At 32.8% G+C, this 72,089-nt stretch overlaps 1 protein-coding gene across 5 annotated transcripts; it reads left to right on the top strand.

The window, feature by feature from the left end:
- The first annotated feature begins 25,176 nt into the window (after positions 1–25,176).
- On the top strand, positions 25,177–49,760 carry LOC134231529 (vacuolar protein sorting-associated protein 41 homolog). Of its 5 annotated transcripts, XM_062713484.1 has the most exons (23): positions 25,177–25,218; positions 25,577–25,638; positions 25,774–25,855; positions 26,124–26,190; positions 26,609–26,703; positions 26,910–27,042; positions 28,690–28,805; positions 29,283–29,339; positions 29,762–29,905; positions 30,307–30,384; positions 30,469–30,483; positions 31,143–31,270; positions 31,518–31,565; positions 33,064–33,093; positions 39,941–40,079; positions 41,799–41,849; positions 42,104–42,296; positions 42,778–42,918; positions 43,219–43,355; positions 44,484–44,583; positions 47,732–47,776; positions 48,280–48,359; positions 49,604–49,760. In XM_062713484.1, the coding sequence occupies exons 2-23, from the start codon at positions 25,595–25,597 to the stop codon at positions 49,664–49,666; spliced, it is 1,986 nt and encodes a 661-aa protein (XP_062569468.1). In that variant the 5' UTR covers positions 25,177–25,218; positions 25,577–25,594; the 3' UTR covers positions 49,667–49,760. The 5 variants fall into 5 exon arrangements, with proteins under 5 accessions (XP_062569468.1, XP_062569466.1, XP_062569465.1 ...); XM_062713482.1 differs by lacking the exons at positions 30,307–30,384; positions 30,469–30,483 and adding an exon at positions 30,601–30,693; XM_062713481.1 differs by lacking the exon at positions 30,307–30,384 and having other exon boundaries at positions 30,391–30,483.
- Positions 49,761–72,089: the final 22,329 nt, after the last annotated feature.

Below are 72,089 nucleotides of genomic sequence, written 5' to 3'. Positions count from 1 at the left end.
GATCCAGGTCTACTAAAATGATAACGGGTTGACTATTTTCTCATGTGCATACGCTTAAAAAAAACATGTCAGAACGTTTTTCAAATCATTTGACAAAAGTGTTTATAATATAAAATATACTCCTAGCTCTCATTTTCCAAGATCTAGCGTCGTGGGAAAAAATTCAGGTTATGTTCATCTGCATGTGATCTTCCTGGTGAAAATTACGTGCATGCATTTACTTCTTGCTACGTTAGATTAAGAAGTAGATCGGGAAAATACAAATTGATTAAATATTTTGGAAATGTATTTTATTTGCACTCGATTTACACTCATATGAACAAATATTGTGATTACAATCATGCACATAAAAAACGGAGACGGGGGGGGGGGGGGAGGGTGCTTTTTTTTCTGATTGTGAAATAAATAATGTACGTGTGCTTGTCAAAAACGGTATCTTTCACAACTTCGAAAATTTTGTAAAAAGATATACATGTATGTATTTATTTCTATATATGCTTTATTGCATATATTTTTTTGGGTGTTGGTGATGGGAAGGGGGTGGGCTACAACAGTATTAACAAGTTATCGATCTTTTCAACACCTAAGAAAAAGGAGAATGTCGGATAGACGTCTATTCAATGTATAATATAGCATTGTTAGCTGAATTAGTGTCACTTTTCCTCCAGAAGGTCCTGGGTCCACAATAAATGAAAAAAAAATACCCCGGATTTAGATCTGGCATTGGTGTGGTAAAACATTTCTATCATTCGGTTTGATTGGTGTAAATTCCTGAGCAGTTTTCTTGACATATGATTAAGTCAAATCAATAAACGCCAAGACTTCGGATAAAAAAAACATTTCAAACTACTCTTCCTTCCTTTTTAAAAATATTTTTTAAACTCATTATCATCATTGTATGTAATTTTTTGTCGTTGTTGAATAAGAAAGAATCGTTAATCTGAATTTTAAACAACAGTTGCATGTTTTATTTAGTTTAACTGAAAAGTATATTGTACATGGAACAGAATAATCGTCGAAGTGTTGACAGATTTTGTGTATTTAATCAGAACACTCTTAGGTCGTTAAATGTGTAATGCACATGTAGTTTGACAACAAGCAGAGTCAGAGCTGTTATGAAATAGACAATACACATGTAGACATGAAAAAAAAATATACAGAGAACAAATGAGAAAATTCTGAGACATAAAACAGAGAATTCACCTGAAACTCAGTCAGTGGGCGATAGATTTTTTTTACAGTTTTTGTTGCAAAATAATGACGTCGCTTTTTCTATTGTGACGTAAAATTCTGTCAGATTACATAAGGGTGGTTTTTGCTTGGAACGGCTCATATGATCTAAAGAATGATTAAATATAAAATACATGGTTACTGTCTTGAAATATAAGCGATATTTGGGCGAGGGTAAGAAAACGTGATAGAGGGCGAGGCTTGCCGAGCCCTCTTACGTTTTCGACCCCAGCCCAAATATCGCTTATATTTCAAGACAGTTATCATGTTTTTTGTTTATCCTGCATCATATTTCTTACATTTGCAGTTGAAACTATGACGCCATGGCGTAAACATTGTAGTATACGTGACGTCACAATGCTTTTGGAACGTCGGAATACATGCACGAGGCTATATTAGGGCAGTGACCGGATAAAGCTTTGGTTTATTAGGTTACCTTTATTAGGTCAATGCAATGGGTAGTTGCAGGATAAATAGTATTTTCTTTTTTGCACATTTTGACGTAACAAAAGAGGGAGTCACGTCTTAACCAAAAAATCATGACATAACGAAAGAATCGTGACACTTGAGTTAACTTTGTTTTGTCAAATTTGTTGGTTATCTTTGTCTATTAGTCACAGACAAGAACTTCAGGAAAAATACTCCATATTATATTATAAAAGTCCTGTTTGTTTAGTTAACAGGGGTTATTTTATTAGATGTTTGACTTAGACAGTCTAGTCCATTTAGTTTACGGGGGTTATTTAAGGAATTTTTTTTTAGTTTTGTGTGAGTTATTGGTGTGTGAATCACACAGACTTGTCACGTAGGCATACTTCATGAAGCGCGCTAGCGCTTCATGAAAAATATACCTATGTGCAAGTCTGTGTGATTCTCACACCAATAATTCACACTAAACTGAAAAACATTCCTTATATTTACATTTTACCTGTTTGGAGGCAACAAAAACAAACACAATATTTGAATTTCTCGCTGTCCTATATTATTGCATTTTACTAACATCGCTGCAGTCTCATTGTGACGTCACGTTAACACACGTTTCCCCGTGTATATTTCTACGCGTGAGTATACACAAAAATGTTTTTCAAATCAATTTCACAGTAAGCTTACTAGAAAAACACTGCCAATGTAAATATTGATAGTTGAATTAGACAAAAAGGAGATGTCAGAGTTTCTATTTTACATGATTACTTTTTTAATTTCTTTTTTAAGAACTTATTGTTGTTTTCTTGTTGAACATCATATTAAGTGTCACTAAGATATTTCAGTTTGTGTGAGTGTGTGTGAGTGTGTAATAAATATTTGTTTGCAAATGTTTGCATGTTCTTTGACACCGAGTAGAATTCTATCGAGTACTCCGACTCACAGCACTGTAGCACTGTTCGTAATTTTTTTTTTCGGTGTTTTGTTATTTACCTTCTGCAAGTGGAAGTCTGTCGGATAAAGAAAATATAGTTTGAAAGAAGAGGGTGAGGAGTTAGGTTTAGAAGATGATATGATCAAAAATTTGATTGCAAGTGGTAAGTATGATATACTGTCAAAGATTAGGATGCCAAGATGTGTTTCTGGAGCATTACCTAAAACATATTCTGTTGGCAGAGGTAGAGCTAAACTCTCAGATACTTTAATTTGAATCAGACAAAGGATGATCAGGTAGTAGGACATAGTATGGGACATTCTCATATTATTTCAACAGAAGCAATTCCCAAGATTCCACAATTCTCAGGTGATGAACAATCCCAGAAAGGAGATGAACGTTATTAAAAATGAAGTTTTTGAGTTTAGATGAATTCAGTGTGATCCAGAAGTAGGTTCTAGTCATTTGCTACAAGTATTACGTAGAGACACGGCTAATTAGATGTTGATACCTCTTGCTGAGAAAGCAACAATTAGTGAGTTTTAGACAAATATCTCAACAAAGGGGTGATATTGCAGGAGCTGTTCAATTCTTTTCAGTTATCAAATGAAAAAGTTACATCTTTTGGTTGTAGAAGTGAGTCGCTTTTACTAACAGCTATTGACAATACATGTAGTCATTTGCGAAATAATGCTAAAATTCGTTACGTTACGTTACAAATTTTGGACTTCATTACATTGTGAAACATTTAAGTGCCAAACTAGACATAAGTGCGATACTATTCAAAACTAAATAGTATCAGTGCTTAGGGAGATAAGACAGGTAGATAAGAAAATCAGCATCACCAGTGGAGGTAAACCAGGTGAGGTTAGTACACGTGTACATGTCCCTAGAGAAAAGAAAGTTCACAGCAATATTATTACAACTGGTAAAGATAAGACAGATAAAAGGTTGTCAGCACTTGAAAGAAAGCTAGATACTAAGGTGAAAAAATAGAAACCAAGATGGATTACAAGTTTAGCAAGATTTTTGAGAAACTTGAAATTCACTCTTGTGGAAGTTCAAATTTCAGAGGAAACTATAGCACAGGTAGATGTTACAGGGGTAACAGTAGACATTGAGGGCAACCAAAAATTCAGATAATAAATTTACAAGACAAAATTAGTCAAAAGATTAAACGCCTTTGCTGATGGTCAATCAAAGGTTGGGGAAACTAATGGCTAAGAAAGTTGTCAGTTAGTTGGTTAGAGTAACAAAAGTGTTGTCATGATTAAAATCAGGCAATGTTAGCACTTATAGACAGTGGGTCTATTGTCAGTACCATTTCACTGTCAGGTTACAAAGCTGTTTGTTCAAGATGTTGAAAATGTTCCACAAGCATAAAAGTTAGCAATCGACAACATTTGCGGATCTTAACGTGTGCGTTCCATGAGTACAAAGCCCATTGTGGTTGAGAAATATGCAGTTTAAGGTTTGGAAAGAGGAGTTTAGGGTGAGAATGCACAGTATATTACTGAATGCTTTAATTGATTGATTGTATATTGTTTAACGTCCCTCTCAAGAATTTGTAACTCATATGGAGACGTCACCGTATGCCGGTGAAGGGCTTCAAATTTAGACCTATACTCGGCACTCAGGGCCATTGAGCAGTGAAGGTTCTTTATCGTGCAATCGCCTACCGTGACACGGAACCTACGTTTTTTAGGTCATATATGAAAGACCCGTGACTTTCACTTATAATTCCGAGCGCTTGGCGAAGGAACAGTCACTGCCTTTGTTTATACGTCTTACGTATGACGCGGCGCTGTGAACGAGAATCGAACCCAGGTCTCCCGTTCACAAAAGAACGCTCTACCATTAGGCTATCGTGACCGGTATGAATGATTTGACAATGAGTCAAACTACATTGTTTGACCAAGAGTGGTGGAACTGGATACTAAGGCAAACAGCAGTAGAATTCACCATAAGTCTATTACCATAAGATTAATTGTGTCAGCTTATATCAAGTTAAGATAGTGGGCAACGATTTATTAGACGTTTTCTGATAGTACTGTACATAGTGAACACAATTTGTCGCATTTACCAGATGTACAAATTAACGAGAAAAACTTGACCTCCAAACAAAATTATTTTTTCTCAGAAATTATTATGCAAATGTAGTCATGTAGTCAAGAAATGCGAACGATTTATACAAAACAGACTTCGTAGAGCACAGGACTGTTTTAAAAGATGATTGACCCTTTAAGCAAACATACCGCAAGATTCCACCTGGAATGTACGATGAAAATAAAAGCATTTCCGTAATCCAGACGGGATGTAACTAACGCATTAACGAGCGTTCTGCATGCATCTTCAGTGATGTAGTTCCTAATACGTCCAATGTTTTGCAGAATGATGAAAATAACATGATTTAGATAATGCATTGCAGTGTTTATCCATTGTTAATGACGTATCATAATATGTCCCAAGATTTTTAACAAAACGGTATTGTGGACGATATTATTTCCAAATGAAAAAATGAAGGCCTCAATTTCAACTGATCTGGTCTAACGTGCAAAAATAATGAGTTCCTTTTTTTCTGGTTTAGTTTAAGTAAGTTTGCACTCATCCAGTTTTGTATGTCATCTAGGCATGCAGTTAGTCGGACGGAGATGTTATCCCAATTATCCCGGAGTTCAACCATGATGTAAATCTGCTTGTCGTCTGCATAGCAATGATAGTTCATGTTGTTTCTGTAGCAAATTTCCCCAATTGGTTTTGCGAACAAGCAGTAGATCCTGGGGCCAAGTACAGAACCCTGGGGCACGCCAATCTTGAGTGATTTTGGTCCCGATAATGTTGATACAATCGATACTCTTTGTGACCTATCGATTAGGTATGATTGTAGCCACTGAAGGGCTGAACCACCTATCCCGTAGGAGTATTTTAATCGACGGAAAAGTATATCATGGTCAATGACATCGAACGCTGTGGATAGATCAAGCATCAGTAGCACAGCACCGCATCCTTTGTCAAGAGATACCGCAATATCGTGATGAACTCTAAGGAGGACAGTCTCTGTGGAATAAACCACACGATATGCTGACTGAAGATTGTCGTGTAAAGTGTTCGAAGTAAGATGATCTTCGATTCTTTTTGCGACGACTTTTTTCAATGATTTTAGATTACCGGGTTCTTAGCTCTAAGACCAGAAAAGACACATATATGCTTTCCAGATTTGATGATGTAGTAGATACCTTATCAGGATCCAATTTCTTTTCCAAACTTGACTTGCGATCTGGAAAGTTGAAGTAGACAAACCGAAGACAGAATTCTCTGTTCGAAATTTAGGGTTTTACATATGTAACCAAATGAGTTATGGTCTTACCAACGCACCCGCCACATTCCAGCGACTGGTGGAGAAATGTATGAGAGACATCTTATTGAAAGAATGCCTTATTTATAAGACTTTATTTTCTCGAAAACATTTGAAGAACAAATAAGTTAATTAAAGTCTGACTTTGGAAAACTTTCAGAGCATAAATTAAAACGGAAGCCTTCTACAAGGGGTTATCAAAAAGTTCGTGGACTGGGGCTATTGAATTAGTACTTTGAGGTTTGAGCCAAAATAATTTTTATGGAACAGAAAACAACAAAAATATAGAAATGTTTAATTTTTTAGCTTGATAATTCATTATTTCCCAAATTATTAAAACATAAAAACGACATCATCACCTGGTGCCGTCACCGTTAGTTTTCTGACGCCCGCTAACATAATTGTTTTTCAATGGCTGCTTCTTCTACCTGATACAATTTTTAATGAGATTTCCTGGAGCTGAGTTAGGATTGGGAAAGATCCGCACTTGATAGTGCCAGCATATTTCGCTTTTTGGAATTCAATATCTACAAAACATGATCAACGTCACTTTTGACGTGATTGATTTTTCACACTTTGACTAAAAATTTACATTGACAGTGCATTCTTTTTCTATCTGAATCTATTTGGCAAGTACCTTGAAAGCACATAGCCAGTTTAAACATAAACGGAATTTCTGCTACCCAGAGGAATTATCAGAAGTTAAAGAATGGAAAACACCATTGGACATTGAAAAACTAAGGCAGTTTTTAGGATTTACAGGTTTTTACCTTAGGTTTATCAACAAAAGGCCCATGGGCCTTATAGGTCACCTGAGCATCATGCAACAACTTACCAGTCATTGAATTTGATTCATATTTAAGCCAGATGATATGGCATTCACTATTTTGAAAGAGGCACCTTTCATCATAATTATACACTTAGGATTTGCTTAGAGTGGTTACTGAATACCCGTAGGCAGGGTGGCGGAACAAAAATGCATTTCAACATTTTCAGTAATATTCAGAAATAATCATTAGTGCCCCTACCACACATGAACACTGACACTAGGTCCATACATTGCACAACTTTTGAAAAGGCACCCATGCTTTTAAAAATATTTTATTAATACCAAGAAGCATATTTCAAACAATTCATTCATTTTCAGTATATAAGTACAGCACCCCCTCTATGGTACCCCTGACCCTGGGGCTTTTTAAATTCACAATGCCTGAAGAAGGGCAATTGCTCATCACAACTTTAAAGGTAGTTAATCTGCTTAGGACCTAGAAACAGAGAAGAAGATTTTCAAAGAATTTATGTATTTTCACTATATAATTAATAGAGCCCACCTTAAAACCAGAACCCCTGACTCTGGGGCCATAAAATTCACATTTTTGGAAGAGGCACTCCTGTTCATCATAACTATGTACTTAGTTTATTTAGTACCTAGGAGCAGAGAAGAAGATTTTCAAAGAATTCATGTTCTTTCATTGTATAAGCAATAGAATCCCGCCCTAACACCAGATGCCCTGACCCTTGGGCCATGAAATTCACAATTTTGGTAGAGGCACTCTTGCTCATCATAACTATGGACTTATTTAGTTTATTTAATACCCAGGAGTAAAGAAGAAAATTTTCAAAGATATAATGCATTTTCACTATATACTAAATTAGCCCAGCCTTAGCACTAGAACCCCTGACTCCAGGGCCATGAATTTCACAATTTTGCTAGAGGACAAAACGCTGATTAGAATCATGCAAACAGTTTGACTGCTTGATGTCCAGAAGTAAAGAAAAGGATTTTTGAATATTGCACTAAATTTAGTGGTTTTGTTCCAACCCCTCATCAGGCCCCAGGGCAAACTATACATTAAAAAGAGTTTGAGACGATCAAAGATATACTGACCAATCCACCAGTTGTAATTTATGCAGACTACACGAAACCATGCATTACCCATACGTATTTAAGCTACCATGGACTTCTTACAGTGTAACACCACAGACTAGATAGAATTGATAAGGTAGTCGTCTATGCAAGCAGATAGTTAAGATCAGCTGAAGGACAATATCCTGCTCACAAGTTAGAGTTTTAGCGGTGAAGTGGACCATTACTGTTAAATTCCACGATTTTATGCATGGAAACCAAATTGAAGTCATTACCGACAACAATCCATTGATCTATGTACTATCCAAAGTTAGACCCAATCTTAGATGGGTTTCTTCTCTTGCTAATTACAACTTCAGTATTTCAATTCAACATGGATGCAGACTCTCTTTCCAGAAAATATTTTTTTCTAATTCAGTTATAGCTATTTGTAATGCAGTTTCCTTAGACATTTTAGCTGCAGAAACACTATCACAGATTTTTTCCGTAATATGAGATTGCAGCAACACATACAATGTATATCAGGCGTCGACAGGAAGAAAGAACAGACAGAAGATAAAACCAGAGTCATGGAGATTGTAGAGCAGGGAGAATAGGTTAGGAAAAAATAAAAAAAAATGTAAAGAATTATTTGATAGAGATAGAAAAACACTTCAGATCATCGATGAAATTTTATACGGAAATTCTTTCTTAGATGGAGAGAAAGTTGTTCAACTTTGTTTGCCAGATCATTTCAAAGATTTCGTTTTCGTTGGAATTCACAAAGAAGAAGTTCATCCATGAATAGAGAAGACCATTTCACTAGCAAAGCAGAGAGTTTATTACCTAGAGTTAGAGCAAGACGTCTAAGCCAGAGTAGAGAACGGTGAGAGGTGCATAAGAAGTTAAACACCTGTCAGACAAAGGGTCATTCTTTATCCAATTACATCTACCAAACCATTTAAAATTCTTTGTCACGATTTTTTTTTCCTTAGAAAAATGTAAAAGGGGTTGATAATATCCTTATTATTACAGATCACTTCACCAGATTCGTCTATACAGTTCCATTGAAAAAAAAAACAGTTAGCATCTACTACAACTAAAGCTTTATATGAAAATTGTATGGTCCATTAAAGTTTTCTTGATCTACTCCATAGCGACCTAGGGAGAAATTCCAAAGGCAAAGTCATCAAAGAATTCTGCAAGATAGCTAATATCAAGAAATTCAGTTGAACGTCATACCTTCCTGAAGGCAACGGATCAGTTGAACGATTTCACAAAACCCTGATTAAAATGCTGACTGCACTCGAAGAAAGCAAGAAAGCAGATTGAAAATCTTTAAGACAAGCCTACAATTCAGTCAAAAATGATGCTACTGGGTATTCTCCACATTTCTTAATATGCGGGTGGCATCCAGGCCTGTCAATAGATGCATTCTTAGGAATAAAACCAGGAAATCTGAATGACGGAGCTAAATACCAACTGTTTGTCACAGAAGAATCGAAAAAATGCAGATAAAAAAGAAATTTTTAAGGAAAGTTAGAAAGTTAGAAATTCTAAGTTAGAAATTCGGGATAGAGTTTTAGCTAGAAAATTGGGTTAAAAAAAAAACATTAACTTACACGGCGGGTGTGACCGGTCGGCAGGGGATGCTCACTCCTCCATGGCACCTGATCCCACCTCCGATGTTTCGGTGGTCCGTGTTTGCTCTGCTCTTATTTCGTATATTTGTTTAATGGACGTTGAGATTGAATAATGTTCGTTTTTTCCATATCCTTCTTGCAGACAAGACGGATGAATATGTTTACATTATTTGAGGTATTCCAAATGAAGATATCCCAGTTTATGTTGTTATATAAGAGGGGAAAGGGTCTACCCCTACCCTCCACGGCAATTTTCTTTTGCATTTTTATTGTATTCCTACTAATGTTTTTTCTTCCCCAGATACCAAACAGATGAAATAAGAATCAATATAATCAGACCATAGCCATTATTCTTTTAGAAGATTCAACTTAAAGTTCGTCAGATGAGAGCGATAAAGAAGTATACATCAAACCACAGCGTCGTTGTCGACTTAACCCTCAGCAATCCTCTCTACGACAGTCATCTACAAGCATTTCTTTTTTACGTCAGTCAACTATATCATCTTCTTATCCTAGATCTTCAATTTTAGTGAATTTGCCAAATTGTTGTACTCCACTTCCTAGAATATCAACTAGAGTCATGGAGATTGGCAGTATACAGAATGTGAATCAGCAATGTGTTTACTTGGAAATGCTAGTGAAGTATCAGCAGAGATGTGATTAGTTAAAGATACTTGTGTAATTTTCCTGTGTGAAAGTGTTTTTTTAGGTATAAATATTTTAATGAAGTTATGCTTCTAATGGTTTTTTTATTCTTTGTATAATTACAGGTATGTGTATAAATGATATGATGACAACAATGAAGTTTGTTCTTCATCAGTATTACTACTGAAGTATGATAGCTAGTATATATTTTTCATGACCACTTGACCCATGCGCTGGTACCCTTGGTTAGGTTATGAGGTAATGTCAGGAGTCATTTTCTTCTGGCAGGGGGAATTTGTAGCCAGGTGTTAAATCTTGGATCCACCTTTTTGTAGTTTTTTCATTGTTTGTCTGTCTTCATTGTCAATTGTTGTTAGTGTCACATGATTTAGTATGATAGAGAGATAGGGGTGTATGCGAGAGAGCGAGAGAGAAAGAGAGAGATAGAGTGAGTTGTATTCATTACCAACAAAAACCTGTTTTAACTACCTACCCGCCTATACACAGGTAAAGTGGCTTACCTGATATTCATGTTATTATTTTTTATTTGAAAATCATGTGAAAATAATATGAAAATTATATAAATTAGGGATGTCAACAAATATCGTTCGATCATACCGACTATCGACTACCATTTCTTTAGTTGGTTATTTGTTTCATTGAAGTAATTTTGATTTCAAGACATTAAACTTATATTTGCCCATTTCGTACATTTACAGATCAATATTTTTATATTTAAAAATATGGGTATGGTATAACTGTTCAAAGGTAAACATTTTTGTACGTCTTTATATGTTCGGCAAACATGTCTTCTATGTTAAATTTCTTCGCAAAATTGATAAAAAGGCAGAGTGGTAAAGAAAAATCAAAATCATGATTATTAATGATCGTCTACCTCTGACTGTTTTAAATAGAGAGGGCAATTATTTAGTTTTGTAGATTCAAACTAAAATCTTACGTGATACAACTATTAAGAATGAATTCTAATTAAATAGCAATTACAAAATTGTAAATACATGTAAACTGGGGTCAGTTATGAGAGTAAATAATCCGTCTTTTCTTTTTCGGATATTAATTTCATAGAATAATTGATTGTTTGCACAAAATTTCGTAATTAAAATTTATCCCAAGCTCTCGCTCTCTCTCTTTCTTTTTATAAGAGACACTCTTTTATTGTTTATCTGTCAAAGATCAATGATGGACACGTAGAAATTGGCTTCAATTATGGGATACATGTAAGAAAGGACAAATACGATCGTTTGAAATCCCGCATTTAGATTAAATGTGCAGCTAATATATATTAATTTTGAAATTAAATACACTGGGTACATATTGATGTACTTATTTTTATTGTACATGCACAAAGTACATGTTAACAATTTAGAAACTTGTTGTTAAAAATTGTAAACTAGTCTGTAAAAACAGTGAAAATGATATGAAAAATTAAAATTAAACGAATATTCGACTATCGTTTGACTAAAGCATCCGACTATTCGACTAAGCTGTCAGAGCAAAGTATAGTTTACTATAGTAAATCAAAGTTCCAAGGTTATCACTATAGTAAATCAAAGTTCCAAAGTTTTCACTATAGTAAATCAAAGTTCCAAAGTTTTCACTATAGTAAATCAAAGTTCCAAAGTTTTCACCATAGTGAATCAAAGTTCCAAAGTTCTTTACCATAGTAAATCAAAGCTCTAAAGTTATTACTATAGTGAATCAAAGTGTCAAAGTTTTTGCTATAGTTAATCAAAGAATCAAAGTTTTTGTACTTTGTTTCATTAAGTTTTTTTATTATTATTGGTGTGTTTTAAGGGGGATGATATTGGTTTCTTTAGGCTGGTTTTGTTGTTTATCTTAATTCAAATATGCAAAGTAATTAATTTAAATTTATTATTTACATTTAGTAATAGAAAAAAGGTCATCTGAAGTTAAGGGAGAAAATATTTTAATTCTAAATGAAGGAATATTTATCTTAAAATAATTTTTCCCACAAATAATAATAAATATTGCTTATTTATCGATGCAATTTTTACAATAAAATTCAGTTCTTGTGCTTCATTCTTTCAGGGGACAGGTCGTATTCTTAAAACGTTCTCTGAAACTTTAATGAATTTCATTCTTGAAATTTCTTTAGATGTACTAAATGGAAAGCAAAAACATAATTCCAAGGGTTTTATAGTACTTAATGAAAGTTTTTCACATGAAGTTTTCTTTACATGATATTTATGCGATATGCTCTTCATGTACAATTGATGCGAAATTTATGTCAAAGTCACATGTAGTTTTCACATAAATTTTACGTCTTATTTTTCATGTCTTTTTCATGTGAAGAATTCACATAAAATTTATGCGAGCTACTTTTGCCTGCGTACCAATACCCATGCACACAGTCAAGGTAGCAGCGCGATTTATAGTATATCCTATAGGGTGATATAGACTGGTAATTCAGAATTTCTATTTACATATATATTTTAAGTAATTTAAATGTAAAGTCGATCTAAGATTTCTAAAACGGATATTTAAAGTTAGTGAACTGTATGTAAGGTATGAATTTTTAGTATTTGTATGAATGTTGTAGGTTTATTCTTCATATATAAATATATGAAATCCTAAGTATTGTTCTGATCCCTACCGACAGGTTAAAATTGTATAACTAAGGAATCATGACATAAACAAGGAATCACGACATCTAAGATATCTATACACAACCAAGAAATCAATGTTAAACCAAAAAGTCAGAATATAACCAATGAATCATGAAGAAACCATGGAATCATGAAATTACAAAAAAATCATGATAAAACCAAGGGCTCATGACATTGCCAAGGAATCATTACATAACAAGAAGCATTAAAAAAAGAAATCATGATATAATTAAGGAGTCATTATATAACCAATGGACCAATACATAACTAAATCCAAGAAGGCATGACATAATCAAGAAATCAATACATAACCAAGAAGTCAGTACATAGTCAAGGTATCATAACATTATTAAAAAATCATATGTTTACCAAAAAAATCATTACAAAAGCATGAAGTCATTACATAACCATGAAATCATTACAAAAAGCCAATTACATAACCAATGAATAATCACATAAAGAAGAAAGCATAGCTTTATCAAGGACTCATTATATATCCAAGAAATCATTATATATCAAAGGATTGATTGATTGATTGATTGTATATTGTTTAACATCCCTCTTGAGAATTGTTCAGTCATATGGAGACGTCACCGATGCCGGTGAAGGGCTTCAAATTTAGACCTATACTCGGCACTCAGGGCCATTGAGCAGTGAGGGTTCTTTATCGTGCCAACGCCTACCGTGACACGGGACCTACGTTTTTAAGGTCATATACGAAAGACCCATGACTTTCACTTCTAGTGCCGAGCGCTTGGCGAAGAAACAGTCACTACCTATGTTTACGTCTTAGGTATGACGCGGCGCCGCGATCGAGAATCGAACCCGGGCCTCCCAATCACGAAGCGAATGCTCTACCACTAGGCTACCGTGACCGCTTTATATCCAAGGAATCCATTTCTAAATTTATTGAAAGAGTAGCTGTCAATGATAACAAAAGCCTGAACTTTAAATCATCATGGGGAATGGTTGTGTATAAAGTTGAAAGTCGTTAGTTTTAAGCTGTTGATTTGGTTTTCATTTTCTTAGAGATATATCTTTAACAGTTTTTCTACATCATAAATGGCAACAAAGTGCATTTTTTAGAATAGTTTGTATGCTTTTCGTAGACTCCATAAACATTTATAAAACTCAAGTTACTGATAATCTCACTTTTGCAAACGTTGCAAAACTGCTGTCATGGTTATCGAGAAAATAGCAACGAAGTTTTATTTGATCATTATATCTGGTGTCAAGTACTAAGATTGGGTTAACTTCTATCTAAATCCGTGGCCTTGCGTGTAAAGAAGCTCAAGTTGTTACAGAGAGAGGCAATCATTTGTAAATCTGAAAAAAGAAAACATTTGAGGAATCCCTAGCCGTTTGACCCATATAAAATGAGTGAGCTATCTATTTGTTAATTACTGATTGACTAACATGTTAAATTTGTTTTCAATATACATTTGTGAATTATAGACGCGTATATGTACGTATTGTTTGTACAATCAGTTTGAAAGCTTTAGATTTGCAAAACAATTTTGTTTTGTTTAAGTCATTATTTTTTATAATTATTGAGTACATGTAATTTTTATTTAATTAATTGATTTGTAATTTATAAACATATAATTGCGTAAGTGGAAGATTTGTTATATGACGTCAGATTAAAGACTTGCGTACAATATGTACGTGTTTTTTTCCTTTGTTCTGTACAAAACTTAACGTACTACCGTGTTTATTTTCTTTTAATAATTTAATGATAGACTGATACACAACAAAAAATCTCACGCACCTACAAAAATCCTTATATTTACAATCATATGTATTATATGTATGTTTAACAACATCAAAAATACGTTGAATAATTAAATTTCTACCTGCCCTTTATCCTTGATTTTTTAAAGTTTCAATAGCCTCATTAATTATTGCGACGTCTTTTCTTATCGAATTTCTCCAATGTTATTACTTGTGAGTGAAAATGACAATGGCTTTGAATTAAGTTTTTCGTTTGCTTGGTAAAAACAGCGAGCAATATTATGAATGTTATAAATCAAATATTTCATCTTTATAAGAAGGTGTGTTTAAAAAAAGTTTCAGTTTCATTTCTTTTTATTTTACAACATGAATTTAGTAACACTTCCCTGTCATAACATGCTTTCTTTCCTCCTATATCATATGACAACATTTTCGTTATTCACATTATAATAACACGGACGTAATCACAAATTATGGTTAAAGATAAAAAAAAAATCAGCTCTTAACGAGGTCGAGTCTAATGATTTCTGCCCAAGGGATGTTGATTTAAGGACTCGCTGTCCAGTTAGGAGAGTATGCCAGGGCATCAACAATAGTGGGAAACATAGGATAATTTGCATAACAGGAAAAATAATTATTTCTCACATTCACACGAAACATTATCCAAAGTCTTAGATTCTACTAGCACTTTCCAAGTATTTTAGAAGGCGAACTTCCCATCTGTACAAATTTCATGATCTCGTGAAATATCCAGCTTATTCTTGTTCTGTTGCATCATTTTTGTCACGAATGACAGAGAAAAGAAAGAGAATATAATCGATAAAAATAAATAGGCATACCTGTTTAATTAACTGAACTGAGTTTACTCCATATGAATTTCGCACCCTTTTCGTAATATTTGCTTCTAAACTCCATTTTACGTGTCTTTACCTAGAGCCCGAAATTAAAAGAGATACAGAATCTGCTTGATTCATAACATTTTTCGGGATGTAATTGTCATTTTTTAATAGAACACAGTCCTACCCAAAATGTATCAAGAAGTTTTTCTTTAAAAAAATATGTATGTGGCAGTCTTGTGCTTATATCTTTTCACAAATCCGATTTTCCTTGAGTACAACCACTTTTGTCAATTATTAATTATAAGTTTAATACTAGTATAGATTATTATTTTTGGGGGAAAATGAACATTTTTCATAAAAAACCATATACTACGAGTTTTAGCTGTTCACTAAACCTTTAGTAGGTGTATAGGTCAACTATTGAATCAATTATTGTTTTTTTTTGGAAAACAGTTTACTGTAAGTAGTTAAAACCCATACTAGAGATTAATAAACATCTTAAGTCTGTGATTTGGAACCTTTCTTTGATTGATTGTATATTGTTTAATATCCCTCTGGAGAATTTTTCACTCGCATGGAGACGTCACCGTATGCCGGTGAAGGGCTTTAAATGTTGACCTTTACTCGGAACTCAGGGCCATTTAGCAGTGAGGGATCTTTATCATGCCAATGCATGTCGCTGACACGGGGTTTTGGTTTATAAGGTCTCATTTGAAGGACCCGCAACTTTCAACTCAAAGTGCCGAGCGCATCGCGAAGGAACAGTTGCTACCCATTTTCTATCGACTTAGCACTATTGACCAAAACACCCTTTCCTTCCCCATGTACAGTAAATCATATAATTTGAAGTCTAGTTTTAGAACAATTCTGTATTTCACATTAACGCTAATCACTAAAATTGTATGCAGTGATCCTATTATTTATGTCAGAGCAAGGTAACAACCCCCCTCTCCCCCAACCTCTTCTAATCGCGTAGTGGTAAATAACTAAAATCTTAGTAATAGATGTAGCGATATTCAGATATGGCTGTTCAAATGCAGATGTAAATACCATCAATTTCATGCTTGCTCGACTTTAACTTCGAAAAAAAAACCAGGTTACTGAAATGAAACATATAACGGAAAGTATTCAAGATCAAAACCAATCACAAGATATATCTGAACTTATACGAAATTCAAGTTAAAACAAGTATCAAAGATGTAATGAAATGAGAACGGGAGAGAAAAAAAATTCCAAAAATCTTTTGTCACATTCAGTTGGCAATTGTTTTCGAGGAAAGCAGGAAAAATCAAAATTAATGTCGGAATTTTCGCCCTACATTGTAACTATTTGATGAAGAAAATTTTGAAGAACATTTGGATGTTTTAAAAGATAAAGCATCACGTTCATTATAGAGCTTGGCTGTAACATTAACGTCTTTTTGAGTCCACTATCCAAATATGAATCAGATGTGTCAAAATATGTGTTTTCATTTATTTTAAGCTCATGCTAACTGCGATATACTAAGTTGACATACATGTAGGATGTTAATGAAAGTAACTATTATTTAGGGATTTTACGTCGTTCAACGAGTTGAAAGCCACAGCAAGTGTTTTCACCCTCTTGAGTAGACAGTAGACTTTTTAAAAATAAATTCTGCTTCGTATAAATACAATAATAGGTCTGCTTATAAGGGGCGAATTGTTGCCTATGGACATCCTAATAGATTGTTGGCAGAACTGGTCTCCACTGGTCTCCAAAAACAACACAGATATTCTCAATCAGAAACTCAAGCATGTTTTTGATGTCAACTTCAATGTACTTGTGTGTCCAATCAGAGTGCTTTTGAACAAAATATTATTTAAATGACAAGATAAATATATATAAGTTCCATTTACAATATTGAATTTTTTTTATCAATTTATCATTGGGAATGGCTGTATAAAGTGTTGGTCAGTCCTACATATGCAGGCATGTAAATATCCCTATATTAAACCACGTTGAGTAAATGTTTTAGAATAGAGTTTAGACCAGTAACCATTGGAACAGGTTCCACATCAATTAAGTGATAGTTAGATTTAGAATTGAGGACGCTTTTCGGCTTTTTGAAAGCTTGACTTGTCTCGGTATGATTCAAAAATTATTGCATGAATGTCAAGGAAGCATGGAAATTCATTCAATCAAGAAAATAATATTTTACTCGGGCAAAGATCTAGAAGAATATACTTTTTTCTTAGCTGAATAAACTTCTTTTTCCGAACGATTAAAAAGTAAATGTATGATTAACGAAAATTATCGTGGACATAATGTTCTCATTGAACATGAAATATAAATCATTATCAAAGATATATAGAGTATGCTTTTAAATTTAGAGGTACATTACAAATATTAAACTTAAAAATCTGTAGGACAAAACAGTTAAAAGTCTCAGCATTGTTAGTTGTGTTTAACACATGAAATAATTTAAATAGCTTTAAATGTAATTATATAGACTTTTTTTTTTACTAACAACGCATACCAAAAAGATTATTTGACAAAGGGAACAGATAAGAAAAGACCTTAGTATTTAATTTGAGATAAACCAACTTGGCATTCTTTGTATGCATTTTATCATCAAATCTATTGACATCAATATCAATTTACCCCTAAAGTTCGTTGATGATCTCATTTAATTGCTTAGGGACTTGCTATTCTTCAAAAAATAATGTGCTGATTGCAATACCAAATTTAATGACACAAAAGCCACAAGGCTTAATATTTGTTTAACAAAAACAATGTTACATTATAAACACATTCAGAAAAATTACAATATATTTGTTATGTAATCATTTGTGTTTCAAGTACAATATACTGTACCACAATGTATAGATATGGATATTAAAGACCTGTACAATAAGTGACCCATGGGGCTTAAAGATCACCTAAATATTAAATTCCTTGCGTTTAAACTTATAGCCATGAAATTCACAATTTTGAAAGAGACTCCATTGCTTATCATGACAATACACTTAGCTTGCTTACTTCGGTAACTTTATACCCAGAGGTATAAAGTAACAAAGAGAAATGCATTTCCACTTTATGACAATTGTTCACCCCACCCAAAGAAACCACTGACCCTGAGGTCAAAATTTTCAAAATTTTGGAAATTATATAATGAATTTTATTTCATTAGCGAAGGAAAAACTTAAATAAAACTTCGCAACAATGTATTTAAAAAGTGGTGTGAATCACATGTGGATATTCATAATTCCAAAGAACTTTTAGACAGTTTGAAATCACATGATTTTACCAAAATCAACAGCTTTAAAACTTACGACTTCAACTTTATACACAACCATTCGACAAGATAATTTCATAATAATAAGTCCAGACTTTTTGATATCATTTTTCAGGAAAAATGGAACTCGTTAATTTACTAACCTGGTCTGGTCATCGGTCATTTACAAAATTATTTTGTTAAAACACATTCTGATTGCACAAACAAGTACTCAAATAAATGCTTGGATTTCTGATTGACATTATCTATGTTGTTTTTGGAGACCAGGTCTTCCAACAACCTACTAGAATTTCCATGGGTACAAAATGCGTTACGGTATTAGCAGACCTATTTTTATATTCATATGATTGGTTGATTGTATACTGTTTAACGTCCCTCTCCAGAATATTTCACTGATATGAAGACGACACCTTTGCCGGTGAAGGGCTGCAAATTTAGGCCTATGCTCGGCACTTACGGTCTTTGAGCAGGGAGGGTTCTTTATCGTGCCACACCTGCTGTGACACGGGGCCTCGGTTTATACGGTCTCATCCGAAGGACCGCCCAATTTAGTTGCCTTTAACGAGGTTAAATATATTTATATGAAGCAGAATTTGTTCAAAATCTTATGCGTGAAAAGAAGAAAACACTTGCTGTGGCTTTCAATTCGACATCTGGATATATCGCCGACGTATTGGTAATTAACTATAATAATTTCCATTCCTACGTCGACACGACGATATAATATCCTGGTGAGCTTGAGATAAGATTCCACATTTGTTTCATACTTGGATACTTTACTTGAAAAAGAAGTTAATGGTAATCTAACAACCAAGCTATATGATAAACGTGATGACTTTAACTTTTCTATCGTTAACTTCCCTTACATATGCAGCAATTTTCATGTGTCTTCATCACCTGCATACGGGGTAAATATATCTCAGTTAATTCGTCAAGCAAGAGCATTCTTTACAAGAGTTTCTACAACGAGATAAATCATTGACAAGCAAGTTGATGAAACAAGAATATCATCGGTCTCGTTTAAAGTCATCATTTTGTTAGTTCTATGGCCGATACAATGACCTTATCAGCAAAAACAATTTACCATTGAATCAAATGCTGACAGACGTTTATCATACACATAGTTAGTCCATCATTTATACACTGAATTGAGGACGGGTTTTTCCGTTATTTCCTCATCATGACAAGGGGCACACGGCAGGTGTGACCGGTCAGCAGGGAATGCTCACTCCTCCTTGGCACCTTATCCAACCTCTAATGTTTCGGAGGTCTGTGTTCGCTCTGCTCCTATTTTGTATCGTTTTTTATGGATTTTGATATTCAATATTGTTCGTGATCTCTACATCCTTTTAGATAACTACCAAAAGGCAGATTTTAAAGCATTAATTTATTTTCAGACTTTGAACCCACCCCAACCCCCCTCCAAAGTACCCCTGAAGCAGGGATCCTGAAATTAATCATTTTAAAAGAGGCACATTTCATCATCATTAATATGCAGATCATAATTACCAGATGCAAAGGAAAAGAGTTTTTAGGAATTCACGCATTTTCACTACATGATCATTAGAGCCCTGCCCTAACACCTAAATCCCTGATCCAGGGGCCCTTAAATTAAGAATTTTGAAAGAGGCAGTCTTCCTCGTCAAACTATTTACATACCGGTAGTTCACTGGTTTAATACCGAGAAGATTTTTAAAGAATTCATGTAAGGAATGAAGGAATGAAGCTTATTTCAACTTTTGTTATAAGATATAACATAACTTGGGGCAGTTTACTCATTTTTAAAAATCGCTTCGCAAGTTGAAATGAGCTTCATGATTATAATTTAATTTTAATGTAGACAATGAGACAAATTTTTCCATTTTTTCGTTCGGAAGAAGGCTTCATATAACGCAAAAGCTTAAAAAAGTTAACGTCAAGCTGAGTAAAACGTTTTTGACAAAACTATTATTACTAAAACATCAATTGAGCCCCAGCCTAACACCAGAATCCCTGACCCTGGGGCAATTAAATTCACAGTTTTAGAAGAGGCAGTCTATTTCAACATACTTGTGTATATTGTTAGTTTTATTAATACTTAGGAGCAGAGAAATAAATTTTTACATATGCAAAAGACTTAATGTATTTTCACTATATAATCATTAGAGTCCTACCCTAACACTGGATCCCCCCCATCTAGGGGTCTTGAAATTCACTAGTTTGGAAGAAGCTGCCTTCCTTATTATAACTATGTATGTAGTTCTCTGGCTTATAACAGTTGATAACAAAAAAACCGTGCAACAAATTTATTACATTTTGATCATAAAATTGAACAAACAATGAATAGCAGCAGAGAGTAAATGAAATAATTCATGGAAATATGAGGGATTCAGATGATTGCATGTGTATGAAAAGATGAAGATGTATAATCCCTGCCCCTGTCCCAGACGTGATTCCACCTGAATGCATTTAGTGAAATTATCATATCATCTAGAAATAGGCCCTTTTCTTTTAAATTTTAAATTACTGTTGATATATTGTCAAACATTCATGGAACTCTGTATGCAGGTGATAAAGGTATTTTGCTGCATAAGTAAGGGGAGTTAACGATTGAAAAGTTGACATGAAAGTCATCATGTTTATCATAGAGGAGGGGTAATTTCAATGAGGCGAATGGCATTTCGAAACAAACAGTAATTTTATTTTGGCCTTATACAAACAAAAATTATAAAATTTTAATGTTATCTCCCAAGATTTCAGCGAAGAACCTCAGGATAGATAGTTTATGAAAAAAACCTACATGTTAATTAATTCCTGTCTAAGATTAAATATCCATTCTGTACATCCGTCTTGGAAATCAATATTAATGTGTAACAATAAAGGACCATTGTATATGGCTACACCAGGAGCCGAACCGAAACCCAATTCATGTCCAAGAACGAATTCAATGTCGATATCGACGATATTGACAATATTATGTCGATATCGTATCAATATCGATCGTCATGAGGACTATTAATGTGAAATAATTTGTACAATATATATTAGACTTTGTGCTATATCGGTGTTGGTGATGTCGACAATACGATGACGATATCGTATTGATATCGATCCTATTTGTAGAATTTATTTTCACAGTGAGGTACGAGGGTTGGTCCAAAAGTAATGTCACAACGTCGATAAAATCGCTATCCGTCGACCTAAAACATCAAAATTATAAATGATGAAAGCTACATTCATTTTTAATCAGACCTGAAAATTTCAATTCAACATGATTTATACTTTCCAAAATATCGGATTATAAACAACATGCGATTATGGTAGTCGCCGCAGCTAAATAACGTCATATGAGGGATACGCGCCGTCATACATTTATAAACGCTTCCCTTCGTTTCATTAAAAAAATATTTGAGATTTGATATCCACGAACACGTTCACAAATTTCACTTTCTTACCCTTAGTACCCATCGTACACACATTTCTTTCATAATTAGTTCTGTCAAAATTCATTAAACGGTAGTAAAAGGCCAACCTTAAATTTCAAACATCGCTGTATCCGTCTGTCTTTTTGACAACGTCACACACCATTGAACATTTCTGTTCGCCCCTCCCATCTTTCTTTTTTTTTGTCATCTGCTGAGCATAAAATGACACATCACCCACCGAAAATCGCTGAAACCATTTGAACAAGTCTCTTGTTTACATTCTTTCCTCCGAAAGTCTGGTGAATCAACGTATAAACTGTCTCTACTGGCGATTTCTCCATTTTGAAGCAAAAATGCATTACATTTTGTTTGGGCTTTTTTGTCCATTTTGACATTTCCTTTTTTCAATGCACCGGAATAAATCGACGATGTTTTTCATAAAAAAAAAAATAGCAGTGATGTCATATAATTTTCAATTTAAGACTAGAAAATGATGTTATCTTTTGTCCTTTAAAGTATTTATCGTTTAGTTGCTTTTAAAAGATGCTTTTTAAGTGTTTGTCTTTTTTAATACCAAAAAAGTGCACTTTAATTCGTGACGTTCGGTTTTGACGCGGCGACACCCCCTATCTTATACTGTAAATGTATTATATTTGGCGTGTATGATATTTGGCGGAAATTGAATTTTCCACAAGTTGGCGTAGATTTGATTTAGCGCTTTTTGAATATGTGTTACTTAAACCTTTATACACAACGTATTTAGCGATGTACTTGATTTAGCGAAGGCTACTTTCAGCGAAAGGCGCTAAAAAGAATACACAGCCAAATGTAATACGTTTACAGTATGTTTTAAATATCTATAAATTAAATTCAATTCAACATTATTGAATGAAAATTTAAAGTTTAATTAAATTTATATTTGTGCATCTTTTGGTGTACAGTGGACCCTCATTTATCCGGACGCTTTGGTTCCCAGTAAATTTGTCTGGATATGTGAAGCATCCGGATATCTGAATCACCAGTTAAACAAGACAATATAACATTTAAAAATTTCGTTCTCATGAAAAATGGTCAGGATATTGAAGCATCCGGATATCTGGCGTCCGGATATCTGAGGGTCCACTGTATAATATTTGATAATATGACGCCAGACATAAAAGAAATGGACAGTCTGACATTACTTTTGGATCAACCCTCGTATAAAATACTTTTACAAGGTGACAGGTGATGTCAAATTCATTCATTATGTAAAGGTTATAGGCCAAAAACTGTCCATTCTGTGAGAAGAAAGAACTGTTGGAGGGCCGTTAGGCCCGACAATAGTTCTTTTTTCTCACAGAATGGACAGTTTGAGGCCTATAACCTACTTAAAACATTTACCCCATTGTGTTCATAATGTACTCTCTTAGAACTTTTTCTCATCCATTGTATTAAGTTAGCATTGTCTACTTATTGGACTGTCTCAGGTGAGGGTTTTATGACAGTCAAAAGAAACTTGTATTCATTGTTATTGTTAACTTAGTGGACAGTTACAGGTAAGTTCAATTTTTAAACAATTGACTAAGGAATATTTAATCACAAGGCATGAGATTCTATCACCATTTTGATGTGAGTGTGAATGCTAAAAGCATGTCTTCTTCCAAGGAAGCATATTTTGATGCAAAACAAATTCAGATATGAAGGGCAATGCATAACGGGGTATGTCATTCTTGTGATATTTTGAGCCTAGGATTGTCAAGAAAATGAACTTTGAGCTCAAGGTGGACGTTTTATTTTTTAAATATTTCTGAACATTTGATCAAGGGTTTTCAAGGATGCAGAAAAACAAAGAGAACGCAGCGTAGAAAGTTTTCAGTAATTAGTAAATCAACAATATTCAGATGATTTAGAAGAGAATAATCAGAGCAGAAATGTAAACGAGTACTTATTGTGTTTTTTAACTGACAGGGAGAATATTACAAGGTACCAAACGTTGATGTGCGTTAAAGTGTTTAGTGATAAAGAAATCAACAAAATTATAAGCTTTCTTTTCGCCGAAATCAGAAACAAATCGGGAGATGAGTAGAAAAGGCTATTGACAAAACACCCTTGCATTTATGTAGCAGAAAAAACTATGAATGTGTTTCTGTAGAAAAATGAGAAAAATTATTCAAAGTACAAGTGAGAAATAAGAATTTAAGGAGCGACTGTTTCTTGCCAGGAGAAGTGATATTCCCTCGTGTGTTGTTGGTGCAAACTACATTCTAATAGTACTCAGATCGAGATATTTCCTTCAAATTTAAGTTTTGATGTTCATTGTGAGAGGGAATATACATTTTATCATTTATTGGAATAATTACAAAGTTTCAGTTTTTGTGACTTGGAATGGATTATTTAATTACACTGTGAAACTGTTGGATTCATTGCCTGAAAAATATTTATTTGTGTTTATTTGTGTTGTGTTTTCTTAATCTAGTAAGTTACCTGTAGCCATCCAATAAGTAACTGAAAACTGTCCATTATTTTTAATAATGGACAGATTTTTAAACTTATTGGACAGTTTCAGGTAACTTATTGGACTGTTTTGGGCCATGCAGGAAACAGAAAGCATTAAAAGAACAAAAGATGATGTCATACTAATGTTTTAATAGCATAAATATGAAGTTGAATTATGTTAGGGAAAGGGTAAGTTAGTTAGTGGTCGTTATTGTTTTGGATTAGGTTTAGAGTAAGATGTTGGGTGAGGGTTAACGTTGTTAAATCTGTTTATCAATCATGATTCTATATCGATACGATATCGATAGTACGGTAATTTGTTAAATCAGAAAGTAAATGTGCACTAGCATTGCATGAAGAAACAAAGAACTTATTGTCATTGGATATCTAAAAAATAAAGATTTTGTATAAAGGGTGAAGGATGGCAAATAATTACATGTATACTTTAGAAATCATGATTTGATATCGATACGATATCGTCGATATCTTCGTAAAAGTAAAGTTATTAAACTTAAATACACAATGATAATAATTTGCTGATGTTAAACTATATGGACTTTTTTTCAAAAATGCAAGTGAACTTTTGAATTATTATTAATATTTAAAGATTATTTATATTTTTAATTCTATTTTTAGCTGATATTGAATGAGAGAGGAGGACTTTTACACAAGACAATTTATATTTTTAAAATGATCATGTAAGTATATAATTATATAGCTGTAAAGCAATATTTGGATAGAGAGAGAGAGATAAAGTGGAAGGGGGATTTCATTGCGTGGACAAATGATCATGTAAGTATATAATTATATAGCTGTAAAGCAATCATACAGTTGGATAGGGTAGAGGGGGGCTAATCAGAGAGATAAAGTGGAAGGGGGATTTCATTGCATGGACAAATGATCATGTAAGTATAATTTCATTTATTTAGTTGTAAAGCAGTCATACAGGTGAATGGATATTGGAAGGGGGGGGGGGGGGGCTGATCAGAGAGATAAAGTGAATTTCCATTCTTATAATGAATTAAAATCTTTTGACTTTGGCAGTTTGCTACATGTATAACTGTGTAATAATGTATATTTATGCAGTACAGAAATGAAAGAGACTCGAGTAAATGATTGGGTTTTTATTACTCATTTTTTTTATTGTCAGGGAGTAAAAATTTTTGATATGAGCTCCAGGAACAGAATCACCTTCATCAGTAAAGATCACAGGTGAATGATTATAAATTAAGTGATAACTGTCAGAGTTATAGATATCAAATTCAGTAAAATTAGTAAATAGAGTTCAAATATCAAAATTTTTATTCATAAGCTCCAGATGTGACACAATTCCTTTTCTATTTTTAGCTATCGGCCTGACCAATACAAATGCAATATGTGTTGGAAAGATGGACGCACACTCCTCCTTGCATGGGCAGATAAAGTGAAAGTAGGAAAATATTATGTGTACTAATAAACAGAAAGTAAATTATTATTAGAATTATATCTGTATAATTAGAACTTAATTAAAGATGTAGAAAAATTGTGGCAGCTTTGTCAAAGTAATGGAAACGTACTTTTATTTGATTTGAATACATTCTTCGAGGATGAAAGTTACCTTCTAAATTTTCAAATTCAAAATAAATATGATACCTCATTTTAAAATCATTTTTAATTCCAATGTAATGATGTAATATGTGATGAAAACTAAATTTCAGGTTTGTATTGTAAAAGACAGGGAGGATCGGGATATTAGAGATTTACCACAAAGATATGTAGAAATCAGTAAGTAATAGATATTGTTTTATTAAATTTATATAGCTGGGGATCCAAGATAAATTCGCAACATCTGTGTTCGTACTAAACGAGTTTTGCTGTACGGTATTATTTTATCAAATAAAAGTTGAATGTCACTTGCTTGTAGTATTTCCCCACTCGGAGACAGCTTGGTCATTTTTAGTTCAGTTGCTATGTTTACTTCCTGTGACAGTGGTATTTCTTCACTTGGTGACAGCTATTAAGTCATTTTATCTTTCAGTTGCCATGTTAACCATTTTATAACCCCTTTTGCCTGTGGTATTTTTCCACTGGGTGACCTTTTGGTCATTTTATCTTTCAGTTGCCATGTTTACTATCGACTCGTTTGCCTGTGGTATTTCTCCGCTGGGTGATAGTTTGGTCATTCTGACATTTTATCTTTCAGTTGCCATGTTTACTATCGACTCGTTTGCCTGTGGTATTTCTCCGCTGGGTGACAGTTTGGTCATTCTAACGTTTGAAAAAGAAACCCAGGAAGAGGTAAGCACACTGATTATAAAAATTCTGAAAGAATTCTATGCATTTCTCAACCAAAGTAAATTTACTTGTTAATGTCTTGTTATCTTCAGAAATCAGTAATGAGTAATATTTTGTTTTTTCAGTCTTCATAAAATGCACTTTGTTTGAAAAATACAGTTATGTTAAGAATTAAAGACTCTTGAACTCATATTTATTTTGGTTGCTAGGACAACAGACAGGTTTCCAAGCGACCACACCTGTTAATTGTGGAGCCACACATGGAGTATTTTGAGGAGATTTCTAATGACGCTTTGTCTGTACGGGGATTCCAGGAATACAAGCCTATCGACTATCACCTAGGTAACACCAGATATCAGATATCAGATGAATAATGACTTAAGTAATACAAAAAACTAGATATCAGATATTGACCTGGGTAACACAAAAAATCATGTATCTGATAATAACGGACTGAGGTAACATAAAATATTCACCTAAGTACCATGGAAACCAGATTCAAGATACTGTATATTCACAGGGGCCAGTAACAGGCTAAATTTGAATTTACGTATTGACTATATATATACAACTGTATATATATAGTCAATACAGTATAATTCCTTAACCAAAACTGTGACTGGGTGAATTTAAAATGGGGCAAATTGTTTTCATGTGTGAAAGGTTGAAAAATAAATTGGGGAAAAAATAACCCTGTTTACAGTACTCAAGTAACCAAAACTGTCAGACTGGGTGAATTAACCCAAAACATCTGATATCAGACAATTGATATTATTGTATAGAATATTAACGTTTGTTAATATTTCATCTTCTAATTACAAATTGCTGTTAACATGTGGATGTACAAGTATAATAATAATAAAACTAACAGCTTCAGATATATTTTAAACATCACACGTTTCAGAGATACTAGTATCAGGTTTGTAACCCAACCACTCCACCCTCCCACCACTACCACCACTACCTCAACATTTAACTTCTTACTACTCCCTCATTCACCAAATCCTCAACATTTTGTACAATCAATCAAAGCCACACGCACAGTCAAACAAACAACAAATATTCTACAACAACAACCCCCACCCCCAAATTTATATACAGAGTTGTACTTTCTTTTTGATAAAATCATAAATACTGTAAACCATGTGTTATTGTTGCGCTAGTAATATCTGAAAGTTTCACAACCTTATCACAAATATTTATGACCGGGAACCAATTAATTACTGCTGTATTCATGTAAAGTGCTTCCTCAGTTGTCAAAAATAATAGTTGTGGTTTGATTTTCAAACTGAAAAATCACTTATAAAAGACGTTGCAAATGATAGTTCGTTTACAGTTTTTCCTCCTCCCCTTCCTCATTAATATCCTTTTTACTGTAAACCAACTTTTATTCGCGACGACTTAATTTCACGATTCAACGGGAGTTAACTAGTTAGCGACGATTAATTTTCGTGATCAAGCCTTTTTTTTGAACTGTTTTTAATAGAAAAAGAGACTAAAAGATTAATTTTCGTGATCAAAACCTTGCGAAACTTTCTCGCACACAGTAAAAGTTGGTTTACAGTATACTCCAAAGGAATCAAATGTATGATAACTTGATCTTAACCTTACAGATTTGACATTTACACATGGTAATCAAATGTCTGTTAATTTTAAGGGCAGCTTTTAAAGTACTTAAATGTTATGTTGATTAGAATGACATAAATTTCATATGTTTCATTGTACCAGTCACTTTCAGATCTTTTCAAAAATACCAGGACAAATTTGATTAAAAGGTTCTTAAATGAATTGTTTCATAGCCTGACTATAAATTTCATATCAGTGACCTCATTGAACTTTAAAATTCAAAGGGTTTTTAAAAGGTAAGCATTGAATCATCAGTGACATTGAACTAAAGCTTTCACATACCATGAGCCTATCTTTTGTTCTTCAGTACATTCATTTTGAAGCAGGAACAAAATGTATCTATTAAAATGTGTATATTTTCAGAGACGATTGCGGACGAGAATTTGTTTTACATTGTCAGTCCTAAGGATATCATTGTATCTAAGGAACGGGACATTGACGATCATGTTAGCTGGCTTTTAGACCATGAAGACTTTGAGGTAAAACAATAACAAATGAAAACGTTTAAAAAAATTAATTTTCTTATGCTTGAAATACAAAAATAGTGAACAGTACAATACTTATCTTGCATCTGACCTTAAAAGAAAGCAAAATGAATAAGTGATTCTTCTGAATATTCATTTTAAAATGCAACGATCTGTTAAATCTGATAACTTCAAGAATACAATAAATAATACATATATATGTTAATGTGATTGTGTTTCTCTAGTTAATATCATGCCATCATTACATACATATATGTAAAATCACATATTTTCGATTGTGTTTGAGGAAAATCTCTTGGTTCGTAGTTGATTTCGTGGATCAAGGATTAATGAGTACTTATGTATGGAACATTTTACATTTCGTTGTGGACATGAATTCGTGGGTCTCCTCATACCTCGAAAACAACGAAAAATTAAACCCCCACGAAAATTAGTGATTTCACAGTACACGATATATCTCTCTATTTACAGGAAGCTGTGGATGTCGTAGAGAAAAACGAACATCTCCTTAGAAAGCATTCTTACAAGGTAACTAAAGATAGAATACGTGTGAAAATACTGATCGTATTGAGTATTCATATGGACGACTTTCACATTTACATATTTTCGGGGTATCAGTCTTTTCTCTATAATTACCAACTTTATGGGTCTCTCCCAAAATCTATATGAATATGCTCATTATGTTTTTCATGTTGCCCCATACTCTGGCAATACAGGTACAGATTTTCAAGAATGCACTGTTCTAACTTTAGAAATTCTTATTGTCATGAAATTTTAAGCACTGTTCTCTTGAAAACTTGTCAAATTAATAATTCATTATTCAAACAAAAATCCTGAAATCATTGATTTCTGAGTCATTATTTTCTATTTAACACAAGTAATTTAAAAAAATGTATCAAAATTTTAATTGATTTGTATTTATATCTTTCTTTATTTATTCTATTGTACAGGAAGTAGCCAAGCAGTATCTCCACTTTTTATTGGAGGAGGGTAATTTTGAGGAAGCAGCCAGACAGTGCCCGAGAATTCTGGGTAAAAATAAGGAATTGTGGGAAGAGGAAACTTGGAAGTTCCAGAAATATAAACAGTTAAAAGTAATCAGCATCATATCTATTTTTCTTTGTTTATCCATAATCTATTCTTATAAGGATTTTAATTTTAAGAAGAGGCAGTTTGAATTTGTTAACTTCTATTTAATCTTTGGAGAATGACCACAACTTTCTATCACAGTTCTACCCCCTTACATTTATATACCCCTCAATGAATTAAAACAATAATTTAAAGATTTTGTATACACTCCTCTAGGAATTAAATTTTTTGTTACAGGTTCTAGCCCCTTATTTTACCCCGCAGTGGGCCCCAGCTCTCTCCAGCAATCTATGAACTTGTACTGAATGATTTTCTGTTACAGGTTCTAGCCCCTTATTTACCCCGCAGTGAGCCCCAACTGTCTCCAGCAATCTATGAACTTGTACTGAATGATTTTCTGTTACAGGTTTTAGCCCCTTATTTACCCCGCAGTGAGCCCCAGCTATCTCCAGCAATCTATGAACTTGTACTGAATGATTTTTTGTTACAGGTTCTAGCCCCCTATTTACCCCGCAGTGAGCCTCAGCTGTCTCCAGCAATCTATGAACTTGTACTGAATGATTTTTTGAACACAGACAGTGAGGTTAGAATTAATTCGTAACAGCATATTATTATATACATGTAGCATAGATAGCATAAAGTGTCATTATATCTCTTAACAGCAATCTATGAACTTGTACTGAATGATTTTCTGTTACAGGTTTTAGCTCCTTATTTACCCCGCAGTGAGCCTCAACTGTCCCCAGCAATCTATGACCTTGTACTGAATGATTTTTTGAACACAGACAGTGAGGTTAAATCTATGACCTTGTACTGAATGATTTTCTGTTACAGGTCCCCTTACAGGTTTTAGCTCCCTATTTACCCCGCCGTGTGCACGTTGTCATAATCAGGAAATAACGGAAAAATCCGTGGTCAATTCATTATATACATGGACTAACAATTGATAGCATAAAGTTATCATTATATAAATTGTATAATTAACACATTCTTAAATATTTACATTTGCAAATGTTTTCCCTTTATAAGTGTTCTAAAATGTGATTTCATAGTGACATCATATACTTGATCAAAATTTTCAATTTATGCCTTTGAAGATTGACAAAATTATTTGATGGTTTTGAAAGTATTATTATAGTACCCAACTATCTGCGATAAATTGGTCACAAAGTAAGTATAAGAAATAAAGTATCATTTAAAAACTTTATCGGGATGTAAAATACAGGTTGGTTTTACTTTAAGACATTCCTAAGCATAGTGAAGGAGTGGCCGTCTAACCTGTATAATGTACAGACCATAATCACCGCCACGCTGGATCGCCTGGACCGTGAACGGAACAACACGGTCTTACTGAGAGCCCTCGGAGAGCTGTGAGTTATTTTTAGCAACAGCAATGTCGAACTTGGTATTGAGATTTTTAGCATACAATGTTTTTGAGATCTGATATAGTTATTTCCATTTTAAGTTAGGTTCCTTATTCTTCTTTGGTTTATGCCATCAATAAATGTGTGAATAAGAAGTATGATAAATAAAGTAAAATGCAGAGGTAAATCATATTTTATGTAGTACTACATACATATAAGAAAGTAATATAAACTTTATTATAATCCTCCACAGGTACACATTGGAGAGACAGTATGAGAAGAGTCTGGCCATTTACTTAAAGTAAGTAAAAAATTTACAGGGCTGAGTGGTTGGGGCCATTTTTAGACCACATTGATCTTAAGAAGAAGCTAGAGCCCCAAATAAAGATGTAAAAAAAAATTAAAACTATGGAGTAAGAAATTTTTCTTTGCCAAAGGATAGTTGATAGATTAAGATATATCTAAAAAATTAAGCGATATATTATGGTTAATTTGTTGAACAGTAAATCATATTTTAATGTACATAGCAGCCTTAAAACACATATCTCAAATGCTGTTTTAAAAACATTGAAATTAACATATGGAAGTATTAATGACAACTTTTGTCTAATTTTGAATTGAATACCAATCAAAAAGTACCAGTATACATGATTTTTGGTATTTAAAATCAGTGGAAGTCTTATGTAGCCTTATTCTTAAGAGAGACACAGGGACCACAACACTCACCTTAATCATAGAATCTCTTTGACAGTAATTAAGGGTTATAAAACAAAAAAAGATGTAGACAATGTTTACCATCATATTATTATTGCAAGATTTAAGATCTACACGAGCTCAAAATTATGTAAAATATTTATTTTGTTGATGTGTAAAGTTTCATTCCACTTGATTAAATGGAACTATGCATGGAAGCCAATTTGAAAAAAAGGAAATGAACAGCTCACCAATAGACAAAGGCCTGTTCTCGTTTTTTTAACTTTAGTCAATAAAGGCATTTTAATAGTTGGAGAAGTGAAAAAGACCCATATTTCTTTTTTAGGTTATTGACTTTTTAAAACTGTATGATCTGCAAGTTTTAACTATTTTGACAGTTGGATATTATTATGTTAATTTAAAATATCATGTTCAAATGGCAAAAAAAAAAATTTTTGCCTAAATTCCAATTATTATAAAAAGAAATAATTTTTTATTTTTTAAACATTCACTTTATTAATAAAATATTTATGTGTAATTTAATTGTTATGCATAAAATATTGTAGTCCAGATTAAAACTAGTTTAAAACATTACCACCTGATTTAACCAACTTTGAGTTCTGTTCTATAGATGTTTCAATTTATGCATGAAATAGGAATAAATATTCCTTACCATATAGTTATTTGAAAAGATTCCATTTTCACAGAAATTTTAATTAAAATACACTATTTTAGTGTTTTATATCATTTCCTTGTATTCAAATTAAAAGCTGAATGAGATGATATTATTTAATCAAATATAAAACCATTTATACACTGTGACAGTAAAACTTGCTAGATGGGGGAAATTTGTGAATTTCTGTTTTTCCTCTTTACATGAACAACAGAATTTCCAAAGGTCAGTTTCAAAAGTGTACTTAAACAATATCTCAGGTCAATGAAATTTTAGCTTGTTTTTTTGTTTTAAATATGATCAAGGTTTTGTCTTAACAGAAATCAGTTAACAAAAACAAGTTTTACTGTACATGTTATTTATACCTGAATGTGAATATATTTAGTGTATGAATTATAATAAAAAGTACCTTAAAATTCTCTATATATACCAGATACTGTTCAATCGCTAAATCCAAAGAAAGGTAAACATTGCATGATGGGTAATGCTATAGATCTATATATTTCAGAAATTCACCTGTACTCTTCATTTCCTCAGAATACATGTCTTTATTTGAGATACTTGTTTGAATGGGAAATCTCTAACCTCTAGAATATTGTATGTAAAAATTGACTCAGCTTTTTATTCGCATGGATGTACCTGTTTATTTTTTAACTTCATAAGCAAGGTCAACACAAGAAAAGTTTAAACATATTGGATTTTCACATTTTTGATTTTTCTGGAGAACCAATGGGATTTTTTTAGTACAAAGCATCCTGTGTGGGGAGTAGAAATGTATAAAAATTTTACAAGGGGAGATAATCAAGAAAAGACAAAAATTGGGGGGGAGTCTTCTTCTCAAGAACACTGGGCCAGGAAAGCTGAAACTTATGTGGAAGCATCCTTGGGTAGTGTAGATATAATTGTTAAAATCATGACCCCCGGGGGTAGGGCGGGGCCACAATGGGGAATCCAAGTTTAAATAGAAATATATCAAATCTTTAAAAATAAGAACCACTGCAGGAAAGCTGAAACTTATGAATTGGGTAGTGTAAATTAAATTGTAAAATCATGACCCACTGGGGGTAAAATTATTGGGCGGGGCCACAATTCTGCAGTTTACATAGAAATATATAGAACAAATCTTTTTAGTTCTCAATAACTTAAAAGTTTTTAAATGGACATTTTTTACTGTAATGATATTAAAAAAGTTATATAAGCATGACCCCCGGGGTAGGGGGGGCCACAATGATGCATTTTACATAGAAATATATAGAACAAATCTTTAAAAATCTTTTGAAAATGTGGGCCAAAATGAATTATGTGGAATGCATTTATTTGGTAGATGTAATAAAATTAAATATAATGGGAAACCCACAAATAGGGAATACACAGTTTATAAAAAGAAATATATAGAACAAATCTTTAAAAAATCTTCTTCTCAAGAAATCTGTTTACTGGGCCAGGAAAGTAAACTTTTCAAGTTAAATGATGGGTAAAAAATATTAAATTGTTAAATCATGACCCCAGGGAGTAAACTGTCCACAGTTTTAGTCCTTACAATTTTTACACTTTATTGAACAAATCTTTAAAAAGGCTGTTCTTGCTCAAAAACACTGTCTCTGAAAGCTAACTTAAAATTTGGAAGTGTAGATATTAAATTGTTACAAATTTCATCTTTGGAGGGGCAGACAATTCCAAGTTTTACATAGAAATATATAGAACAAATCTTTAAAAAGTCTTCTTGAATTTTAGGAAAGCTGAAACTTATGTGGAAGCATCCTTGTGTAGATATTAAATTGTTAAAATGAAAAAGACTAGGAAAATATTTAGTAATATTTCAATAAAATTATAAAAATTAATAAATCACACTCAGTAAAGGTTTACAGATGAAAATCCTTGTTGTAAGAATATTTATTTGTTAAAAGCATACCCCCGTATAAAGTTTAGACAATAAATCCAAGTTTGACAAGCCATATGAATTTTATGAAGAAAAGCAAAATGGTAAAAATCAGCCCATATGATATAGGGTAATTTATACATAGAAATATAAAGAACAAATCTTTAAAAATCTTCTAAGATTTTTCTGTTTATATTACATTTTTAGCACCATAACATATTCTGAAGTTTTAAAATAAAAGAGGCCCTTACCTGAGCACTAAGGGTGGATTTGTCAAAATTTGTTTTTTATTGAAATATTAATAAATTTTAAAGTACATGTATATTTGGATTTTATTTTTTAGAAAATGATTTTTAAGACTTTTCCTTTATTTCTATTTAAAACTTTGTGACATGATTTTGGCCTTACCCTCCTCCAAAGAAAAAACAAACTTGAATCTACACTACCTGAACATGCTTCCATATATATATGAATAATTAAGTGGCTTTGTCATATCAAAAAAATTAAATCTTTTTTTAAGAATTTTCTTATATATTTGAACATGTATATAAATAATGCTTCTATTTTTAGCAACATTTTCCAAATTACTAACTGTTGAGTGATTTTTTGCTTCCATATAAATATTCTAATTATGGTGTGTTATGTTCTCAAATTAACATTTTAAAGGGTTATTATATATTTCTCCATGTAAAACTTCCTTTACAGCAAGCAAAGACTATAAAAATCAGAGCTTTGTGGGCTTTTGATATCTTGTCATGATTTCTGTGGCTGATAAATCATGACCTCATACTTTTTTTCATACTTTCAAAAAATTACATTGAAGTTGCAGGTGGTGTTTGAGTTACTGTATGTTTTATATTTTCTATTTAACAAACTTGAATAGTACACTATTGAGCTTGCTTAATATAAATTGATTGAATGAAGGCTTTGTATTACTTGAATAAGAAATTTTTTGGAATTTTCCTATATATTTCTATTTTCAACTTTGATGGCCATTTTGCCACCCCCGGGGGTTGATTTCATAAAACTTGTTTCTACACTATTTTCTTTCCATATAAATTTGAAGTTATGGCTTTGTCATTCTTTATTTTTTTTAAAAATTTTCATATATTTCTATGTAACTTGGTGTATGCCATAATTTGAACTTCATTTTATATCTACATATACTGCGCATGCGCTTAAATACAAACAAAAGCTGTTTTAATGACATTGACCTAATCAAAATATAATCTACATAAAGCTACCTAAACATGCCTCCATATAAATATGATGAATTATATTTTTCATTTTAGAAGAATTTTGAATTTTCCATATATTTCTATGTAAAACTTTGTCAGCCATTGTGGCCCCGCCATAGCCCATTTTTATTTTGAACAAACTTGAAAGTACACTACCTGAGCATGCTTCCATATAAATATGATGAATTGTGGCTTTGTCATTCTTGAATGAAGATTTTTAATTCAGAATTTTCCAATATATTTCTATGTAAAACTTTGAGCAGCTCTTTTGGCCCCGCCCTACCCCCGGGGGTCATTTATATTGCCATTGAATCTGACACTACATGAGCATGCTTCCATATAAATTTGATTTTAGGCTTTTTCAAATTGTCAAGAAGATTTTTAAAGAATTTTCCTATATATTTCTTGTAAAACTTTCATGGCCTGTCATGGCTGTCTTTTTACCTTTCCAAAAAATGATTTGAACAAACTTGAATCTACACTACCTGAGGATGTTTCCCCAAAGTTTGCCTTTCCTGGTTCACAGTGGTTCTTGAAAGAAGATTTTTAAAACATACCACAATTTTCAAAATTCTCCATTATCTCCCCATTTAATTCATCTTGAGTTACATTTCTAACAAAAAATCCCCTTCACCCAAGGATGCTTTGTGGCAAGTTTAGTTTTGTTTTCGTCAGAAGAAGTCAAAATGTGAAAAGTTTCCATGACTTTGGTGACAGACTATGTTTCCAGACTTTTCGGACAGACAATGTGACACTAGCTTCTTTTCGGCTCAGGTGAGCTAAAAACTAAGGGGGTTATTGGGCATGATAGGTATAGCAAGATAGTGTATCTGGTAAAATCTACCTCACAAAGAATTAATGTGCAAAAGGATGTGGCCCATGGGCCTCTTGTTTGCATGGATGTACCTGTTTATTTTTTAACTTCATAAGCAGGGTCAACACAAGAAAAGCTTTAACATATGGGATGTGGAATCAACAGTGATTGTTTATGGAGGGGCGGGGGATTTGTTTGTGGGGGATCAATGTGTGGGGGTATAAATGTCTTTTTTGGAGAGGGGCAATATTTATGGGAGGACCAAAGTTGTGGGGGACCAGTGTTTCTGGGGGACATGGTTCATCCTTGTACATAATTTACGAAACAACAAAAATATATCAATATAGCACTTCAATGTTCTGAATATTAAAGTAACCCACAAACCAGTAAAATTATTGAAGGATTCTGCAGTGTTAGATATACTTGTTCATTTTTAGTGATAACTTAAAGGTTTTGTTTTTAAATACGTTTTTTACTGATGTTAATGAATTGTTGAAAAGTCTATATAAGCTGTTGAAAAGGGGAGGGGGTGATGCATTGGTTATGGTGTTGCATTCCTTTACATGTAAAAACATTTTGAAATGTGATGTTTGGAACAAAATGAATTGATTGAAAAAATGCTGCTTTATTTGGTATTTGATACCTGAAAAAATTAAATAAATAATGCACGAGAAACCACTAAATTAATACACATTCATATAAAAAGAAATCTGGCTCCTCAAAGAGATTACCCCTGTGACCCCTTATCAGAAATCTGATTACTGGTCGGAAAGTATCATTTTCAGTGTTAAATGATGGGAAAAAATCTTTAAATTTCCTCCAGGGAGTAAACTGTCTACAGTTTTAGTCCTTACAATTTTTACACTTTTAATTAGAAACTTGAGGCTGTGACATGTGCTCATAAAAACACTGTCTCTGAAATAACTTCAAAATTAAGAATAGATGATACAAACAAATTTCATCTTTGGAGGAGACTTAATATCAAGTCACAAGTTTAGAAAAGTGGATGAATCTTAGAATTTTTCTCCATAGAATTGGAAAATGAAATAGATTAGGAAAATATTAAGTAATATTTCAAAATTGATAAATCACTCTCAGTAAAGGTTAACAGATGAAAATAAAAATCAGAATAGTTTATTGCAGTGCTAAAGGTGAAATATAACTTTAGAAAAAAAATCCCAAGCCAGGTAAATTTTATGAGGAAAAGCAAAATCATGGTAAAAATCAGCCCATATGACTAATAACCCTAACCCTAAGGGTAAATTATATGTACTATTTTTGCTTTTCCTTATAAAATTCACCTGGCTTGGTATATTTTTCTAATGTTTATATTACATTTTTAGCATCAAGCTAACATATTCTGAATTTTTTTTACCTGTAAACCTTTACTGAGTGTGATTTGTCAAAATTTGTTTTTTTATTGAAATATTAATAATATTTATCAAGTATATTTCATTTTCCAGGTGTTAGGAGAAAATGCTTTAAGACTTATCCACTTTTTCTAAACTTGTGACATGATACTTAGTCTCCTCCAAAGAAAAGACTTGTTTGTATAATCTGTCCTTAAGTCAGTCAGAATAATGAAATTCTTCCATAACAAAAAAAATTAAAGCTTTCCTCAAAAGGGGATTTTTTTTTCAAATGAACATGTATATAAATAATGCTCCTATTTTTAGCAATATTTTCCAAATTACTAACTGTTGAGTAATTTTTTGGTTAGTTCTACCTTTCATGGTGTTTTATGTTCTCAAATTAACATTTTACTGGGGTTATCATCATCTGTTCCATCCATTTAGTCTCTTTTACAGCAAACAAAGACTATAAAAATCAGAGCTTTGTGGGATTTTAATATCTTTCAGAATTTCTGTGCCCTATAAATCGTGACCTCATATATTATTCATACTTTTTTCATACTTTACATTGAAGTTACAGCTAGTATTTGAGTTACTTTATGTTTTTTGCTTTATATTGTCTATTACATTTCTTAGTAATTTTTTGAACTAAAAAAATTTGAGTCTAAGATTAACTGTAATGTTTCATGTAATATATATTATAAATCTTATTTTTTAAAGTTTTAATTCTTCCTCTCAAATAATCATACTGAATTTTGCTTTTAAAGGTACTTGGACACAAATTTGAAGTCAATATTTTTCAATAATTTTTTAAAATATTACAACTTATATATTTTAACAGCATATCTCATTAAAATTAATAAAAAACCTTATTGTATATAAAAGATTTTAACATTTCAAATTCTTTGGCGAGTTTGATTGACACACCATTGCACTTTCACAAATTTTAACCCTATTCTTTTTCTTTTTAGGAAAAGTGGCAATTATATTGTGTATTAATGGAATTATTAAAACTTTTATCCAGAAAAATAGTTTTATTCCGAGTACAAATGCTAGAAAGCAAAATGTTCGTCATTTTGTTGAACTACTGGTTGCGTACAGAGTTTGGCAAATGGCGGACCCGTGTTATGGCCTACACAGTTTTTGTAAACAAGGATCGAGTTCTGTTTTTTTATATTAGAATTCACAAACCGTTTAATATCGTCACAGTATGTTTATCCACAATTGCACGGACTGACAATATATTGTGTGTTTGTTTTACTTTTGAACATGCCTACTCTGAGTTTTCTCGATTTTAGTATTAATATTTTTCATTTATACACAACTAGATTGACACTTTTCTTATGGATAAAGAATAAAATTAATTTTGCGAATGTGCAGGAATGTGTCAATTGAACTCGCCAAAGAATTTGAAATGTTAATATCTTTTATATACAATACGGTTTTTATTAATTTTTATGAGATATGGTGTTAAAATATATAAGATGTAATATTTTAGAAAATTATTGAAAAATATTGACTTCAAATCTGTGTCCAAGTACCTTTAAGATAATGATATTTCAAAAGAAAAATCTGACATAAAACTGAAATGCAAACAATTTAGGCTGTACCTTGTGATGAATAATTTTACAGAAATAACCTTTAGTCTTAACTGATCATTTTAAAGGAATAAAAGTCATAAATCCACTAAGAATTATCTCTCTTTAAAATCATAATCTAGTTAGAGTTATCTCTCTTTGAAGTCATTAATTCAATTAGAGATATCTCTCATAAATTATCAGAGAATCAATTACATATTTTGATGAGAATTATTTTAAACTATCTAGAAATGTAAAGAAATTGCTTGAGTTCACAGATACTCTGGAAAGATATCTAGGATAAATGAGCAACAAAGTTGTCAAGTTAAAAAGGTTCTTTCTTCAAATATTGCTAGGTTATTGGAAACCATTAGCATTAAAGCAAATTTTATTTAGGTGACAGACGATTGGTGTACATGTACCATAGTAATAAGAGGCTTCTATTTATAGATTAGGGAACACAGACGTTTTTCAGCTGATCCACAAATACAACCTCTTCTCTTCCATCAGCGATAAAATCGTCCAGTTAATGGAGTTTGATGAAGATCAGGCTGCTAAACTTCTGATTGACAATATGGATAAGCTCCCTGTAAGTTGATAAAGCTGATAAATAGATATGACTAACAGTGGGAGTGACCCGTCAACAGCTGGGGATGCTTGCTCCTCCAAGGCACCTGATCCCACCTCTGGAATTCAATGACATTATTTTCACCTTTTTCAATGTTTTACAATATTTTTTAATTTCAATCTACTATACACAGGGTTATTTTTGTCCCGTGTTATTTTTCGCCCATTTGCACATGCAAACAATTTTGCCCTATTTTAAATTCGCCCAGTCATAGTTTTGTTTAAGAAATTATGCTGTGTAATTTGAATTCGCACCGTTTTAAATTCGCCCAATCAGGAAGAGGGCGAAATGGGCAAAAATTTCCCTGTATACAGTAGCTATTTGTATTCCACCTAGTACGAATCTAACCTTTTCTTAAAGTGATGTCATTCAAGTGCCATTTATTACAAAGCTGACATCTTGAAACTTTAAAAATTTAAGGTTCCTTGAATTAATATTTTATACATTTCTGCCATTGGTTAACAGCTGATGAAATGAGTCTGACAATACAATAAGAAAAATATGACCAAATTGAAAAGTATTTTTAGTTTGATGAAAATAAAACAAACAAATATTTATTTATCTGACATAGGAATCTTGATAATGAGGGATTCAGATATCAAGATAAAATCACAAATGTAAGAGAGGTGGGCCTGTTGACTCACCTTGGCATATCCCTTGTCATGTCACAATCCTTTATTATTATATAAAAAAAATATACAACATAAACCTTTTATTTTATATTAATTCACAAACCAATTCTGAGAGCAAATATAAACAATTCCAGAGTTTTGCAACGAATGGTTGTTTAAAGCTATATATTCTGAATTGAAAAGTGGTTGTTAAAAGCTAAACTGTAAAAGCACATTAATTATTTTAATGAGGTAAAATTTTCGAGGTTTGTGGAAAAATTATTGATTAATGGGAATTCTATTTTATAGTTGGAAAATGTTTAGCAGTCATGCATATGGAAAGAACAAGGTTCACTTTCGCCTTATTTGGCCCTGTGAATTTCTGAAAAACTAAAAGTGCATAGTTTAAGTTAACAATGCATTAAACTATCACTTAGATCTTGGTGACTGCGATCCTATAAAAATGACGTCATTTTCTGGCTAGTCAATGCATTATGACTTCACGAAATGCGTCAATTTCCTCATATTCCGAAAAAGTCTACAAAAACGGCCAATTTTTAAAGTTATTTTTTGATATTTGAAATAGAGCGCAACCTCTGATCTAAAATATGCAACTAGTAAATGATAGAACTGTTTCTGAGGATTCATGGACATGTTTTATTTTTTAGATCAGAGGGTGCGCTCATATTATTTTTCGTCATTGAATGTACTCAATTATACCTGTTTACATAAAAATTCAGGAACATTGCAATTTCATGAAGCCATTTCTCCAAGACCTGGACTTTCAGGAGAATTTTTTTAATACGATATGAAAGCACCAAGTCTCTATTTTATTTTAATGCTTCAAACAGAAAATCAAGTGTTGATCAATTAATTGGTATATCTACAGGGCCATTTTATGCATAAAGTGAACCGACTTCTTTGCATTTCGTAGTGGCCATAAATATATGCATCTCCCAACCTCAAAACAACGAAAATTAACCCCCCCACGCTATCATAAGTGATTTTACAGTAAATTCTAAATTGAATTCCTCTTAATTAAATAAATTCTATAAATTCTGTATTGAAGATTGAACAAGTTGTCAAGCAGCTCGAACACCATGAGAAGTTCTTGTTTGCTGTAAGTATAGATTCTGACAATATTTCTCTGTCATATTTCATAAGTTTTGACTATTTATAATTTTCTTCAATTAATTTCATCATTTTCAAACTATATAGATCTTTTTTTCAGCATAAAAAAGAAATGTAGATGTAAAGTTTTAACTCTTGGTTCATTTTTCTCAGAATTATAAGAGAGGATGGTGTTTTGAATTTTAATAATGATGTCTGTTGTAGTCAAGATTTTTTAATGTGAACTTTAACCTTTGACCTCAGTATTTGGATCGAGTATGTCAGAAAGACCAACAGCTTTGTCAAGCCTACCATGGACAGCTTGTCAAGCTGTATGCAGAATTCGCTCCAAGGAAGTTACTTCCATTCCTGAAGAGCAGCATCCACTACCCACTGCAGAGAGCCATGGACGAGTGCCAAGTTCGAGGGCTCATTCCTGAACAGGTCTATTTACTGGGTAAGTCTTATGATACTTCACTGCAGAGAGCCATGGATGAGTGCCAAGTCCAAGGGCTCATTCCTGAACAGGTTTATTTACTGGGTAAGTCTTATGATAATTCACTACAGAGAGCCATGGACAAGTGCCAAGTCAGAGGGCTAATTCCTGAACAGGTCTATTTACTGGGTAAGTTTTTTTCAAATTCCTACTCAGTCAATGTTTTTTTGGGGGGGTGAGGTGAATGGGGGTGTTAAATCACCATGTTTCTCTCTCTCTCTAGCCCTCCATTAATTCTACTTTTTGGTCTGGATATGATTTCTGAACTTACTTGTTTTGCTCATTATGTATATGGCAGTAGCTTGTAGTTAGTTTTTGTGATGTCCATTTTTGTGTCTTGCCTTCTCTGTGTCTTTCCAATCTTCTACCTGTTTGTTCATCATACTTCGTGTCCTGCATTTATTTTAATGTTATCACAACTAGTTTTTTTTTCTTTAATTAGGTCGTATGGGAGATCTGAAGAAGGCCTTGACCTTGATTACAACAAAGTTGAAGGACGTTACCCAGGCTATTGAGTTCTGTAAGGATAAGAATGACGAGGAACTGTGGGCGGATCTTATTAAATTCAGCATTGATAAACCATGTAAGAGCACGTCCCTTATTATAGCCATAGCTTTAATCCCAACTTCAAGAACTTGTAGTCATTTTCAGCAACTGCATGCTATTCAAGACCTAATTGTATATCATTTACATTTAATTACCCGCAAAGAGTTAAAGAAAATGTCTGCATCCCATAATCTGAACTTTGGATAGACTTCATCAAATAAAGATGCCACTGTAATTAATCCAACCCAAAATATTAAGATTTCTCTGTTGCCTATACATTTACTAAAGATGTAAAAGGACTCGAAACAATCAATCTCTTAAATACTTTTATTGATAGCTTTTATCAAAGGATTACTTCACAACATTGGAACTCATGTGGATCCCATCAGACTGATCCCTCAAATCCAGAATGGAATGGAAATCCCAGGATTACGGGACTCATTGGTTAAGATTCTCCAGGACTATAATCTTCAGGTAGGAAGATGCTGGAAGGGGTCAGAAACAATCTGGTGTGATTTACAATGATTGGAGGGAACATATTGTCTAATATTTACATTCGCTGTGTTTTTCTACTAAGCCAACAGTGAAATTGATTTGAAAGTCATTTTTGTGTATACTCACGCGTAGAAATATACACGGAGAAACGTGCGTTAACGTGACGTCACAATGACGCTGCAGCGACGTTAGTAAAAATGTAACGATATAGGGCACCGAGAAATTCAAACATTGAGTATAGTTTTGTTGCTTCCGAACATGTAAAATGTAAATATAAGGAATGTTTTTCAGTTTAGTGTGAATTATTGGTGTGTGAATCACACAGACTTGCACGTAGGCATATTTTTCATGAAGCGCTAGCGAAACTTAAAAAAAATTCCTTAATTAGAGCATACATGTATTCTAAACACGACTTTGATAACATGATTTTTTAAAAATGATATATATTTATTATGCATTCTTATCTTCACATATTCTATTTCACTTTTTTTTGCATTCACTTGATCTATTACTGTAGCTTTGTCATTGTAAAGAGAGCTAGGTGAAGTCCTTTAATTTTACGTATTCCTTTTTGGTTGTGTCATTTTTAATGTCTTTGAGCCTAAGGTATATGCATTCACTTGTTATGCATACCTTTCTTTGATGGATATTTTCAACTTATTATTCTTTCAATTTAAAAGTAACACTTTAAGAACATAAAATCTTTTTCTTACACCTGTGGTGACTGTTAATCTCTTTTACAAAGTGGTAAATCGGAGCTTTTGAATCCTCTATTTGGAGTTTTGAAATGCAGTTGGTGTCCACTTGTCTTGTTTTTTTAGTCTGTCTCTTCTTCTTGTTTGTAGACGTACTTCCACCCATTCACATATATTGGATGATATATCTTTTTCTTTTAGTCATTTTTCGTGACCCTTTAAAAATAGTATTGAGTTCTTGAATACAAATTTCAGCAAGTTCTTGCTACATAACAAAGACATAATATTTCATCCTAAACAACTAGATTCAAAATCTAATACCACCGGTGCTAAAAGTGTAAAAATGTTAAACAGGAAGGTTTAAACAGTATTAGAAATTATTATTTTAATTACCGTGTTTTCCTGTTGACAGATATCATTAAGAGAGGGCTGTAGAAGAATTCTTGTAGCAGACAGCTTTAACTTACTAGACAGACTGGTCAAAACACAGAGAAGAGGGGTAGCTGTTGACAGTATGTATGACATTATGATGGGGGCGGGGTTAATGAGTGACTGACATCTTTAACTTCCAAGACAATAAACAGTTGTGGGGTTAATGAGTGATTGACAGCTTTAACTTACTAGACAGACTGGTCAAAACACAAAGAAGAGGGGTGGCTGTGGACAGTATGTATGAAAATATTATGGGGGCGGGGTTAATAAGTGACTGACAGCTTTAACTTCCTAGACAATAAACAGTGGTGGGGTTAATGATTGACTGACAGCTTTAACTTACTGAACAGCCAGGTTAAACACACAGAAGAGTGATAGCTGACGACATTATTATACCCCCCGCAAACGAAGTTTGGTATATTGGAATCGCCATGTCCGTCTGTCTGTCTGTCTGTCTGTAGACGAGATTTTGTCCGAACCATTACTCAGAAACTATTAGAAGGATTTGCCTGAAAATTTGTACACATATTATTCACCATATGAAGTTGTGCACCTGATATGTTCATCTTGATTGGATTATTATTTTGAATTTTACAGGTGTTTTTTCATTTTTATTTTGTGGTTTTGTTCGGACCGTTTCTCAGAAACTATTGCAAGGAATAATCTGAAAATTTGTACACTTATTATTCACCATATGAAGGTGTGCACCTGGAATTTTCAACTCTTTTTGTTAATTTTTTTGCATTTTACAGGTTTTATTTTTTATTTTAATTGACTTGTTCATTTTGGGCCCATGTATAAGGTTTGAGATATAGATTCTAGAATATCTGTTCAAAAATACTACAGCTTAAAACTACTCATAAAAACTTAAAAAAAGAAACATCTTCAAGTGTTAAAAACAGTTTTTACATTGCACATAAGATAATGTCCCAAACGGAAAAGATTTTTAACAAACTACTATCAAACCATCAAAAAACTACCAACAAACTATACTTTTATGGTTTGTTAAAGTAGTTTGATAGTATAGCATTTAATGAACCACTAACAAACCACTTTTTCTAAAAATAGCTGCAGTGGTTTGTTAGTCTTTCATTTCTGGTGATTGTGATTTCTTTATCGTTTGTTAGACTTGGTTTCTTGCATCAGTGTTTTATTAGTATAGCATTTGCATCCAACCACATGGGAAATGACTTTACAGATGTGTTTAGGGTTGAATTATCTAGTCTGAATTGTTGAAGTTTCCAAGAACAGCTAGCTTATCTCTTTACATCCGGTGTTATAGCTATTTGCGCCAATTTTCAAACCACCAAGCAGGTCAGAAACAAAGGAATAGGTGAAGGGACATTCAAGTTGTTAAAGTATCATTCTATATGATCCCTGACTGGAAAAAACAGCAATTACCATTATCAAAAGATGGATCTGGATACAGAAGAGGTATTTAATGCATGTCATGAAGTAATTAACCTTCTGTGAATGTGGATGCATATGCTTTTTACTAGCTTTGGATTTTTATTCATTTACAGATTGACCTATAAATCCTATCCTAGTTTAGATCAGTTATGCATTATTAAATTGGATTATGGGAAGTATACTTAAAAAAAAAGACAATAAAGATATCTTTCAAAGTTGCAATGAGGTCATAAACAAGGAAAAATTACAGCTTTTTCCATGCCAGAGGAAGCAGGGAAATATTTAAATGTCGATCATCAGCTTGAAGAACATTTTTTGGTGAAATACTATGAAAATGTACACAACATGAAGGAGAATATGTCATAATTACATGGACATTGACTTGGAATTGCATCTCCTAAACAAAAGGAAACATGTTGGATGTTGCACTTGCATTGGCTAAACTTGTGAATCCTGGAATTTAAATACCCTGAAACAAGACTTGTTGAATATTTCAAAATGTGATTGTTTTAGGTGTTTTCTATTAAGACTTGTGGATTTGTAAAGGAAAATTCAAATCTACAGTGTTTTGGTGATGAAATTGTTCCCAGTGATTTGTTAGTAGTTTGTTAGAGTGGTTTGATAGTAGTTTGTTAGAGTGGTTTGATAGTAGTTTGTTAGAATGGTTTGATAGTAGTTTGTTTGAATGGTTTGGTAGTAGTTTGTTAGAGTGGTTTGATAGTAGTTTGTTAGAGTGGTTTGATAGTAGTTTGTTAGAGTGGTTTGATAGTAGTTTGTTAGAATGGTTGGATAGTAGTTTGTTTGAATGGTTTGATAGTAGTTTGTTAGAGTGGTTTGATAGTAGTTTGTTAAGTGTGGTTTGATAGTAGTTTGTTAGAGTATAGTTTGTTAGCTCATTTGCATGTGATTTGCTATACTATTAAACTACTTTCAAACCATAGTGGTTTGTTAGTAATTTGTTATAGTAGTTTGTTTGCCCTTTTTTCCGTATGGGGTAATTTCATTTGTCTCTTGGGAATAATAACTGGACATGCATCCAGTTAAAAATGAATTAACGAGTTTGGTGTTGGAAGTTGTAAAGGCATATCTCTTATCAAGTGTGTGTGTTATCTATCTCCAGGGAATAAGGCACAAGAATTAAAGATCTCTCTTCTCTTATTCTCTCAATTGTAATTTATTGTCTGTCAAAGCACTTCATTACTGGATGACCAGCTCTTTATTTTTTCAAAATGCATTTCAAATTGATATATCAAGATTAATTTGATGTTGTATAATGGTTTTTTTTTCAACAATCAGTTTGCAGAGTGACATAACACATAATTGCAATATATTTTTTAATGCAGTAATAAAAAAAATAAAATGAAAAAATAAAAAAAAATGTTACTTAAACAATGGAATTACAATATATTCATATTGATGTTTCATTTGGTTGCACATTTGTTTCATTCATTAAGAAACATGATGAGCAATTATATTTCACTGCAAATTTTTGTAAGTAAATTGTGAACACCTCTAGATCCATAAAGTATTTTTGAACTGGCACCTTCTCTGAAAAACCCAGCGGGGGGTATTTGTCCCTATTGGACAGTTCTAGTTATGTATGACAGTATAGGATCGGGTTAATGAGTGGCTTTGGTTCTTTGGAGGGGTTAATATTTGGATTTTAAAGTACATGTATTGTATTGGAAATAAAGAACATGCAATGGCCAGAAAGTGATTAAAATGCAAGGGATGATATAAAGGGAGTTCTTATTTTGTTGTAGGCATGAAAATTTTACTATTTCAAGTATGTTTACAAATGATATTTGTTTTTACCAGGTAGTCAGTCTTGTCCTATTTGTCAACAGCGAATCATAGTAACAGGTGGGTTATAATTTTTGGCTAATCTTTAGAATCATGTTAAGTTTAAGTTATGGAATTGATATCGTCATGGATTCATTGATACTGTATAAGTGGAAATTAAGCTATTTGTTCTTAAAACTTGGTACTTTAATTTTAGCGAAATGTAATTTTAGTGATTTTAAAATACCCATTATTGAAGCTATTACAAATAACATGCAATTAAAATTGAGCGATATTTAATTCTAGCGATCTCAACACCCTATCTGATAATGCCAAAATTAAATGCTCGCTAAGAATTCTGCTTATACAGTATAATTAATCGTGTGTAATATTTTACATTTTTAAAATCAAGTCAGTTGTCAAATATGGGATATAAAATTAATTTTATCAAAGAAATTTCATTTAAATTTTCAAAATCATCCCTAATTATGATCTGTTTTAATAATTTTTTGCAGTGAATCCATATTGGAAAATGGTCAAAATCATATCCAGTAATAAGTAAATATCAATATACTGTTTTGTAGATTTGAGATATGCCAGCAATGTTGTTTTATTCCACTGTAAACATGCATTCCACGAAGATTGTTTACCCACAAACTCAATGGTAATTTTCCCCTTCATTTCAAAACAGAAGTAGGACAAAGTTTTGTCTCACCCTTTCATACACTTGGGTACTATAGTATAATATACAATTATGGATTCTTTTGGTGTTGAATATGGTTTGTTATTCACCAGAAAAATATTCATATTGACCGAGGCGAAGCCGAGGTCAATATGGGTATTGTTCTGGTGAATAACAAATCATATTCAACACCAAAAGAGTCCATAATTGTTTTAATGTATATAGTAGGGATTTGAATAAAAAAGACATTGAAGGCTATATGATGACACCATTTTCATTTTCAATCTTCCATTGTTGAAAATAAAAAATCTACATACCGTAGTACGTTTTGTAATTCCGTGTTTTCCTTTCCGAGTTTTGCTATGTGTAAGATGTCCAGATGTGAAAAAATAATCCTGAAATAGGTTTGAATAATTGTTTTCCTGCTCGCTGCGGCCGTTGCAACCATTGCATGTATACGACGTCGTTTGATGTTTTGATTGTGACGTCACAATGCCGTTGCACGCGCATAAACCCTCTGGTGAATACGGCCTTAATCTGCTGAATATGTAGTGTTATGAACTGTTTGCGTTTGTATAAAGTATATAGAAACTAAAAATAGACTATATAATAATAATTGACAGGGTTCTCCATGAGCTGTTTTACTGTGTTGCTCCCGACACAGTAAAATTTTCTCCGACACGGTAACGATTCAAATTTTATGCATGCGACACAGTTAAAATTTTGCCGACACAATATACATTTTCATAGTGAGAGCTATATAAGCAGGTCCAGCACACTACCCTGATTAAGGTACGTAAATTGATAAAGCTATATAGCTTTATCAAGGTATTACAAATACCTTGATCAAGGTATTTAATGTAATAAAAATTCCAAAAAATTCTTTAAATATAAAATACTGAAAGTTAAATACTGAGTTGTTGTCTGACAGTTAATTCACCCATGCATGTAAAGTACTCAAATACAAAGAAATCAGTATAAAAACATGTCGTGTGAGGAGACGTTATTTTATGCTGTATTTTTGATATCAGAGTGCTTTTCTTGCACGAGTAGACACACTGACAAAAACTCAGAACTCAACTTTCAGTATTGATCAGTATAAAGCTATATAGCTTTATCAAGCTATGTACCTTAACCAGGGTAGAGTGCTGGACCTGATAAGACATATTTTTTCTTGTTCAATTTGTTTTCTTTACTGTAACTCATTCAATTTTCTTTCACTGTAGGAGCGCTGTACAATCTGTAGTACACAAAGGAGGGGACCTGGATCTAAGGGCGTGGTCAAGTAATGCCAATCAAAGGAGAGCTCCAATAATATCCATCAAAGGCCGTGGTCATGTAATGTCAATCAAGTAGTGCTCCAATCAAATGCTGGCTTTAGATTGATTATCAATGGAAAAATTAAAATTTTTAAGCATTCTGTTAAACATAATCATAGTTATTGTGCTTGTATTTTTAAGTATTTGCAATGCACCCCAAAATATATGTATAAAATTTATCCAATGGGAATTGCCATTTGTTTATTGCAAAAAGCTGCGGCAGTACTCATTTTTAACATCAATTGTTAAAAAAAGCTTCCTTTCTCTAAAGATTATGTTACATTGTAGTCAATATTTTTTGTTGTTTCTTAGCCATGATTGAAAGTACTTCAGTGAACTGTGTACTGCAAATGATTTCGCATTTTGATATAAATATGTTGACATGGATAAATTACTTCTTGTTAATCTGTAATATTTACTTTATTAAAAAAATACTTCATTGGAAATGAATTTGATTTTTAAGGAATTTCCACCCTCATAATTTTATAGGTTCAAAGTTCAAAAACTGCATTTATTTTCATTCAATATACTTTAAACTTTCCATTTGTTGCAAAAAATGTATAGGTCACCATATTATTTAAGATGCGAAACATGAATAAACAGAAGTGTATGTCAACATAAAAAATAGTACATTTTTTGTAAACAATATTGAGAAAAATAAGTAAAAACTGGTTAAAATGCATAATTCTGATGCTGGGTGTTCCTAAATAACTCTTACTTAAAAGATACTTTTGAATTGTGAATACCAGGTAAACTATTTTACAGAAAAGCAAATGCCTGAATGAAGATACCTCACAAGGAGTTATTGCCCTTGTCAACATTTTTTAAAGATTGAATACTTGATTAAATAAAAAGATATGCATTTTTAAAATTCTTTAACTAAACAATATTTATCATTACACCTATTGTAAAGAATTCTTCCAAGAGATATTTTTCTATAAGGTATGAATTTAAACTAATTACAGTTTTTGCAAAAACCTATGACATCATAGGAGGGTGGAATTACCTTAAGCCAATTTACAATGATATTTATATTCCCTTGCTTTAGATTGGACATATATCATTCTTTATGTTTATGTATTTCATTTCTATAGCATATTTTATAGTAAATTCGTTCCGTTTTTGGACATGTTCCTGACTTGTTATTCATGTTTCCTTCCAGGAGATGATTTTTGGTACATTTTGTGATATGTTCTTATTCTGAAGAACATTTAAATTCCATTTCTAAAGAAAATATTTATTATGTTTCTGACAAATTTTCCCTATCTGTTTATTTCAAATATTCATATCGTGCAATGATAACTTACTAGTAATTTACCATAAAATAAATAGCATAAAATATAATTTACAAGACTTTGTTTTCATTCATATGTACAAGAAATTAAATTTATTCTTTTAAAAGATAATTTCTACACATAATCATAGAATGTAAAAATGGATGATAGAATTAGCATTAAATGTTTCAAAATTCGATTACAATAGAATTACAAATTACAATAGAATTTGGTAGGGTATAATACGATGACTTTGTGACCGTAACCTACTAAGAGTTTTCCTTTTATTACCACTATCCTGGTTACTGTTTTTACGCGTAAAAGCGTAGTTTTATGCATTATTACCTGTACTGTAATAAAAATTTTTAAGCCTTTTGTTTATGATTATATTAGAAAGATAATTTTTTTTATGTACTGCGTATATTTGAGATAAGTACTTTTAAGAGCCTCAAAGTATTTTTTTTCCATATCATTTTTGTATTTCGAAAATTTATGCTTAGAAATATATTTAATGAAAAATATTTGAACTTTTAAAAAGTTAACGTGAATTTCATTCAAAGTCAACTTTCCGATAATCACGCTTGAAATAGCAAAACAGGGAGTATGGTGATGTTAACGGTTTGCGGAAGCTTTTAATGAAACTGATGATAATACAAAATCATTGAATTATATCATAAGATTAAAGTGATATAAAACAAGAGGCCCATGGGCCACATTGCTCACCTGAGCACTGTGGCTAGCATAAAAGCAGAAATAATTAGTTAATTATTAAAAAGTTAAACCCAAAAGTTGTCCCAACCATACCTAAAAGGTGAGAGGGTATGAAAACTTCCATATAGATACATGTATGACCAATCATGGTTTAACTATTCTTGAGAAGATTCTTCAAGAATTTTCATAGATATTTCTATGTAAAACTTTGGTCGGCCATTGTGACCCCGCCCAACCCCCGGGGTATAATTTGCACAAACTTGAATCTACACTACCTGAGGATACCTTCATATAAATATGACCATTCAAGGCTTTGCTATTCTTGAGAAGAAGATTTTTAAAGAATTTTCCTATATATTTCTATGTTAAACTTTGGTCGGCCATTGTAGCCCCGCCCTACCCCCGGGGGTCATGATTTTGAACAATCTTGAATCTACATTTCCCGAGGAGGTTTCCACATAAATGTGACCAATCGTGGCTTTGTTATTCTTGAGAAGAAGATATTTAAAGAATTTTCCAAAATATTTTTATGTAAACCTTTGGACGGCCATTGTGGGCCCGCCCTACCACCGGGGGTCATGATTTGAACATATAAGCTTCATCCCTCCTGGCACGGTGTTTCTTGAGAAGATTTTTTAAAAATGTCATTAATTTTTCACTAATTCATAATTATCTCCACTTTGAAGAGGACTTGGCCCTTCATGTGAACAAATTTGAATCCCCTTCACCCAAGGATACTTTGTGGCGAGTTTGGTTGAAATTGGCCCAGTTGTACTTGAGAAGAAGATGAAAATGTGAAAAGTTAACGACAATGAAAACGACGACAAAGGAAAAATTTTGATCAGAAAAGCTCGCTTGAGCCTTCGGCTCAGGTGAGCAAAAAATGAGTTTGAAATCGGATTAAGATGCAAAATTTGCAAATCTTTTCTTAATATTGAGGAAATATAATAGAACATCTAAAAGCATCGAACCATGCAAATGTTAAAAATGAGGATATTATCACTATATGAATATAAAAAATGGGTATCGAAATAATGGTAAATCAATTGAGAACACTATAGTATGTATATATTTCGAAAGAATGATTAAGGTTAAAGTCATCATCAAACGTGCAAATTTGTTCACAACTAGGGTCTTCAGACAATCTTGGCAGAATTGGGAATACATGTATATTAAAATACCCGAAGTACAGTATTCAAGTTCAAGCATGATTTTTATTTTTATGTCATAAACATTGAAGGCTGTGCAAATGCAACATCATCAATGAAAATAAATACGTAAGTCCATATTAAACTGCCTGAGGGTATTGTTATCTAAATATTTTCAGTGATGGAAGTGAAACTACTAAGTCCATGTTTTAATGACAGAGTTAGTACAGTTACACATAATTGTGATAAATGTCACCTGTAATAAATATTTCATTATAAACTTTAAAACGCACCTATGTCTACACTCTCAGAGACCCACTCTTTAAAAATTTCTGCTGACAATTTTCTGTCATTTTCATTTGTTTGCATTTCATCAAATACATCTCTCAAAGCATATCCATACTCTATTCGCTTTTCTGGTTCTACGAAAGTTCCTTCATCGTAATAAATTGTAGGAGCACCACCTCTTACAATGAGAACAACAACAGCTTTGTTGTTTCTAATCAAAATGCCAGGGGACCCAGATGATCCCTTGTGAAACGTTGTATGAAATAGAATTTTCCTCGGTAAATAACGCAGTGGAAAGTAATAATCAACACCCTCGAACTCTTTCATGCTCCATTCACTAAGCTCAGTAATATAAAAGTCAACATTATTGTTTGGTTCGATAACGTGTAGATATACTTCACTGTCTTCTTTCATTTGAACTCCACCTGGATGACCGATAAGGTGAACTTCTTCAGATGGCAGGCAATTTGCACTGAACAAGGTTAAAGGTGGGGGGAGCTCGATTTCACCTTTCTTTAATTCCAACACAGCAAAATCAAATCCTTCATGCTTGTATACAAGGGTTGGCTCAAATTGGAATATTTTGCTTTGGTCAGTGCTCTGAAGGTGAATCATCCTCTCAAACTGTATGTAGATCCTATCAAAACTGAGAAAGTCTTGGGAACCTGATTAAAAATCAAAATTATGAAAACAAAATAAGAAATACATGCAACATGATTGCGTTTCAGGTCAATTTTCTTATTTCATTCCTATACATGGCATATACAAACTCACTCACAGCAATTCAATTTATTTTTCATAATTAAATTGTGTCAAATCATCAAAAATTTACATTATCAACGAAATTCGAACTTTTCCACCCCTCCCTACGATGTGTTTTCAATGTTCTTAATTGCATTTGACAAACACTCTTTCTGCTCAGGCAGGGATATTTTTCACATGACCAATAGTCAATTAAGGCTATAATACGAAGTATGATATTTTGATCTATTCATCCAAGACACACAATTTATACTGCTACTTAGTTATTTGTTTGAATGAATTAGAATTGATATATTTTTGTTATGTATTTTTACTCTGATCGATCTAATGTTATAGATTCTATTTAAGAACAAACGTAAAATATTGTCTGTTACTTAATGGTACATTTACGGTTATTACAGTTACATGTTATGTTCATGTTGCTGCTTATTTATTTCGAACCTTTAATAGTCTAATCAATTGAATGGCTATAAATTAATTCATTTTAACCATGCTTCTTTGCGTACTCAGAGAAAAAAATAAAATGAAAACAACACGTGTTTATGAAACACTGATGCCCTTGTATGGCAGCTTATGGCTAGGGTTGAATTCTTTCAAATGCATGTCCATTTCCAAAGGTCAAAGTCAAAAGATCAAAAGTGCTTATAAACATAGGAGGTATACAAGGAATACACCTGTGAAATACGAAAACCGTATTTCTTACCGCTCAAAAGTTGTTCAAACGATTTTTTAAAAGTGATTCAAATTCTAAGTTAAGGTCACGATTATTTCTACCTGTCACAATAGAAGGTCTTGTCACAATGAATACATATGTGAATGATGAAACCCTAGCTCCCACTGTTTAAAAGATATAGCAAAGGTTAAAGTTTGACGTTTTTTCTCGTAAAAGTAGGTCAGACTCCAAGTTTGGTGGTACTCATGGAAAGGTTTTGTCACAAGAAATACACCTTTGAACTATGAAAGCCATAGCCCTACCCATTTAATAGTTTTTGGCTTGCTATAAGGTTAAAGTAGACAACAGAGAGACAAACAGACAAAGAAACAAAAACAATACTGTGTACAGGATTATTTTCGCCCCGTCTTATTTTCGCCCTTAATTTCACACTTGCAAACAATTTTGCCCCGTTTTAAGTTCACCCAATCATAGATTTATTTTAAAAATTATACTTTATTCTTTGATTTCTTTCAGTTTTAAATTCGCCCAATTGAGAGAAGGGAGAAAGGGGCAAAAATAAAACGGGGGCGGAAATTTCTCTGTATACAGTTTGACCCCAGGATCTTTCGATCAGGGAGCATAATTATATTCCGACTGCTGACCGATTATATCCTCGATGACATGTAGACATGTCATGATGTACTTTTCTCCAACACGGAACCCTGTGCCATTTGGAAGTCCATTGATATAAATAAGTCCTACACTTTTGGTGACGTCTGCCTTTATGCGACTTGTCAGTGCGTCCTTTGGAAGATTTGGTTTGGAAAAGGGATATGTACTTGTTGTCCTTGGTCGTCTTTTCTTTCTCTTTAAATCCAAACACAGATTTACACAGGTTTTTCTTTTACAGTTTTACCCACAAAATTAAAATTAGAGTTCATAAAGATCTTTAAATTGTCGTCATTCATTATAAAATATATACATTTGATAAAAGCTACCTAACTATCTTAAGGACTGATATGGTAAATGTGACCTTAGCACCGTTTTAATATGTATTATTTCTTTTATAAAATTGTAACAAAGCAACTGAATACCTGTAGAAAATGTAATATAGCTATCAATAATGAATAGGACTGGGCAACGAAAATGCTTATTTCCTTTCCCCAAAAAGTGCTGGGAGCTAGCCTTTGCTGTTTGCAAAGTAATGAAAATTTTGTCGAATATGCTAATGATAGCTTAAAATTTCTACTTCACTTAAATTCCGTTATAAATAAAACCAATTTTATGCATACCAGGATCAGCTCCCAGCAATTTTCAAAATATAAGCAATAAGTTTTCCATATTTCAGCTCAAACAAAATAGCCTTTTTGATGCACATCACGGGTACGCTTATCTTTTCAGCCATATTCTCTACATTCCATGTCCCTGTGCAGCTCCAATGCTACTAGATAAATTCATATTATATACAAATTGTATTTACTAAATTATTTTCTTTAAGTTTTAATGATTAGGTTAAAAATTAGCGATATATGGTATTTATTTAAGCAATTTGTTATATAACCAGTGAATCTTATCATCTGGAGCCCTTGTCCTGCGTCATGTTAAGGGTGGTGAAGTCATATTTGATGGAAGACTTTCTTCTATTACTCGACTGTATTGCTATCAAGTATTTTAATTTTGAGATTTTATAAGTAATTGATGAAATAAATAGATTGAAGGTGTTATTTACGCATCATCATGTCGTTAATTAATTTTTGTGGCTTGTTTAAATTCAATGACGTCACAATTAAACTTCAAATGCGGTATACCAGGAATGTGAGCTCTGACCTTCCTGAAATATATAATATTGCCTGCCTCAAATGGTAAAGATCAATACTTTTAAAATTAACATACATTTAATCTTACCCACATTCTTTTAAATATACTTATTTTTTTACCTCTGAATCTGTAAATTCATCCAACTGCCTTTTTCTTTGTTCTGAGGGCATAGACTGAAAAATGAAAATTATTTTGAATCTAAATATTCAGCCTAATTTAATAAGAAATGTAAAACCTTAGATTTGATGTCTGAACATTTCTATTGGAACAGTGGTATACTTGTTTGTGTCTAATATTTTTAATGTGAAATATATTAAGGCTATTCTATAGGAAAAATGTTCACATGTGTTGAACATATGTTAAACATGTGTTTAACATATATTTTTTACACATGTAAAACACATAAAAGGAGCACACATGTATAGGGTGTTTATTTTTACACATGTTAAACATATGTTTCACATGTGTTTAACATGTGTAAAAATAAACACATAGTTTATTTATACATATAAAACATGTGTTTAACGTGTTTTATATATGTTATATTTTATATGTGAATTATACGTTTATAATATTACTGTTGTACTTTTTATCATATTTATCTTTTTTGAATCATATGAAAAGGGCAGCATATGTAAGCCATATGAAATAGTTACATGTGATCTCTTTCAACATTTATCACTTGGAAAAACACATTCTTGTACACATTTAAAAATCATATACATGTATTTCTTCTTTAGATGAAAATCCATTACATTCAAATTATCTATCTTCATGGGTTAAATATTTGAAAATTAATATCTAAAAATGCGTACACAACCTTTTTGATAAATTATTTTCATCAAGAGGGATAACTTATTTTTCAGTGTACTTTTTAAACAGGAGAGTATACAAACAAGTCAGTAGCATTTGTCGATACATATATTTTTACATATTCTAAGTTGAGTACAATTATAAGATTTCCACAAAATGATTAAATAGTTAATCATGCCTACATGTACAAATGAATAAGGTAATTAGTCCATGTACTTTTTTATAATTTATATGATTTGTCATGTAAGACAAGTGTCCAAAGCAAAATTGAAATATCACATATAATATTTGTAATGTATTCTCTATTGTAAATTTATGAAAAATCAAGTTATTTGATATTACAGCGTACAAATAAGAATGGGAATTAAATCTTTACAGGTCAAATGCAGACAGGATTGTGTACATCCTCCCAATTTCATAATTATTTCAAACATTTTCTTGGTCTTTTTCCTTCAATCTGTATCTTTTAGTTTTCTTCAGTTTTCGTCCCTCTGATCTTCCATGAGCTTGACCATTTTGAACTCTCTTTGAACTGTACCCAAAATGCAAATCCACCAGTACTCCCTTTCCTGAACATTTTTTTTTGTGGCACAGAATGGTCTCTACAAAAATTTCAAAAGTAAAAATAAAACAATTCTTGAATAAAAAAATCAATTCTACAAGTAATAAAAAAGTTCAGCAAACAAATGTATGCCCAATTCACCAACAGAGATATGATAAGAAATAAAACTAATGTTTTATATGCTATACTAGGTGTTTTGTGGAATCCTATGATGTAATCTGCAAGACAATTACACTGTTAGAAGATATGCTTCATAATAAAGTCATAAAAAGTATTTTTTATTTTTATTTTGACAATTAAATTTGGAATGTTCAAACAGTATTTCTAATTAATATTGCCAAAAATTAAGAAGATTCTGACACAAATATTTTATTTTTGGACAAAAATACTACAGAGAAGTAGACAAGCACAAAAACAAACAGACAAGACAGTGTGATTCCAGGATATCCCAAACGTTGTTGAGAAGAATATAACAAAGTTTATTTAACAATGTGTAGTTACCTTAATTAAACGTTTAGGCAAGTCTTGGATCTTGGTATATATTCTTATGAGACACTGACTGCACCCAAACGGAAAAGATTTTTAACAAACTACTATTAAACCATCAACAAACTACCAACAAACTATATTTTTGTGGTTTGTTAAAGTAGTTTGATAGTAAAGCATTTAGTGAACCACAAACAAACCACTGATTCTTAAAATAAGTTAAGTAGTTTGTTAGTCTTTCATTTCTGCTGATTGTGATTTCTTTATAGTTTGTTAGACTTGGTATCTTGGAACAGTGTTTTATTTGAACCACATGGGAAACTACTTTACAGACGTGTCTAGGGTTGAATTATCTAGAATTGTTGAAGTTTCCAAGAACAGCTTAATCTTTACATCCCGTACGTTTTAGCTGTTTGCGCCAATTCTCAAACCACCAAGTAGGTCAGAAACAAAGGAACTTGTGAAGGGACATTCAAATTGTTAGTATCAATGGAAAACTGGAAAAAGCAGCGATTAAAAGATGAATCTGGATATAGAGGAGGTATTTATTGCATGTCATGAAGTTCCTTTTTACCTAAAATAAGGCTGGACTACAGTAATTAATCTGCTGTGAATGTGGATGTGTAATATGATTTTTACTCATGAGCATTGGGTTTTTATTTATTTTCAGATTGACCTATAATTCCTTTACTAGTTTAGATCAATTATACATTGGATTATGGGAAGTATTTTTGAAAAAAAAGACAAAAAAGGTTGTCTATCAAAGTTGCAATAAGGCCAGAAAAAAGGAAATATTGCAGCATTCTCCATGCCAGATGAAGCAGTGAATATTTAAATGTCACCTTGAATAGCAATTTTTTTGGTGAAAAATACTATGAAGAAGTTCACAACATGAAGGAGAATAAGTGATAAATTAATATACATGGACATTGACTTTGAATTGCATATCCTAAACAAAGGTAAGATGTTGGAATGTTGCACTTGCATTGGCTAAACTTGTGAATCCTGGAATTTAAATACTCTGAAACAAGACTTTTTGAATATTTCAAAATGTGACTGTTTTAGGTATTTCCAAAGACTTGTGTATTTGTAAAGGAAAATTCAAATCTAGTGATTTGCTGATGGATTAATAACCAGTAATTTGTTAGCAGTTTGTTAGAGTAGTTTAATAGTAGTTTGTTAGCATGGTTTGATAGTAGTTTGTTAGAGTGGTTTGATAGTAGTTTTTTAGAGCACTGGTTTGTTAAAGTAGTTTGTTAAGAGTGGTTTGATAGTAGTTTGTTAGAGTGGTTTGATAGTAGTTTGTTAGAGTGGTTTGAAAGTAGTTTTTTAGAGCACTGGTTTGTTAAAGTAGTTTGTTAAGAGTGGTTTGATAGTAGTTTGTTAGAGTGGTTTGATAGTAGTTTGTTAAGAGTGGTTTGATAGTAGTTTATTGGAGTATAGTTTGTTAGCTCATGTGATTTGCTTAACTATTAAACTACTTTCAAACCATAGTGGTTTGTTAGTAATTTGTTATAGTAGTTTGTTTACCTTTTTTCTGTATGGGATGTATCATATGTATATTGAACCAGTAAAACAAATATTCATGCAGTAGATATCTTCTAAGCATAACTTAAACTTAATTAAAGTACAAAACAGCAACTACAAAAAAGAGAGAGTACATGTTTGTAGGTTCTTAATAGTCTGAATTAATATCTTACATTTTACCAGAAACTATAGATGTTCTCTAGTGTTAGAAAAAAATTATAAATGTCAGGTAATGAATAACGGTACATAATAGATGTAAATATCCACTGGATTAGCTAGCTGCTGTACTTTCAACAATCAACACATATGCACATGTACTTGTACCTTGAAAGTTGGATGTCACTGTTATTATTAATTTTTAACTGAAATTCAAAAATTCAATACCCCCCCCCCCCCCTTCCCCTTGAAGTTATTTACAGTACATGTACCAGTATCGTAGCCTTTAAAGCCAAAAAATTATATTCATACTTTCCATATTTTAAAAGTGCACTGGATTAAAACTGTTTTATAATATAAAATAAAATTATTGTAGCATTAAGTTGGACTTATTATTTATGAAGTCGTGCAAACAAAAAATGTACAATTATAAAAGACAAATTCATTACAATGTATCAAGAAATATTTTCTCATTAAGGAGTCATTACAGATGTTTACTTTGATTCTTTATTGCAAGTAGTATTTATTTTTACCTTTAATGTTGTGAAGATGCAATCTTCTGTCAAATCAGATATAGTATCAATCGCCAGTTTTATCAGCTTTTGGCTTTTTACACGCAGCAATGTGACACTGAACTCAAGTTTATGCATGCATATATAGGCCATAAAACAAACACTTGTTATTAAGTTGATGAAAGAATCGACTTGACGGCCATCTCAACATACAAAAACACCAACTGACAGTCACAATGGTCTCAAGGTTTCTACTTTCACTTTCATATCAGTAGGTAACCACAAAAGGAAAACAAAAAATGTCTTTAAAAAATAGCCTAAAACACGTTCATTCAGAAACAAATTTATCCAAAATTACTTACCTGTATACAAATTATAAAAATAGTATTGCCTTTAGCCTTACATGTAACCGCTTACATTCACGGGCACTATAAGTTAATATAGATAATATAGTATGTGTATGTATAAAAAAGAAAGGTCTTTTTTTATACATACACATACTATATATTTACATTAACTTCCAGTGCCCGTGCTTACATTCATTATCAGTTAGAAACATTTTTCACCAAAATTACTTATACATGTAGATCACTATCGTTATGTTTACGAAATGCATGACAAGTCACAATGATAAGACTGTAACATGTATATAGAAAGTTCATACGCACCTGTAACTATAACTAGATGCTGTCATGAGACAGTAATACCCGCACTAAGGTGTTTGCCTCTAAATACACGCTCCTACATATTGGGCGACTTTCCAAGGAAATAGTCAAAATAATTCTATAATTTACATGTATTAATCAAATTGATTATGAAATTCTCAGACCGTGTGACCTATAACTCAGAACGTCTTATATTTATTTTATTCATGCTTAATTCATTATATACCAGTCTGAATTTTATTAATGATGTAAATTCATGCACGGATCTGTCGGGGGGGGGGGTCAGGACCCCCCCCCCCCTGGAATTTACAATGTTAAAAAATGTATACACTAAAACAAGGAAAAAGTTACAATGGACCCCCCTTGGAAAATGCAGCTCCCCCCCCCCCCCTGGTAAACACGAATATGTGTAAAATAGGTATGAAAAGTTAAACATTTGCGGCATTAGAAGTCACCACTACCCCCACCCAGCCTCCACGATATAGGTTTTTGATGTTTGGGTGAGATTTACTTTATTTTTTTTTTATTGTCAATTTCTTGGATAGGATTTTTTTTTACTGAGGTGGACCCTCCCCCCCCCCCCTTCGGAAAAAAATTCTGGATCCGCGTCTGAAATTAGATTTTGATATATGTTTTGCTCATAATAGGACCTTTTTAAATTTATTACCCCCCCCCCCCTCGACACCACAATCACACAGCACATACTTTTTGGTATAGGCTAGATGGAAAAGGTTTGTTAAAATTTAATATCGTTTGTAATGAATTAATTTAAAATTTGTTCTTGTACTATACATGTGAACATGTAAATTTCTACATTACATCACGTTGCATCACCCATTATGATATTTATAGATTAAACACCATTTGGCACACCTCGGCCGATTCCCACTTCATCTGATAAGGTGACGGAATCGACGAAAGTACGCCAAAATGGCACATGGTTGCAGTCTGGCGTGCATTGGATTAATTCATTTTGTGTTATAATTGGATTTATATTTCATGAAGTTTACGAGACACAGGGAGTCGGTAAGTAGAAGTCAACGATTAGGTTAAAGTTTAAAAAGGGTCAAAGATCATCCCATGCCACACTAGACGAATTTCATATTGTGAGGTTATCTCCCGTTGTCGATGTCACATTCAGTTATTGCAAATACTGGTGCGGATCCAGAATTTTTTTCGGGAGTAGGGAGGGGGGTTCACATCTCAGTCAAAAAATTCCAGCCCAGAATTTCGTGACAAGCACTGAAGCAGGAGAAAAAAAATGAAAACAAATAAACAGATGTCAAGAGTCATTTCTTACTTGCTACAGTATATTGTCTTGTTTAAATAACAAAGCAAATGCCAGATAGGGGGGGGGGATTCCAATCTTCCTACCCACTTCCTGTCCCTGAAATAACAATCTATTTAGTGATTCCAGTTTAATAGTATATTTTTTTTTACATTTGACTAATTATTATGTACATATTTTGTTTCTTGTGTTTATAGTATGTCTGTCTATAAGTCTGCAAAAATTAAATCCTAGCTAGCTTGCCCATAAGTTTTAAGTGGGATGGGTTATACATATAGCTTCCACATTTTATAGGTTTATTTCTTGTGACAATTTAATAAGACCTTTTATTTGGGTACCATTAATTTTTACCTCTGATCGCTTGACATGGGATACACATTTTTACAAGAAAAATACCAAACTTTAAACTCTGCCTAATTTTTGATCAGTAGGTTCTAGGGCTTTCATACTTATCATGACATATTGTATTCATTTTGAACTGTCAACAGGTATAAATATGTTTGACCTTGACCCTAGAGTTTGAACCACTTAAAAAAAAAATTAACCTTGGCAATTAACTTTTGAACAGGAATTACTAGAGATTTCTTTATTTAACATGTGCATTCCTTGTGACAAGACTTTCTTCTGATACTAACAATTTGAACCCTTGACCTTTGAGTTTGATATATATTTAAGAAACTTCAACCTTCGCCATAGGCTTCCATACTGGGACATCAGTGTTTCACAAACACATCTTATCTTCATTATTATTTGGTGGTGCATGTCTCCATGAGGGAAGATGTATTCACAACAAACAAACAAATTACTCAAGAAAATATAAAACATAAATATGTTGGTCATGCATATCTCTGCAGGAAAAATAATAGCTTTTCAAATACTCCAACCATATTGTAACCCTTTCAAAACACTCATTTTAGCTTTTTTTTGTTTCCTTAGCATATAATGTCTGTCGTGACGTGTTGTCCATCTGTTTGTCTGAAAACTTTTTACATTTTTAACTTCTCTACAACCACTGGGTTAATTTTACCCAATTCCTATAGAAATATGTACATTTGTATGTCTAACTCAGTCCATCTGTCTCAAAAAATTAAATCTTGGTTATCACGGTCATATCTACTGAATGAGAAGAGACATTCATATTAAACTTATTATTAGTATATTTACCTGTGAGAATGGCATGGTTTTTTTTTTTACATGTGACCTAGAAGTTTGACCAACTTGCAAAAAAATTAAGTTGTTATAAATTCATCATTTTGAAAGAGAAAAGTTAGGGCATTCATATCAAAATGCATGTTTATTATTACCTGTGATAAGACCTTTCCAAATACTTTTACACTGTGACCTTGACCTTGAAGCGATTAAGCCTAACCTACTTTTCAAAAATGTTGCATTTGCTTATAACTTTTGATTGAGATGAGATATGACTCTCACATTTGACATGTACATAAGAATTCAAGGTGTTTCCCAGCATGCAATGTTTTTTAATGCGCCCGAATTTTTTCGGGGCGCATATTGTTTTTGTCCTGTCTGTTTGTCTGTTGTCAAGTTTAACCTTGGCCAAAGCTTTTGAACCGAAAGAGATAGAGACTTCATATTTGGTATGCATAACAAAGTTCTTTCTAATGACATCAAGGTCAATGACCTTGTGACCTTGACTGTGACTTATATGCTAAAAATAGGTTTTTCAAGTGTTGGTCATAACTTTTGAACCATAGGAGATAGGGACTTCATATTTGGTATGCATACTTTACTAAAAAGGTTCTTTCAAACAACACCAAGGTCAATGTCCATGTGACCTTGACTGTGTTCTTTATACTAAAAATGGTTTTTTCCACTTTTTGCCATAACCTTTGAACCATAGGAGATAGAGACTTCATATTTGGTATGCATACTGCACTGATAAAGTTCCTTCAAATGACATGAAGGTCAATGACCTTGTGACCTTGACTGTGACCTATATGCTAAAAATAGCTTTTTCCACTTTTTGCCATAACTTTTGAACCATTAGAGATAGGGACTTCATATTTAGTATGCATTCTCCACTAATAAAGTTCTTTCAATCAACACCAAGGTCAATGACAATGTTACCTTAACTGTGACCTTTATACTGAAAATAGCTTTTTCTACTTTTTGCCATAACTTTTGAACCATAGGAGATAACAACTTCATATTTAGTATGCATACCCCACAAATTAAGTTCTTACAAACAACACCAAGGTCAATGACCTTGTGACCTTGACTGTGACCTATGTGCTAAAAATAGCTTTTTTGTACTTTGTTGACGCCGGGCGCATAGTATTTCACAAACACATCTTGTTACCCCTTGACGTTGATGTTTTACATGATTTTCAAAATATTTAACCCTCCTAAAAGATTATTAGGCTTCTGAGTAACATTAAGGAAGACTTCAAGTAAGACAGGGCTTTTTGCACAAAAAACGTCATTTTCCGACCCACATTTGACCCCCCGGGGCAACATCAAAATTCCGAAACCTTACTGCACATCTACCTGACACCACCAACCATCTCCCAAAAGTTGATTAGGCTGCTGAGTAAAATGTAGAAGGAGTTCAGGGAAGAAGGGGCTTTTTGTATAAAAAAACGTCATTTTTCGACCCCCATTTGATCCCCCGGGGCAAAATCAAAATTCCGAAACCTTACTGCACATCTACATGACACCACCAACCATCTCTCAAAAGATGATTAGGCTGCTGAGTAAAATGTAGAAGGAGTTCAGGGAAGAAGGGGCTTTTTGTATAAAAAAACGTCATTTTTCGACCCCCATTTGATCCCCCGGGGCAAAATCAAAATTCCGAAACCTTACTGCACATCTAAATGACAACCCCAACCATCTCCCAAAGGATGAGTAAGCTACTGTGAAAAATGTAGGAGGAGTTCAGGGAAGAAGGGGCTTTTTGTATAAAAAACGTCATTTTTCAACCCCCATTTGATCCCCCGGGGCAAAATCAAAATTCCGAAACCTTACTGCACATCTACATGACACCCCCAACCATCTACCAAAGGATGATTAAGCTACTGTGAAAAATGTAGGAGGAGTTCAGGGAAGAAGGGGCTTTTTGTATAAAAAACGTCATTTTTCGACCCCCATTTGATCCCCCGGGGCAAAATCAAAATTCCGAAACCTTACTGCACATCTACATGACACCCCCAACCATCTCCCAAAGGATGATTAAGCTACTGTTAAAAATGTAGGAGGAGTTCAGGGAAGAAGGGGCTTTTTGTATAAAAACATCATTTTTCGACCCCCATTTGATCCCCCGGGGCAAAATCAAAATTCCGAAACCTTACTGCACATCTACATGACACCCCCAACCATCTCCCAAAGGATGATTAAGCTACTGTGAATAATGTAGGAGGAGTTCAGGGAAGAAGGGGCTTTTTGTATAAAAAACGTCATTTTTCGACCCCCATTTGATCCCCCGGGGCAAAATCAAAATTCCGAAACCTTACTGCACATCTACATGACACCCCCAACCATCTCCCAAAGGATGATTAAGCTACTGTGAAAAATGTCGGAGGAGTTCAGGGAAGAAGGGGCTTTTTGTATAAAAAACGTCATTTCTCAACCCCCATTTGATCCCCCGGGGCAAAATCAAAATTCCGAAACCTTACTGCACATCTACATGACACCCCCAACCATCTCCCAAAGGATGATTAAGCTACTGTGAAAAATGTAGGAGGAGTTCAGGGAAGAAGGGGCTTTTTGTATAAAAAACGTCATTTTTCAACCCCCATTTGATCCCCCAGGGCAAAATCAAAATTCCGAAACCTTACTGCACATCTACATGACACCCCCAACCATCTCCCAAAGGATGATTAAGCTACTGTGAAAAATGTAGGAGGAGTTCAGGGAAGAAAAGTGTGACAGACGGACGGACGGACATGAGTAACAACAATATACCCGAACTTTCTTTCGAAAGTGCGGGTATAATGAAATGATATTTAAACAAGTTTGGCTTTCCAGAAAGCCTCAAATGTCATCTCTTTGGTATCAATAATGTCAAAGGAATAAAACAGAAAGGGAGACATTTTAATGCAATGAACATGATGAATATATGGATTATTTCACCTGAAGTTCCCAAATGACTTATTCAGCAAACTCAACAGTAAAGTACGCAGTTTCTTTTGGCCGCAGTATATATATGGAAAGCATGGACGTCTGCAAGAGCATTCAAGGCGAATTTTGGTGAAATTTCATTCTAGCGATTTTTGTGGTTCTGGGTGTTTGCAATTAACTTAAATTCACAGAGTTATCAACAATAATTATCATTCATTTAAGGGGGGACCTATGTCCTAAAAGTCTTTGTGTGAATTTTTCAAAACTTTGACATTTCTTTCCTGACCACTTGATCTTAATTTTTAGGTATTAAAATCAATACCTTTATATGCTTATTTTTATACAGGAGCACGTGCAAAAACAGTGAGAAATGCTAAAAATGCTAAAAATAGATTATTTTCAGACATTATTGTTCTACTTAAAATATGCGCTAAAAAGAACAAAAAATGTCAAATCACAGTCGAAATCAACATGTATTTAATTTATATGACTTGTATCTTTAAAATGAAGACAAATTCATTGTCACTCATCTCGCATGAAAAATTATAAAGGAGCACAATGTAAGTATCAACCCGTTTTTCTTGTCGTATTTTTTACATTTCCGGCATGCATAACAGGTATTATCTTAAAAAGTCTTTGTGTGAAAATATTGTAATTCATATATTTTGAAAGAAATGACCCCTCTCTTTATTTTAACGAGGATAAAAGTATACCTTTATGATAAAATAAACGAGAAATATGACGTTTACTTTTATTTTCGTACTCTTCTGTCATGAATATTGACCTTTCTGCACTAAAAAAGGTAAGCTAGCACTGACAAATATCTGAATGTAAAATTATTTTCAAAAAACGAGTATTTTGTTTTGATAAGAAATAATTTAAACAGATAAAAAATTTTCTTCTTCATTCTAATCATTTTGCCCCCCCCCCTTCCCCGTCAACAACCAAAACCTAATAAACCTAGGAATGACTTTATATGATAAAATCTACATACAATATAAATCAATAAGTAAATATAGGTACAAGTACATTTCTTAATTTTTTTTAGTTTTATCCAGAAAATAAAATTTGTGGTTATCATAAAATTAAACATATTTCCCGAATTCAAGCAGCTGTCTTTGCTCAATTTTATCTTATATTTTTTGGATTTTTATATCAGCATATCATAGAGGTATTTCTTCACAACTGAAATTGCTATGAATTATCAACCAAAGGAAGAAAATTCTGATATTAACAAACTCCATAAATCAAACAAAACTGTTTTAAATGATGAAAAAAAAAATTCTTTTTGTAAACTGTGTACGTATTTGATTAATAACAATGTCATGCCTATAATCACAGTTGCAAAAGTCAGCAGGAAAAATACAAACGTCGCAATTGTGACGTCACATAACGCTGCTTTGACGTCGAACGACATAGGTCCCCCCTTAAAAGCAGTTAATCATTAAAGTATGACAGGAATTAATCTAATAAATCAAATTACAGACTAAAAAATTAACATAAATATAGTGTTGTCCACGCTTCATTCATTTTTTGCAAATCTAATTGTAAGCTTGTTCTTTTGTGCGAGAACCAGTTTTCCCTTCCCGTCAACAAATCTATATATATAGAAATCACGTCATTGTCAATTCTCCTTGTGTGGCTTACCCATTTAATAAGGCATAGTACTGAGGATCAATATAATAGCGAGCGCAGCGAGCGTCGCGAAGCGACGCTCGTAACTGCAAGCTCTTAAAGCAACGCCTGTGCGAAGAGAAAATTCGGACTATCTGCACATTCATGCGATGAAATTTTTTGATGCCGAAATTGCACCCACAATGCAACACTTAATTGTTAAAGCTACGTTAAAGCTACGTTCTCGTGAGAATAGGAAAAGTCCAACTATAAGTAAACATGCCCTGATATAATGGATATATATTGAAGATAAATAGCAAACGAAACGTTCTTCATTTATTTTCAGCACTGTTCAGGATTCTTTGGCGAAATGTAACATTCGACGTTATGTGACGTCATAGTCTAGAATCATCAAATGTCACGTGCAGTTTGACGTACGAGCCCGATCTAAATTCTAACAAAATAAACATCTGCGCTCGCCATAACGGTCGCACCGTCAACATATTATATACGACACACCGAAACTATAGATATTTATAAGCATTGTACTTCTTTTATAAAGAATGGGTGGACTTAACTGCCCAGAAAAAATGCTGTAAATTTAAGTTTCATAAAATGTTTATTTTTTCCCATCATATTAACCTCCGATATCTTAACCGTGTATTCATGGTACGGATGTGAATTTAAAACACTCTTTTCGATGTAAACTAAATAAATATCGAGAGCATGGTGCCTGAAGATTTCTTGAATATCAATAGATAATCAGGGTCACGCGTTTTTCATTGTCTGAATACATAGTCAGCACATGTTTGTCGGCTGTTCTTAAGAAAACTGTAGTTGTATATTGAACAAAATAATGCTATATTAAAAGGAGAAGAGCCGACAAAAGTGTGCTCATACTTAATTTAACAAAAAACATGTTCAAAACAAACTTCTTGCTTCCATTGAAATGTCTTCGATTGACCTCTTAAATATAACAATTTGTCACGTGATGTCCACCTGCGAGTGTACTTGTGAAAACAGTTACATTGTATTCTTCACCCTGACCTCGATCTAAATCATGTCTTTGAGCGTGTTTTGTTGCCGTTTTCAGAATTAAGCAAATTTGAAAATTGTTTTAATTTTGCGTGTCATCACATTTTTAAAATAATTTCATTTTGACATCGCTGTAAAATTCTAAACACGTATTCGAATTTTTGGAAAGAGAGAGGGATAGAGAGAGAGAGATGTCAACAATGACACCGATCGATAGCCCCGCCTCCTATAAATATTGATTGTGTGACATAAAAACCACTCCGGGTACATGTCGAATTCCGGAAGACGACACTCAAGTATCGTTGCTTCAATTTTGGTACACGACAACAGGACATTGTTTTGGCACAAATGTTCCACCCAATATAACCAAGTATATGTTGCTCTTTCAATTGCACATAATTTATTTTGGATTCACTTCATATACAGATTGTAAGAGGAGTCGCAAAAAGATCCAAAATAGGCCGTTAAGTCCACCCATTCTTTTCCTTGGCTTTCAAATATGATTAAACCGAAAGTAGATCACACACTTCTAAGCTAGTTCTTCTTAAAGATAACCAGTTTACAGGCTACAACTCTGTAAAACATCGAAGACTCCCGAAAGATTAATGGAGGCTTACACTAGGACTTCACTTCTTACATACAATCTAAATGTGACATCTCCCGAGGGAGATGACAACAATATGAATTAAAATCTTTTAAAAATTGTTTGGAGATCACTTACCTTTCCAATACACCCAACACGTCTGCTGCAGCAGTGACGTCAAAAAATGACGTACATTTTCATCCGATAAAAGACAAAACCGGCCCGGAGAAAAATACGGAATTATTTTAATTTTACTCAAGAAGTAAGCCAAGCCCAAAATATTTAAAATGAAAAGAAAAATAAATTCATTCTTTATCAATTGCACTATTACAGAAAAAAATTGAGATTTTTTTAGAAGGGAAAAGGGGGGGGGGATAAACAAAGTAAAACTTTACATAAGTAAAATTTTACTAACATTTACAAATTCTTTGGAATTAATGTACACACACATATGAGATAAAACTTAGCATGTGTATAACATGTGTTCATGAATACACATATATTTTATATATACTCAACAAAAAAGAAACGCATATTGGTTTACTCGTCAAAGAAATTTTTAGAGTGTACATGAAACAACTATTTTTTATATCAATGGATACCTGTGACCTATTTAAGGGACAACATGGGGTTTTAAACCCCCAAGTGTTGAATTATCTCCCTTGATTAAACATGTTTATGAAAGTAGTGTTTTTCATGATTTCTTCAAAATCAGTTGTCAATTTTCATTGATATTTTGGATTTAGAGAAACTTTTCACACTTCTATTAAACCCATATTTAACATTTGATTGCAGTGTTGATACTGCAATGCCACGCCCAAACAAAGATGAATACAACCAGGCTAACGATGATACCAAATGGAGCTACGCAACAGGAAGTTGTAACTGTATTTGAAATAAATCAGTGGGCTTTGAAACCTTAAAACTAACGTCTGAAGACCACTATCATGCTATCCGCATGAAACCACAACCAGACTGGACCGTCAGACATCCCCCCCCCCTCCATCACTTCATGCGATTTAGAACTTGCTGTAAAACTGCTGCTATAATTGCTGGATGATAAAATCTGCATAAAAATGCATAAATTGTTCGCAAGAGACTGAAATGAGATGGTATTCCTCCACAATATCCGTACATTGGAAATCCACTAGCATTGGGACTTTGCACAGTACATATTGTTATGCCCCTTTTTGGGGGCAATGAAAATGACATCATCTTGACTTTTCAATTTGCAATATTGATTTTTATCACATCACACAATAAAATCGCTTAAATAATATAAGGTTTAAACTGAAAACTTAGAATTTCATATTATTCTGATTATGCGTTTCTTTTTTTGTTCAGTATAAATTAAACATGTATAATTCATCTGTATTTTTGTACTGATATATTACATATATATAATACGTGTTATACATGTGTGGTGAAAAACATGTGTTTAACATATATATTATCTCACATGTGTATAACATGTGTATATTATATATGTTTTACGTATAAATGAAACACATATTTTACATGTGTTTATATATATATCCATATAGAAGTTTGTGCATGCAATAGAATACGTACCTTTTCCCAATATCTCAGAGTGTTTACAATGTTTATTTCGTGTGTAAATCTATGTGGACAGCAAGGGCAAGGTATGTTCATATAACCTGATTGTGTAAGTTTCTCTTCCTCGATGAACGATATATTCTTCTCAAAAATTGTGTCTTTGCATTTATATCCCCTCTGAAATTTTAAATTTGTCGTTTCGGAGAACGTTATCGTTAGTTCTTTTATTGCATTATGGATGGAGAAGCCTATTTCATTGGAGACGTCGGTCGCAATGTTCATAGAGATCGATTTCATCACCATCACCTGCAACTGTATGTCTTTATCACATATACCGATTGCAACGTTGTGGTTTTTGTATTCAAACACTGCTGCAGTTTGAAAGAGACATTTGTCCTCTTTGTCTGGCACAACTTTCCACTTAAGGAAACTTATACAATAGGCTATGAGCCTATAATACACAAACATGGGAAAGGAAGTGAATCGGAAGCATAACACCGACGAACGTAATGATCCCTCATTGAAAACATCTGCCTTAAAAGGCTTTTTGTTCATACACGGTACGTACCAAACGTTGTTGAGATCACTTTCACTGATATTGACCAGCATTTGAAGTTTCTCCATGTAAGCCATAAGTTCATTTTTATAATTATCGTACGATTGTGTATTTGGTGAGTCCTCTTTTTTGTCTTTCCAAAGAGCATCTACTAATGTATTTTTTAGTTCTCCTGTTCGATTGAAATGTTCCCATTCGTCTATATGCTGTCGCCTGCAGTCCTTATTTATGTGCTTCTTGCCCGCGATCAACAAAGAAAATGCATCCGAAAACCACTGTATGTCAAGAATAACATATTTACTGGTC

This window comes from Saccostrea cucullata, unplaced genomic scaffold (assembly GCF_032062105.1).
Source record: "Saccostrea cucullata isolate Sc308-1 unplaced genomic scaffold, CSIRO_AGI_Scuc_v1 ctg524, whole genome shotgun sequence".
Taxonomy (NCBI): domain Eukaryota; kingdom Metazoa; phylum Mollusca; class Bivalvia; order Ostreida; family Ostreidae; genus Saccostrea; species Saccostrea cuccullata.
This window is presented reverse-complemented; position numbering and strand designations above follow the sequence as displayed.

Coding starts and splice junctions, on each gene's coding strand:
- LOC134231529 (XM_062713482.1), top strand. CDS start 25,595: ATGAGCTCCAGGAACAGAATCACCTTCATCAGTAAAGATCACAG. Junction 41,850..42,103: donor ATGAGAAGTTCTTGTTTGCT/GTAAGTATAGAT, acceptor CTTTGACCTCAG/TATTTGGATCGAGTATGTCA. Junction 43,356..44,483: donor TCCAGGACTATAATCTTCAG/GTAGGAAGATGC, acceptor TCCTGTTGACAG/ATATCATTAAGAGAGGGCTG.